Here is a 72089-nt window from a genome sequence, read left to right on the forward strand (position 1 = left end):
ATCTGGATACAACATTTATTGAGAGAAACATTTCATCACTCAACTAAGTGACATCTTCAGTCTAAACTGACTGCAGGTATCCCCACCTCTTATAAACAATACAGTGACATAATGATCGAAACCAACTACCAATTTCATATGCAAATATGGGCGTGACCATTAATTAGAGTTACAATGGCCATGTGTACTACTCGCAGAGGATGTTTGCAGTCACAGCATTGTAAGATGGCGACAGATGTACTAATGGCACAACACAGAAGAGCTAACATGACAGGCCAGGACTCTGCAGTCTAGACCCATCTACAGGCCAGTGGCCACTATTTCAAGGATGGGGATGTGCACATCCTTGATAGGGAGGAATGCTGGTTTGAACGGGGAGTCAGAGCCCATCTACATGAAGAGGGAACAACCATCCCTGAATGGGGGGGGGGGGTTAAGAGTACATCTGTTGCCATCTTACAATGCTGTGACTGCAAACATTCCCAACTCCTCTGTGAATAGTACACGTGTTAATGGCCACGCCCATATTTGCATATGAAACTGGGTGTTGGTTTCAGTCGTTATGCATCTGTATTGTTTATAAGGGTGGGGACACCTGTAGTCAGTTTAGACTGAAGATGTCACTTAGCTGAGTGATGAAACATATCTGTCAATAAACATATCCAGATGAACTGTTTCAAACTTCTTTGACCTTTTTTTTATATTGTTTTCTTCATTTAGACAGTAGGGATGCCGCGGAGAAGGGTCCATTTTGATCATAGAGCATGCAGAGGACATTTCATTTTAAAGTCTGCATCATATTGTTTTCGAGCAGAGGTGTGCTTTTTGCAAATTCAGAAAAACTCCACTGACCACCAAACTATCCAAACTGCCTTGTGGGCATCCTCCTTAATCCGAGTTCATCCGTGTTCAGGATCTCTCTGCAATAGGGTCAAACATCCAACACTTACCAATAAACTGAAACAGTAAATTATAACTGGTACAAAACTTTTAACAGCTTTGTTAAGCAAGTACTTCACTTTCAAATTCAGTGCATAAAAATATATTAAGATGACTAAATGCTGCAAACTGATGACGAATGTCAGGATCCATCAGTCACTGTGCCTGGTAGGAAAATAAATAACTCTCCTGCCCAGATCGACAAACAATAAGCTTTTGTGTTGCATAAACTATTAGGTGAGTCTTGGGAGCCTCTTGCAGGTGTCGCATCACATCAAGGCTGAGCAGAGCTCGGAGGCTGTTTACACCTGGCACTAACATGCGTCTTGGGTGATCCGATCACAAGCGGACAGCACTAAGTACAGGTGTGAATGCACCCACTGTGTCCTATATGCGTCTGGAGATCCCATCGCTCAGGCCACATTCGGAGGTGGCCTGGGACGCATTTGTCCACATCGCATTTGAAGTGTAAACGCACATGTGCCCCAGGTCGCATTGACAGACCGCCTAGTCAACTGACATCCTCTACCAAAGCCTCGTCTGGGTTTAATTTTGGGGGTTTTTTTCCTGTAATTTCTGACACACATCAGACCCACAAACTGTGGAAGAGCCGTCGCCCGCTTGCACATTCGAGTTCAACTTCAGGTTCAAGTTCATTTATCCACCGTAGCACAGAGCCCGACCCTCTCAAACCTGCGGGAATAATTAAATAATCTGAGCCTGAACCGACGTGATCGGGTCGAGCCTGACAGGGTTTGGGTTGAGAATCACAAACTCTGGTGTTCAGACATTTGCATTTTCCCGCATAACGAGTTTTAAGAACGAGTTTCAACTTGCTGTGCGTTTTGAGCATAAAATGAACATGAAAGAAGGGAAACAATCGGGGTCTGATGCTTCTAATTCACTTAGTTAATTTTCCTCATCAGATTATTTCTCTCTATCTGGCGCGACACGCATTTGCTACATCCTGTGGGTAAATAGCTTCACATTGTAATAATGTGAAACCATTTACCCACAATAGGCTTTCTTAAAGGCAATATATCAGGTCAGGCGTCTGACGGCTTTCAGACAGATCTACATCATCATCATCATCAGAATAATGTTTATTTACATAGCAGTTTTTACAAACCTGTTGTGCGTCACAAGAAAGTGGAATGGAAATAAAAGAAAAGAAGTGCAGTTGGGATGAGGGATAATTTATTGTACTTCTTAGAGAGCACTTCAAATTTTGTACGACAACATAATTTGATAGTAATAACTTACAGATGTGAAATACGTCATACTAATTGATGGCACATTAAAATGAGGCTCGAGTGAGCAAGGATGTGTCAGTTTGTTAAATGCCTGCTGCTTCTCTCCTCGAGTTTCCGTACTTGTTTATGTGATTGTGACACGTGCCACGGGGAGGGTTCGAGATGAAGGCGGACACAGTTTTAGGCGATTAACACAGGCTTTATTTAATAATGTCTTTCATTCGTTCACTCGCACAGACCATTGCGTCGGCTCTCCCGCGAGCCACGCCCCCATCTCCGCCTGCAGCCCAGGCTAAACCACACCCCCTACCACTGATGTATACGTGTTCATTTGCATATAGAGCGGGAAATTAGATCCAATCCCAAGTGGTCACTCGAGACGCATGTGGAAACGCATTCTAATTAGGGTTGGGTATTGATTGGATTTTAACAATTCTGATTTCAATTCTGCTTATCGATTCTGGTTCTTAACGATTCTCAATTCCAACGCTTTGAGGGGCGGGGTGAAAAGAGGTCACATGCTTATCTCACAGGGAAAAAAAACTTCATACAGTTTATGGAACCTGTAAATTCATTTCATACATGTTAATGTGGTTGCTGTTATTAAATGATATGGCTCAATAACAATCCGTTCATTCTTTTTTCATTCACAGTACTGTAACTGTAGCACTGAAACCCACTGAAGTGACAACAGTCTAAAAACCAATTAATTCACAGTTTAGGGAGCTGCAGCCCATGTGGGTTTTGACGAGAGAGAAGTAGGAACGTCTGTGCGAACGTTCGTCTAGGAAAAAATAAATTACGGTCTTTGCACAAATTTGAGTTTTTAGCAATTTGATCAAGTATAGCTAATTTGCTGTATCGCTGTTAAGAATATGACAACCTTTATTTAATTTTCATTGGCTGTTGGCTGAGGAGGACGAGGCATTGTGAGGGAGAGGGAGGTCGGCACAACAAGTGAAACACAGTACACTCATTGAGTTGCACACCATGCTGGCGAAGGTGTTTTGTCAGTGCATCCTCCCTTGCACGAAACAAGTTTGGCACAGGTGCTGCACCACGCAGACCCATCATTTTTTTCGAACAAATTGAAGCCACACTTTTGAGGGCTTGCTGCGGTCCATGATGGCAAACGGCTCTGCCCAGACTCATCTGCTCCTTACTTTTACTGATCTCCCCACACAAACAAAAAAGTATCTCTTTGTGCGCATTGTCCAGTCCAGAAAGAGCACCAGTGCATAGTTTAGGAGACGGGAAGACATGCATGAAGACTTGCATGACTATAGGCGCAGTCAGATAGCCAGGTCTTTGTACTGAAACTAGCGTGAGTGAAATTTGTGTAGGAACCGATAAACTGAATCGAATATATATATTTTTTTATGATTCCACCGCAATTGGAATTTTGGAACCGGCTCTAACTTGGAACCGGTTCTCAATCCCCGGCACTGATTCTAATGTCAGGTGTGAACTGACGTACTTATAGCTGTCCACTTGTTATCGGATCACCCAAGATGCATGTTAATGCCAGGTATAAACAGCCACTTTGTGTCACTAAATATAGTCCATGTAGTTAAAGAACCATTTAAGAGAGAAAAAAACAAAAACAAACTGATGAGCCGCAGTCTGACAGTGCTGAACCTGGCTTAAAACACCTCAAAACTGAGACATCAGCTCACAGCAAACCTGCAGTGGTTTAAATGCACATACACACCAATTCATTAAGTCCTGTATCAGCAGGGTACAAACAAACAAGCACAAAAAATGAAACCCACAAAAATATACACACACACATGCGCGCGGGACTCAAGTGTGTCTATGGCAACAGACAGAGTCAAGTCATGATGTGGTGAGTACTCACTCAGCATCTTCACACTCGGGACTAAGGAGTGTGAAGATGCCCTGGACTCATGCTGAAGACTTGAACCACACTGGCTCTCCAACTGTCCAGCGCACCAATCTAAGCCTCTCTGACGCCTTACCATTGCCGACTTGTAATGACAGCCATCGAGGCCTTTTCCACTGTTGCACTCAGCAAAGGTGAATCTGGATTAATTTAACGTGCACAATACAACGAGGTTTAGTCCTGACCCTGAGTGGAAAGATAATCTCTGTTACCCCTATGCCAATCTGCCGACCCTGCCCTTCCTCCTTCTAATTCTTTAAATAATGCAACACTGGGTCCTTTGACACCAAGTGTCTGCCCTACTGAAGCATCTTTCAGTGGGACACTGGATCCCTACCTGATCTTAGGATGTGTTGGGCAAGCTGAAGAAATATTTTTTGACAGATCAACAGATCATCGATTAAAAAGTTGACACAAAGCAAGTTTCGATTTTAAGTGAATGGGGGGGGGGGGGGGACGTGTGCATGCAAAGACATCCATCCATCCATTATCCAAGCTGCTTATTCCAATCAGGCTCATGGGATGCTGGAGCCTATCCCAGCAGCCACTGGGCAGCAAGGCGGGGAGACACCCCGGACAGGCTGCCAGTCCATCACAGGGCCGACACTTTCACACCTAGGGACAATTTAGTATGGCCAATTCACCTGACCTACATGTCTTTGGACTGTGGGAGGAAACCGGAGCACCCGGAGGAAACCCACGCAGACATGGGGAGAACATGCAAACTCCACACAGGGGATGACCCCCAAGGTTGGACATCCCCGGGGTTCGAACCCGGGACCTTCCTGCTTTGAGGCGACCGCGCTAACCGCTGCGCCACTGTGCCGCCGCATGCAAAGACATGGAGTTAAAAGAATAAAAAACACAGCATCCTTGTAAATGATCTGAAACACACCTGCCAATCAAGCAAACTTCATGACAAATCACAGCAAAGCAGCACGCTCCCGGCAAACTGGTGCCAGTCTCCTAAATTACCATCACTGGACCATCATCAGCTTCCCGTTTCACTTTCCACACGCTATCCATTTGCTACGCTGCTATGTCCCTTGTACACCAGTGTTTCAGGAATACACCTGGTTCTGTAATCTCCATCGTCACTTTTTACTCCAATGCAAAAGTCTACAACTTTTTCTCCTAAATTATAATCCAATTCATGAATTTTACTTTCACGCCAGCAAGTGATTATTTTACACAGAGAAGCCTTTACACACACACACACACACACACACACACACACACACACACACACACACACACACACACACACACACCTTGGTCAATTTGCTGATGGCTCCACTTTGACAAGAAATTGTTTGTAATGCTTATCGCGTGTGAATGAGTGCGTGTGTTTGTGAATGAGTGCGTGTGCGGGTGTGTGCAGGTGGGCGACTGTGGCTCCGGCGTCAGGGGAATCGAGACGCGTGGCAGTCACCACTATGCTTCCTTCCAATACAGTCATTTCCTGTGGCTGGTTGGAGGTGGCCTGACAGGCTCCCTGCTAATAGAAGGCCTCCACTCATCCTTTGATACGATGCCGACTGTTGGTAAACACACCAGCGATACGACCTGATTACATTGTTGGATGGACTTAAAAGGAGGACATAAACACATCTCATATTATCTGCCTCTTACAATGACTACAGAAAAACGCCTTGCACACTGGCTCTAGGGTCAATATGCTTCACAATTACTCACAATCGCTAATATGAAGTCAGAAATACTGCTTGGATGAGTGCGCTGATTACCACTCACTCCCATTATTGATACCATGCACACAAATAAGAGTCCCAGTTGTTGTCTACTTTACCGGCCCGTTATCACTTTGTGAAAATAAAGCCCTCTGAGTATGAAACAGTGATTTAGGGCTATAATGACTTGACTCGACACTCCTAAAATTACCTTTAAGTACTTTGCCCGTCGTCTGAATTCTCTGGCACGCAAGAAAATGCCCTCGGCGATGAAACAGTAAATGAGCAGGTGTCCACAAACACATTCACAGGTGTGTCTACAAATGCGTACAAACTCACACACCAGTTGGTCATAAGCACAGAAATACTGGGGCGCAGGATTTTCCAAGCAAGGTGGCAAGGTGGCATCGTTCTGTTTGCAGAATTCATTTAGAAACGTAGGAATAGCCAGCAGGTATGCAGAGACACGTGTGCTCTCACAAGCTCTCTCCCTCACTCGCTCGCACACGCCAGTTTCACCTAGGTGTAGAAATACCATGCCTTGTCCCCATACTGCAGCATTTCAACGCTCAACAAAAGTTAAGAGGACTGAGCCGCACTCTGCAGTCTGTGACCGTGACAGTTTCTTTTACATAGATGCGAGCTAGGTAGGTACAAAGATTTACAAGCCTGGGAAGCGCCTGTGTTTGCTGTGTGCGCTACGCTGTCAGTGTGACTTATCGTCAAATCAGAGCTGGACACACTAAGTGGCAGGTCTGGATGCACAGCTAGCGGATGGTGAGCACAGTAGCACCTCGAACTTCAAATATATGGACCTGGTCACACTTACAATCTTTGTCGGTTATCTCTGACTAGTCTGGTTGTAATCCAGCAACAACAGTGATGTGAAGAGATGGAGGGGGGGGGTGAAAAATTAATGTAAACAGATTTTAAATAACCACCGCCTCGGGAGATAGGCAACCACCTCTTGCTTTCTGATCTTGATCAGCGGGTCTCAAAAGCTGTGCAAAGACATTTAGTTTGAAGGCAATGGTACACTTTCTGAGGATACGGAGTGATAAAAAATTTAACCACAGTCAAAATCACTGCAGCATACAAATATGTTTCCAATTGCTGCAGCCTGCAGCCTTCGTGTTGTTCATTGACCATCGTTAGCACAGAGATGTAAACAGGGGCAACGAATGTTAGGGAAACAGAGACCCGGGCCGACACTGCAACACAACCCATCACGTGACACGTTACACCTAAATGCAGACAATCGCGCACCGGGGACCGGTTTGCAAAAGTTTAACCGAGTCGATTGGCAAGCCTGCACACATTGTGGGGTCTGAGGCCAACGGGCTGCTTCTTATGCTGTACAAACATGACCTCGTGCCCCGTAAACACCGGACAAATTGGGCACCTGCCGTAACGACACTGACACTCTATAACTGTATCAATACACAAGGAGATGATCAGGCAAACCGCAACAAACTGAAAAGAATACGAGGGAAAATGGGACCAAGTTTGAGAAAATGATTACCAACAGAAAAAGATGAAGTCCATGTGATGCGGGAAGGTTGCAGACTACATAAAAAGTAGTGGGGTGGATAAAGTCTCACCTAAGTGGATTAAGTCTCACCTAAGTGGTCTTAACCACCTCTTTCAATGAGGGGAAAGAAAGAAGGCCCTTTTTGGCGCGGGCAACACTTCACTAGAGCAACATCACCTCCATCATTAACACTACATTTTACTGGCCTGTTGTTTCCGTGTGTTGTTCAGTTTAAATTACAGGTTTACTGACTCACCTATGTGGCTGACTGGGTGACCATAACAGATTCTGTAGACTTGCTTGCAGAACATTAACTGACTACCTGTTACTGGCTAGCTGGCTGCCTGGCTCTCTTGCTAACCAGCTGTAAGAGTGACAGGCTGGTTTGTTTGTTTCCAGCCTAGGTGACAAACGAGCAAACACTCTGGCTGAGTACATCGATGGCTATGATTTGAACTGTCGTGGTCCGCGCCCATTCTGTCTTCCAAGGCCTCAACAGGGAGGAGATGAACAGCAGCTCTCCCGAGACAATGGAAAGAAAGATGAAGCAGTCAAAGAACTTGCAAATTGGATGGAGCAAGGTGAAAGATGTGCTATTCAGACCAATACTGGTGGTCTCTGTAATATTTTGAGGAATACAGACGGACTTAGCCTGTCAATAATGCTGCCCAACCAGTTAGCACACTTTGTGTAGTGATATTTTTTCATATTCCTTGTGAAAACTTTTAACGAGTGCAACATGATTCAACATGGCAACTGCATGACACTCAAACTTTTAAAACTCTATTCACATTTGAATGTCAACTTTTATCAGTTTTTCACCACTTAAGCTGAATAGCTGAATGTTAAATCTGGCAAATGGACTGCTGAATGATCAGTTACGACTAGCTGTTCACAGCGATCTAGAGGCTATCTCGTAACCCCCTTGCCAACACGTGTTAGATAAGCACACATCTTCTCCAGGAAATGTATCTCCTCTTCATTAACAATAATTTTGCTCCATATAACCTGCTTTATTATCAGCACTCACATTGTCCTAGATGCCAGTTCATATTCTGCTAACAATCCACCACCAACCCAATGAGCTCTTGATGTCCTTTAGTGTCTGGAAATTGCTAATGTGTGTTAAAAGCAAAGATTACAAGACACACTGATTAATTTGATGAAAAATTCAAAACCATATCGTGTACCATATCAAAAAAAAAGTTTAAAAATCAAATGTCAAATTTCTTTTTCATCATCTTAACTACACGTGGCTATCAAAGCAACGAGCAGGTTCAGCGTTTACACCTAGCTGTGCAGTAGCAGACGAAGACGAGAGAGGCTCAAATCTTCAATGACAAAATCTCCTTCAACGATCAAATCTCTCCGCCTTGGGAGGCATGTTTCAAATTGTAGGGATCCTTATCCTCTTGCCTTTCTTTTTGCAAACTCCCCTTGGTACCTACGTATGTACACCTATATTTTTATGCAGGTAGTGGTGTAGTGGAGGGTATATGCACCTAAATGTTTCCCACCTTTATATGTTTGCAGACTACAGTTTACCCACCTGTTTTAGGGCTATCATAAGTCTTCATTGCATGAATGCATAGTGGTCATCCAAGTAAACAGTGTGAGACTGGTGTAAAACACAATGACTTTCTGAAGATATTGCTCGTATTGGTCGCTGGCTGATGATCACTTACTGAAGAGCAGTTTACCCACCTTTGTATTCACCACTACATCACTCCAAACCAGCATAGGACAAAAAGAAACCACTCGTCTCGACAAACTCCACCGAGAACCAAACACCGACCGACCCTAACCCTTATTCTCCACCCAGTAAGCGTACTGCATTGTGTAACACACGTTAAAACTCAGCGGACCGACTTCGGGGAATAGACAACTTTCTACTCTGTCGACAACTTCTCGGCGTAGCCTACATGTGTGGAAAGGAGCCGTGCGCGGTGCCCAAAAAAGCGCAGTAGCAACAAAAAGAGTGGTCGTGGACAAAACGCCCCGTCCTGCTTGGAAACCCGAAACGCGTGGCGCACCGGGCTAGCACAGCCACACACCGCCTGTCTCCGGTCTCCCCCTCATCACAACTACAAACTACAACGTTATCGCTTGCGCTATTAATAAAGGTTTTACGGTCATGTTACCGCGACCCGGCGAGTTTCCTTTCGCACACGGCGGAGAGATATCTTCCTCGAGGGGGGGGGGGGTACGACGAACACCAGCGAGTCCACGATTATAGCCACATGTAGTGAGCACCATGAAGGGGGGAGGGAGGGGGGGACCAGCGTTACCCTCGTTTGGGGCCGTGACGCTACTCGTACAAAAAAAAAGTGTGAACGCATCCCCTTTACACATTCCGGGCACGGCGAGGGAAAGCCGGCCACTCCGTCCGCGCACGATGGGTTTCCAGGTCGAAATGCGCGATCTTCCGCGTTGATGTGGCGATGGCCCCCAAAGTCGGCGTGCTACTTGGAAGAGGGAGGCGCACGGCGATTGTCGCCGCCTGGGTCCGCGTCTATCGGTTCCCTCTCAGCGGGTTAGCGTTAGCACACACACACCGACACACACACACACACAGACACGAACACACACACGGACACACACACGCACACACATTCTCCATTTGCAACTCCATCGCCCCCCATGGGCGTGCGAGGCCGCGGGCTGTGACGCAAATGGCACTGGTGATTTGCAAATGGCATATCTTACTAATTCGCCGCCGCGGCGTGACTGGTCTAATTCAGCAGGCATCTCACACAGAAATACCCAGTCGGTCGTAGGTGACGAGCGTACACGCGATCGGCTGGATGAGGCAGCTCGCCCCTGTGCGAGGATGCGGTTGCATAACTCGCCGGGAAACTTAATAAAAATTGTGCATTACAAGCGTGCCGGGCTGTACGTCTCCGCCGCCGACGTTGTGTTCGTTTCGGTTTGATTGCGATGCCTTGTCGGATTCAGTGGCCCGGGGCCTACCGCTCGGCACCAAAGCAGACCTCGACTTTTGGTTATAGGAGGAACTACGCAGGACATATGGGAAGCCGAGTGGCCTCGCTATGGTGGATCTGTTGTGGCCAGTGCTTGGCTACGTCCTGCTAGGACGCATGCACGTAGCTGACGGTGAAAGACAGGGCAGCCGGGAGTGCAACTTGGGACCGCATTCACAGGCTATCCGGGCGCCGGGATAAAGGGCCCCGCATGAATACTATTGTGCTCCTTTATCCAAGAGTCTCCAACTATTTACAAAAGGTTCGCCGACCGACGAAACGATCGCGGTGAAATGGTGGCGGCGGTTGAGGCAGCAGCTGCCATCCGAGTTCTGCGCAAAGCGGCAGCACGATCGTTGCGCAGCACTGGACTTCCCCAGTTTCGTGCTAACTGCGCGATTTGTCCAAAAACTGTTCACGCTGCCCCCCCCCCTGACCACCGGAGAGCAAGAGCGCAGGGCAGTTACCGTGCTCATGGCACAATTTGCATCGCTCTATTATCCACGAAAATCTCCCATGTACCGCTTTATATAGCCTGCCTAAAAAACGCCCGCGGTTTGAGCTACAGAAATGCCGTTTTAACTTAAGCGCAGCAAAGGCAAAGTCGAAAATGCACCTTTAAAGCTGTAAAAGAGGCCCCTCGTGACGATTGCAGCATGGCAGGGGAGTGCGGCGTAAAAACGAGTTAACCCGTATAAAATACACACAAAGACGACGTGCACTACTCCCATAAGCATGCCCACTGCCAGCTCGGTGGTGACCCCACACCGTCCTGGGTTACTCGGACCGAGTAAGTGCATCTTGGGACGAAGGTATCGCGAATGTAAAACGCTGCGCTTTGCGGTTCTGTGCCACCTTTTCCAAGAAGCAGCTTGGCGCACAGGACCGGTGACCCTTCCATCTTTGCGCGTTCTCCTACGGCCCAAAATCGCGTTCCTAGTGATATTTTGGTCATTAACGAATAACGGATACATTCCGTTGCAACCCATATCCCGTCCGAGGGCGTTTAAACCCCACGCTTTGGCCGCTACAAGTCGCTGAAATCATCCCTTCTCCCTCCATGGCCAGGCTAGAACAAGAGGGCGATGACGCCATTTTCTGCAAAAACAACCACGCTCGGAAAGCCAAGGCGAACACGGCTTCGACGCCCGCGTTCGCCGCGCCGCGCGCCGTAATCTCGCCTCGGAAACGGCTCGAAAATGGGTTTAAAACAGTTCTTACCTGTTTATTTGTTAGTTCGCTCGCCGGGTGGGGGGTGGGAAAGGCGTTGCTGAGGGAGGAAACTGCGGCCGTGGCTAGTACTTCGTGCCCCGCGTCCCCGTCTCCTCTCGCTGTGTGAGCCGGAGATTGTTTATTACGCCTCTCGGCGCCCGGCTCCGCCGCCTCACTGGCGAACAAGTTCCTCGGCGTGCAGCTGCCTTTGTGCACTCAGGAGAACCTCTCAGCACAAACCCGCCGCCGCCGCCGCCGCTGCGCAAAGGTACAGCGACCACTTTTCTGGGAACATGCCATTGTCTTTCGGCCGCTTTCGGGGGTCGCGACTGAATCAAAGGGGAGAATAGGTTAAATCCCCGGTGACCGAAGAAAAGTGCTCGCAGTTTCTTTTTTTTTCTTCGCCCAGCAAGGGCTCGCGGTGCGTGCCTCAATTCGGCCCCAAGCGCGCGCAGACACAATGTTTTTCTTCTTCTTCTTTTAACCCACGACACAAACACCAAGTTTAACTTAGATGTCGGTGTGGTGTAGGTGCCTAGAACACGGGTGAATAAAATTACTTCAAAATAAGGAGGCTATAGGGTTTGTTATCGCAGATGCAGCGTGTTGCACACATGGCCACTTATAATTGAAAATATCTCGCCATGTTAAAACACTCGGATGATGATGATTTTGTTAAAGTTCGCGCAGTTCATAAATGCATACAAGCACTTTGGACAAAGGTGGGGAGTTCTGGTGGATCAGTAAAGTGTTAGTTATGAATCACTTAACAAACTGATGACATCAACCCCCTGCGTTTAATTCATTTCCACCCTATTTATGCCTGAAGTCAAATGAAGGTAGGAACATGCTACGGAGGCATAATGGGGACTAGTTTGTCATGATCTTTCTGTATTTGCCTCGCATTTGGTACTAGGCACACATTACAGTCAGGACGGCCCATTTTATTTCTTCAATCAGACAAATCTAGCCGTTTAATTGAGATAAGCGTTGCCCCTAAAACGGTTTAAGATAAGCAACGACACTGGCGAAGACATGAGTCGTGATACAGGCGAACTTCTTCTTTTTGAGTTAGCCCTACCTTGTTGGATGTGTGAAGGCACGACATCCGGACCACTGTGGACTACTAGGACTTCCGCTCCAAAATCTTCCAACGGCTTTAGCCGCTAAGGCTACATCGCGGAGGCCTCTTTGCGAACCACGTGGCCAGACTGGACCGAACCACACAGTTCGGCACCGCAATACAAACCAGTTTATTTTCTGTTTCCAAGTTTCACGAAGAGTGTGTATTTGTTTTGGTTTTTTGGGGTTTTTTTTAGGCCTTCAACCTCACAGAGGATGCTGTGAAACGGAAATGGAGGACCGGCGGTGAGGCGATTCAGTTAGCCGCGTTAAGAACAACTCAGGAGCATTTTGTTTAAAATAATCACATGTTGATAATCGAGTAGGTCTAAATCTATTTTCACCCCCCCTTCCCCAACCTCAAAATAAAAATATATGGTAAATTCAAAATGAACTGCTTCAAGTGAACTTTTTTTAGTTTGTTTTTGTAGAACTATAGCAATATGGTTGTGAGGGAATTTGAAAACGTCTACTATATAATAGTTATAATCCCTGCCAGCCCTTTCCTTTGGGAAGGGAGAGCTCGCAACAAAAGGTGCCCACCGCTATCGCCTTTACACAATTAACTAAAGCACCAGCATTATACCATTATCATAAGAATGCTGTTTGCAAAGAGGGGGGGAAACTCCTCGGCATTCATTGACGTGGCCGCATAGAGACGAGAGCTTTTATCTTCTCAATTACATGCAAACTGCATTTATCACACTACCTAGTGACATGTTTGGAGACTGCGTGTGTGTGTGTGTGTGTGTGTGTGTGTGTGTGTGTGTGTGTGTGTGTGTGTGTGTGTGTGTGTGTGTGTGTGTGTGTGTGTGTGTGTGTGTGTGTGTGTGTGATAAGTAATTTTGTTTTGGGGAAGCTTCAATAAATAGCTCGTGTAAAGCATGAGCTACAAATGTGTCCTGCGTTCGGGAGCTCCAGGATGCTGCAGATCCATTCAAACTGGAGTCAGTTGCTTGAAGTGGAGATATCTAAGAAATCCTTACAACATCAGTCGACTTCCTTAGCTCTCATAATATGTTTCTTGTGCGTCAAAACTCATTATTTTTGACTCGGCTGTACATCAGTTTCATCTATCCATTTGATCACAATGTAGTTATATGAATGTAGTTATATAAGTGTTAGATCAACAATTTTAACAATTATGAATGCAGAAACGATGACTTAACCTTTGTTGCGTCCCACGTTTTGTTCTGAATGGTTTCGCCTTTGATATTGGATTCATGAGATTTGGAGCTGGCGTTATTAAAGCTCAGTGGCCACAAGGTGTCAATGTTGGTGAGCACCAGATCTTCATCTTTGGAATTGACCACCAAAGCGCAGCCACGGAGGCGTCAGGGTGAGAGGGTCTAGCTGTGGATGTGTATTCATCACACATCCTGAAGTATTGAAATTAATTAAGATGGGTCAATAGAATTGTGCCGGGAGCGTCCATGTTTGTCTCAGCCCTGCAAACTCTGCCTCTCTTTCTATTCGCCATCCAAAAGAACGTGCCCTAAATATTACACTGTTCCTATTTATTACTGTTAATGCTAACTATTACTATCATCAAAGCGGTTTTTGCACAGTCCCTCACTATGGTTTGCACAATGTATGTAAGATGTTGCAGATGACTACCCCTATCACAAACTATGCTGCAAAGGCCAATACATCCATTATGAGACAATAGGCCCCTGGGAATGGATGTGTAAAAGCCCCCCCACCCCCACTCCCGGACAGGGCAGGTACACTAATTTGCAGCCAACAGCACAATAACTAAATTCACCTGTACCGCAACAGAATGTACAGTGCACATACACAATTAACGCCAGCAGCATATTAACTAAGACATACGTTCACCTGCAGTTTCCTTCAGTTTTTCAGTAGGACTTTTGGAGCTCTGCTATTGACATGAATGACTAAGCCCTTTGACTATGTGACCAGAAATGCAAAGTTAATAACAGTGACTTCATGCCGAGGCTCTGGCTTAGGGGCCCCCCGAGCCCTTGGGCCCCTGGGCCTGGGCCCGGTAGGCCCTTTCGGTAATCCACCCATGCATACAACCGTCATGCTCTATTTACTGCGTATCTGCATTTGGTTTAATGCCGTCGTGTTAAGCTATACTGATGCACGGGTGGTCACTTAGTACTACTCTCTCCTCTGCAGGCGCATCCATTATTGCATGTAAGCACACTATTCAAGAATACACAATATGGGGATATATTTATGTAGCGTACGCTTCGATGTACATCTTCCACTGTCTCATTGTCACTGTTGTCCTTGAACCACATTTGTCAGTCTGTACCAGGCAACTTTACTGTACTTTGCAGAGAGTGTGATTTCTGCAGTTCTGATGAGGCGATTATATCGATAGTCGACATTCAAGCTAGGTACCACAACGTCTTTGCAAGCAGAAATTATATAGGCTATAAAACGCACTTGTAATTTAATGGGGAAAGTGAGTAAGTTAAAGTTTACAGGCTGACGACTACGACTAGTTGTATTTCGAGTGTAATCATCTCACAGTTTCTCACAAGCAGAAAGTGCTTCACGGACTGAATCAGCCTGCTGCTAATGCATGTTGTCCAACGAGATTCTCCCCCAAAGATGAACTTTGTTTATGTTGCACTTCTTGCACAATACTTATCAGATTAAGGAGAAAGAAAAACGTAACACGGCGAGTGACAACAACACAGAGTAAACAAAAGATGAGATAAAGTGAAATAAAAAAAACAGAACGATAAGTCCAAATATAAAACAAATATGGGTGTCCGGGTGGCGTAGTTGTCTATTCCGTTGCCTACCAACACGGGGATCGCCTGTTCGAATCCCTGTGTTACCTCCGGCTCGGTCGGGCGTCCCTAAAGACACAACTGGCTGTGTCAGTGGGTGGGAAGCTGGATGTGGATGTGTCCTGATCGCTGCACTAGCGCCTCCTCTGGTCCATTGGGGTGTCTGTTCGGGGGGGAGGGGGAACTGGGGCGGATAGCGTGATCCTCCCGTGTGCCACGTCCCCCTGGTGAAACTCCTCACTGTCAGGTGAAAAGAAGCGGCTGGTGACTCCACATGTATCGGAGGAGGCATGTGGTAGTCTGCAGCCCTCCCCAGATTGGCAGAGGGGGTGGAGCAGTGACTGGGACGGCTCGGAAGAGTGGGATAATTGGCCGGGTACAATTGGGGAGAAAAAGGGGGGGGAGGGTTATATATCCATCCTTCCATTATAAGCAATGCAGTGACTTAATAATAAAGAGATGGTGTAGTTAGAAAGACTTTTTTGTCTGTGTCCTACAATAATCCAATGTTATTCTCCATCAATAGAAAGTCTGACTGTCTTGTAAGCTCTCAACTGGTGTGAGATTTTAAACTGGTTTTCCATGATGTGACCAGAGATTTGTTTTTGTAGAAAAGCAGGTTCAAGTGAAATGTTTTACCGTTATTTCTTGATTTGAAAATCATGGGAATCACAACGAATAAACAACAAGGAAATGTTTGGGGTTTTTTGTAAACATGGATTTCTCCGCAAAACAAAAGCAACACCAAAGTCAACACCACCACAAACAACACCATCAACAAGAAAAACACCACCACCGACAACAAAACCAAACACAAGAACACAACAATAACAACTATAGCAACAATAACAACTATAGCAACAATAACAACACCACCAAAAACAAAAATAACAACACCGTCAACAATAACACCACCACCACAAACAACACCATCAACAACAAAAACACCACCCGGACAATAACACCAACACCAACAACAAAACCAAAAACAAGAACACAACAATAACAACAATAACAACACCACCAAAAAAAATAACAGCATCATCAACAATAACACCACCACCACAAACAAAACCATCAACAACAAAAACACCACCCCTGACAATAACAACACCAACAACAAAATCAAAAACAAGAACACAACAATAACAACAATGGCAACAATAACAACACCACAAACAACACCATCAACAACAAAAACACCACCACTGACAATAACAACACCAACAACACTACCAAATACAAGAACATAACAACAAAAACAACAACAACACCAAAAACAAAAATAACACCAACAACAACATCACCAACAACACCAACAACAAAAACAAGAACACAACAATAACAACACCAAAAACAAAAATAACAACACCATCAACAATAACAACACCACCACCAAACACCAACAATAACAACAACACCCTCAAAAACAAAATAACATAGCTATTATTTTTCTGTGGGATTTTCACAAATTATGTCCTGGCGTACAAACAAGGCCCCCCTGTAACACAGAGAGACACCAGTCGTACTCTGCAGCGTTGTGCATTCATGTCAGGTTAAGAAATATTTTAAATACTCTACTACATTTTCCTCCAAGACAAGTCATGTTCTGTTTTTCTGACCTTTGGCCCCTTATCTCATATCGCCGTCTGTCATTTCCCTTCACTCTGTGTTCTCATTAAGACAGAAGTGCAAAGACAAATGCTTTTCCATAAAATGAACTGCACTCTCAAATATATATTTAGCAGAAAACTGAAATATTGGCTTTAATTCAATGAAAGACTCAAGTCCTAAATGAAATAATATTTCTGTGCACATTTCCTGTGATGAATCCACCATCGTCGTACTGCTGCAGGTTGAATGCTGCCGCGGGCGGGTGGCCCGAATGTTTACATGACAAACTACGTTTGTGCATAAACCCGTCCTGGACACAACAGTGTGAGTGTTACCGACCCTGCTGATCAGAAACCAATAATCTGATCCCAACCGATCACTCCCCATTTCTTATCTACTACAACCACATACCCTACCCCCCAAAAAATCCTATTTCTGAGCATTTTTCAAAGACAAGAAAGGGGCTGGAGCACAGCCGACACCAGGGAATGACATAACTTGTCTGGACTCACTAAACCTTCCTGAACCTATTACTGCAAATGGGTTTTTACTCAACACCAGTGGTCATTGTGTAAACCTTGCCTCTATTTTTTTAAAACATTTTTTTCCACTCTTTGCTGAGATTAATGGCATCACATGCAAGATCACTCTTCCAGTTTGTCCTGGTGATATACCTTGCCCTGGGCATGACATGCAGCGCTGGTTTAGACCACCTAATAGCAACTGCAGGACTTAGTGCGTAATGTATCAGTCACATTGAAGCCTTCAACGGTGAAAAGGTAATAACATGAAGGAGTTTATACATTTATTCAGGGTAGCACAGCGGTTAGCACCGTTGCCTCACTGCAAGAAGGTCCTGGGTTTGAACCCCAGGCTGTGCCAGATCCTTTCTGTGTGGAGTTTTCATGTTCTCCCCGTGTCTGTGTGGGTTTGCTCCGGGTGCTGCGGTTTCCTCCCAACATCAAAAAGTCATGCAGGTTAGGGTTGTTACTCCTGTCTGTGCCCTTGAGCAAGGCAATGGAAAGAAGAACTGGAGTTGGTCCTCGAGCGCTGCAGCTGCCCGCTGCTCCTATACAATAGGGTGGCTTAAATGCAGATGACAAATTTCATTGTAGGAATACAATGACAAAGTAAAGCGTCCTCTCCTGTAGCAGCAGTTCAAAACTGACAAGAGCATATGTCAGTGACTGAGGCGTTTGCCACAACAGAGGGATTTCTATAACGCCTTTATGTTATTTATCACGGGATGGCTTACTGAATGGTCATACTCCCTTTGCTACTCTTTATGATGATTACACATGTGCACACACACACACACACACACACACACACACACACACACACACACACACACACACACACACACACGCCTGTGAGTTGAATGGTGACGCCTTAACGCAACCAGGCGGAGGTTTAAGAAAATAACACAATTAAGACACGCTATTCACAATGCTATTTCAGCTGAGTGGTGTGCAGGTTTTAACTCATTCTGTCTCTGACAGCTAGCAGAAAGGAAGCTGGCGGGATAGCCACAGGATACCATGCAGTGACCCTATTTGACCTGCATCAGATAACAAATGTGAAGTAGGTTACGTTGTCTCTTTGCAGACCAGGGAGTTTTGCTGCTCAAGGCTGAGGTACAGATGCAATTTTGATCTGACCGACTTCCGGCTACTTTGCTTCATTTTCGTCCAAAAAGAGACGAGCGTCGTTTACTTGTGGTGCTGAGGCTGACTCATCATGACCGTGACACCGTATGCTTGTATGGACTCTTTTTTTCTTCTTCTTTTTTTGGACGTTACAGCTGCTCATGTGTCACCTTGGCCGCCGCGGTCTCCGTTCTGCATTTACAGGACGTGAATTGTCAATCCTTGTAAAAAATGAGTCACGAGGGAGGTTTCTTCTTTCTTGGCGGACACTCCTTCGATACAATCCAGCATTCCTATTGTTCACTGCTCAAGGCCAGTATAGATAGGGCTGGGGGATTTGTAAACAGATGAGTGTAAAAGTTGATCTTTAAGTTAAATTGTGCTCCGAGCAGGTGAAAACAACACCCATCCATCCGTTATTCAAACCGCTTATCTTCAGAAGGGAAATGATATTTCACCCAGGTAATGTTGCTGATAAACGCAATGATGTACGCTTACTCACTTCAGATTGCTGCGACTGCATTATCCAACATGTTCGTTCTTCATGGTTAAGAAAGCTTCCAGGGGACCTCAGTCTACTTCAGGTATTTAAATGAAACAGAAGATATCGTCTATTATCACGCCTTCAATGGGTGTGTGTGTGTGTGTGTGTGTGTATACCAGGTTTCTCTATCCTAATGAGAACCAAATGTCCCCATTAGGATAGAAAAACCGGAAACCACCTACCATGTGGGGACATTTTATGGGTCCCCATGAGGAAAAGGGTCTATTTTAGTGTTGGACTTGGGTTTGGCGTTGAGGTTAGAATTAGGATCAGGTTAAGGTTAGGGTAAGGGTTAAGGTTAGGCATGTAGTTATGATGGTTAAGGTTAGGGTTAAGGGCTAGGGGAATAAATGTCGTCAATGAGGGGTCCCCACAAGTATAGGACAATATGGTGTGTGTGTGTGTGTGTGTGTGTGTGTGTGTGTGTGTGTGCACTGAAAATCATGTTTATCTGGAATGAAAACCTGCATGTTATTCTTCATGAAGCAAAATGGCGAAACGTCCTGAAGTGTGGGTTTAAATAAAGTAAAGCAAGAGCGATTCGAAGAGGAAAACAACACGCTGACACCGCGAGCACGAGCTTTTCTATAGTGAAATTATCTGAACATATGCGTCCTTGCAAAAGCTATGATCCCCTGTTGATTTCATCTGCCCTCATAAGGGGGGGGGGGAGATGGAGAGGAAGGTGAAGAGATGTATTGATATAAGATTTTGTTTTTATGCCTGCAGGTAAATGAAACATGAGAAGTGCGAGAGGATATACAACATGATTTTAGGAGAATAGTCATAATAATTCAACATTTGACAAACATGAGCACGCTCAACAGATCTTACTTTACCCCTTATTAACACAGCCTCTTACTTTGGGGTGCTTGATTTGCCTTACGCTGGATGTGAAATGACTCTGGGGGACCATTCAAACCTATGGAGCCCCAGAGCAGTCGTGCCCCTTGCAGTAAAGCCTATACACTGCTGTCATCATTCCTTTATAACCAAGGAGGCATCTGACTTTTGTAGAGTACTTTATGGGAGCACTGGCTCAAGCCCAAGCGCAAACACTTTGTTTGTGTAATTAATGTCCATGAACTATGCTGACAAAATGGACTTTGGAGAACCATTGTGATCCTTTCCAACTTCACTACATAAACAAGGGTTCGGATACGGGTTTCGCATCAAACGTTTGACAGTTTGTTTTGCCTTGTAGTAAATGCATAATAGATGACATCAACGGAAACAGCGTGTTGAGGTTAAAAACGATGGATTAGCGGCAGGCGGTGCAACTTCAGGATACGAGGCAGAGATGCATCGTTACCTACTTTCATTTACAGAACACTGCAAAAAAGAGGAAAAAAATGCTGTAGCGTGCACGGCTATCCATTGTGTTCTTATCATCAGAATGAAACATCCCTTTTCTTGACCCCTTAACATGTTCAAAAGCTTTTAGAAAACATCTGAGGTCAGTCGAGGAGAAGTGGAAAACAATGAGGGGTGACAGCTCAGCAAGTGTCTAGTAATCTGTGATGTCATCACTCGGCCCGAGTAGGGATTTCTATACACTATATGTAAGAAAGTATTGGGACATCTGGCCATTACACCTACAGGCGCTTTTATGACATTCTAAATCCACAGGCATTAATATGGAGTTAACCCTCCCCCTTTGTTGCTATAACAGCTTCCACTCTTCTGGGAAGGCTTTCCACAAGATTTGGGAGTGTGTCTGTGGGAATTTTTGCCCATTCATCCAGAAGAACATTTGTGAGGTCAGGCACTGATGTTGGACGAGAAGACCTGGCTCACAATCTCCGTTCTAGTTCATCCCAAAGGTGTTCGATGGGGTTGAGGTCAGGGCTCTGTGCGGGCCAGTCAAGTTCTTCCACACCAAACTCACCCAACCATGTCTTGATGGACCTTGCTTTGTGCACTGGGGCAGAGTCATGCTGGAACACAAAAGGGCCCTCCCCAAACTGTTCCCACAAAGTTGGAAGCATAGAATTGTCCAAAATGTCTTGGTATGCTGAAGCATTAAGATTTCCCTTCACTGGAACTGCGGGGCCTAGCCCAACCCAAGAAAAACAACCCCATACCATTATCCCTCCTCCACCAAACTTTACAGTTGGCACAATGCAGTCAGGCAGGTAACGTTCTCCTGGCAACCAACAAACCCAGACTCGTCCATCAGACTGCCAGACAAAGAAGCGTGATTCGTTACTCCACAGAACACCTTTCCACGGCTCCAGAGTCCAGTGGCAGCGTGTTTTACACCACTCCATCCCACGCTTGGCATTGTGCTTGGTGATGTAAGGCTTGCATGCAGCTGCTCGGCCATGGAAACCCATTCCATGAAGCTCCTGGTGCACAGTTTTTGTGCTGTTAATGCCAGAGCAAGTTTGAAACTCTGCAGTTATTGAGTCAACACAGCGTTGGTGACTTTTACGCACTACACGCCTCAGCACTCGCTGACCCCGCTGGGTGACTTTATGTGATCTGCCACTTCATGGCTGAGTTGCTGTTGCTCCTGAACGCTTCCACTTTTCAATAATATCACTTACAGTTGACTGTGGAATATCTAGCAGGGAAGAAATTTCACAAACTGACTTATTGCAAAGGTGGCATCCTATGACAGTACCACGCTTGAATCCACTGAGCTCTTCAGAATGACCCACTCTTTCACAAATGTTTGTAAATGCAGACTGCATGGCTAGCTGCTGGATTTTATACACCTGTGGCAATGGGTCTAAATGAAACACCTGAATTCAATGATTAAGAGGTGTGTCCCAATACTATTGTCCAGATATATATATATATATATATATATATATATATATATATAAAACTTTGTTAAAAGAAACACTCAATGGTAGGGAAAGTGCTCAACAAATAAGGAGCAAAATAATCCGGTGAGTTAAGTGAATTCTTTATGAGAGTACAGTGATGTTACATGACAGTACATGTTGACAGCTGATGATTGCTTATTACATGAAACAGGCTTGTACTGTCTCATAAAGAATTTACTTGACTCACTGGATTTACATACATACATTTTTTGTGGGGATTTATATTTCAATGACAGGCTAGACTAGAAATGATGTCATTTCTAAGCGTCACCATATACAATTTCAGGAATCATTGAGGACATGGCAGTTTTTTTTTATGCTTTAAACTCTTTCTCTGAACACATTAAGAACCTCTCTGTGTTGTCGGACGTGACGAGTCAAGATTAACAAAGTAAACACTGTGATACACAGCTGTTTCTTCAGGGTTATTGGTGAAGGCCTGGCCATAATTGAAAATGGAGAAGGCCTCACATAGAGGAACTTGGCTCAAAACTATCACTCTTTTTATCTTGCCCAGTTGGGATAAAACAGAGAAAGCTCTCGCTCTCTCTCTCTCTATATATATATATACATATATGTGTGTGTGTGTGTGTGTATATATACATGTGTGTGTGTGTGCATGTCACAGAAAGGGGTTATCATGGTTGACTGATAATGTACGATTTGGAGCTGGTAGGGATTAAGTGACTTGCAAGGACACTTCAGCAGGACAGACATTTGTCAACACGGGCTGGAATCCAGGCCATGACATTGAAGGACAGTGTCTCTTACTACCAGGTCAAATGAGATTAAGAAACAATAAAGGCCATTTTTGAATAATTCACTCGTCTCCTACGACAAAATGGAGGGACAAGCCAAAAATTACCCAATATGAAATCAGTTCCACATCTAGATTTTTGCCAAAAACAAAATGTATGTGATAATTTTGTTCAGTTTGTTGCCAAGAGATGTGATTTGTCTGCAGGACTGTAGTGTTGAGTAAACAAATGTCCCTCTGATTGTGTTTTCTTAACAGTTACAATTAGCTGCCTGGCCCATCAGCAGAAAAAATACTGACCCTCTTTCTTTCTTCTCTCTCTAGTGCTGTTCTCTTACAAAGGACTCCTCAAATTCAACACATAACCAATTCTTGGGATGCAACAAACATGTTTTTACTTCCTGCATCATATGTTAAATGACATGGTGTTTCAACATGTGATTATACGCATACATGTGGTGTCAAGTGTCATGCCCCACATGTTGAAAGTGAACTATTCTTTCCAAGGTTGTTGAAAATGGGCTATGATTTTGGACAGGACTCTTTTTAAAACACTAGTTATACACCTTTTCTGCAGGTTGACCAGTGCTGCAATACCACTGAAATTGCTTTTTTAAGAATTGACCATTGTCTAAATATGTGGTGTATATATAAATGCAAACACTGGAATGCTGTAGCATGCTGCAATACTAATAATACAGTTTGTCTGAGAGCACAGAATGGGAGGGCAAAAGGAAATCAATGACGATTACATGGGCAAGTGATATCAATATGTTAAACAATGAAATAGGTCACAGACAGCAAAATTTTGTGTAAGACACAAGTACACACGCATAGCAGGAGGCAGCTAGAGATTCAAATCTGTTTCACTTTAAAACAACATGGATATTAATGCTTGAGTCACTTGATTGTCCATATGGGACCATTGACTTACTTGTGTCCAGACCTTTGAATCCGCCCACTTTGATTCTTCTGGTCTGGCACTGGCATCATGCCATGAAACAGCGGGTTTCTCGGTTGAAAAAGCAATTATCCAATGAGTGCCGCGGGGGGATGGGGGGGGGACTAACGAGTAACCAATCAGCGCCATAGGCGGGACTAACGCAGTTGCCAAGCGCGACATGGCTTCTCAATATAAAAAAAAAGTCTTCTCAATATCGCCCGACATCGTATTTTTTATTTTTATTTTTTACTTCGCTCCGCTCCTGCAAAACCCGTATGCTGACGTGACTACGCATCAGTGTCGACTTAAGAAGACGTTTCAGAGGTGGGCAATCTTATCCAGAAAGGGCCGGTGTGGGTGCAGGTCTTTGTTCCAACCAAGCAGCTACACACCCGTGTCTCCTAATCAAGTTCCTCAGCAAAGACTCTACTGGTTGATTAGTGGGATCAGGTGTGTAACTGCTTGGTTGGAACAAAAACCTGTACCCACACTGGCCCTTTCTGGATAAGATTGCCCACCCCTGCTTGGATTCAGGCGGATACGTTGGTCTCTAGTGATTGGTTAGGGAAAATCGAACGCCCTCACGTAGTGTACTGTAAGCGAGTTTTTTTTTCCTAGGATGAATCCGGAAAGTTGACTGACAGGCAGATCTGGCCAATCCTAGCGCCGGAGGCGGGAATATTCCGGAGTCATCCTAGGAAAAAAAACATTGGCCTCCCGCACGGAAATCGGTTAGAGGAGGCAATGTCAGTCAAGGGTGGGCAAAATGATCCAGAAAGGGCAGGTGTGGACGCAGGTCTTTGTTCCAACCAAGCAGTTACACACCTGATTCTATTAGTCAACTAATGGTCTTTGCTAAGGACCTTGATTTGTAGACTCAGGTGTGTAACTGCTTGGTTGGAACAAAGACCTGCACCCACGCCGGCCCTTTCTGGATCATGTTGCCCACCCCTGCACGGAAAGGAAGTATGAGTTGACAATTCTGTCTGATATCAGGAAAACCCTTAACGGGTTGCCATCAGCAATATTAAGAACGTGTCCAGACTAACCACCCAGCGGCAGCGTTTTCCTTGCCATTTACCAGGTGCATCTCAGATTTACAAAAGGACTGAACATTCAATTTCAAACCTTTAATACAAGCTTGGATATAAGACCATTTTTACAGCAAGTGTTAGGTTGTTTTGACAGGAAGGAACATTTCTTTACCAACTGTGACCCCCGACTCTTGGAAGGCATTGTTCAAAAAAACATTCATTATTGATCAAGAGCTTGGATCAGATGCAGAGAGAGAGAGAGAGAGAGAGAGAGAGAGAGAGAGAGAGAGAGAGAGAGAGAGAGAGAGAGAGAGAGAGAGAGAGAGAGAGAGAGAGAGAGAGAGAGAGAGAGAGAGAGAGAGAGAGAGAGAGAGAGAGAGAGAGAGAGAGAGAGAGACACACGCTGGTTTAGGGGTCTTCTACCAAGTCACTATGAATATACACTTCATATTTTTATACTGCAGTTGACAAAAAAAATCATTACAAATATATAAAGATTTATATATCTCAATATCTCAAATATTTATATAAATAGAAGTAGATTAAAGATCTGGGCAATATGGCAAAGTGCAAACAGGAGAAGGGAGGGTTTAAAAAACAAAACAAAAAGAAGAGTAAAACCTCTGTAAATACTCCATCAACATTCAACAGCAAAGACAATGTTCAACTGCTCTGAAAATCACCAGTCAGAATGACATTTTAGCTGCAACAGGTTGTAACTTCCTATTTACCGTCACCAGAGTCGGGTGTGAAGGGAGTTAGCGCTGAAGATACACAGTGAAATGGGGGTTAAGCAGAAAACACGCACGCACGCATGCACACACACACGCACGCGTGCACACACACACACACACACACACACACACACTTTCCTCCTTATAATAACCTCCTGAACACACATCAGATGGCGCGTGAAGCTGAACAAATCCTATTTGTCTTTCAGCTGACCTGTGATAAGGGCAGTCTCACGTCAGTAAGTGGTAATTTTAGGTGAGATTATGTTAAAGGACTCGAAAACTCCTGGAAAAGTGCAACGATAAAGACACTCAATTCTGACCTATTCATCCTTCGTACTTGGGATACTTTTGAAGAAAGAAAAAAAAGAGAAAGAAAAAAAAGAAACGCTAATCCTGTCTCTGTTAAAGCAGTTGGCAAGTACCAGGTGGGAGCATCGCTCAGAGCCTCACTGTGTCAACCCTGTGTGTCAAGCAAATCAAAATGCTTTCAACAGTCATGGCTTCCTCCTCAGCAGTGTCCGGTGAACTGCAATTTTTCAGCTGGACAACATGACCGGGTCCTTTTCATACCCCCACCCCGGTTGAACAGAGGAATTTGCACATTAAATAAAACACATGGGTTTATTTGATATGAGTAACATTCCTTATACTCATTCCTTATACTCATATAAATTATGCAGCACTGCCTCAGCGCCATGGACTGAGCCCAGTTCACTCACATTTCAGAAAACGTAATCTAAATTTGTTTTTGTTTTTTTCATTTGGATTGGATTGCTATTGACTACACAATTACGCAGTCAGGTGTTAATGAATCTAAACTCTTTCCGGGAGAGACATAAAATTGCTTCTGCAAAACATTGGTAGGGAGCTGTCGCAAAGCTAAAGGAGGAGTAGTTGGTGTTGTATTTTTAGATTTGCGCAAAGCATTCGATAGTCAGTCATTAGGTTATAATCTCAAAACTCTCTAAATTTAACTTTTCATCTAAAACACTGGTATGGATGTCTTCATATTTATCTAATAGGACGAAATATGTTTAAGTCTATGATATACTGTCCAGTAACAAAGTGCACAATGGGTGTACCACAAGGATCAGTGTTAGCCTCCCCCCCATTATCCATCCGTCCATTATCCAAACCGCTTATCCTGCTCTCAGGGTTACGGGGATGCTGGAGCCTATCCCAGCAGTCATTGGGTGGCAGGTGGGGAGACACCCTGGACAGGCTGCCAGGCCATCACAGGGCAAAATATATATGAATTAAATTATATTAAATTAAATTATATTAAATTAAATATATATATGATCTTCCACAACAGTGTCATGGTATAGAATTGCAAATATATGCAGATGACACTGTTGTATACACACACTAACACACACACACACACACACAAACAGGTGAGCTAGCAGCTGCCAAGCAAACACATGCGTTGGAAAACATCACACAGTGGCTTAATCAATCATGTCTTAGTCTGAGTGTATACTTTTTTTGTTTTTCTAAATCCATGGTACAACTCCCCAGCACTGATATTCTCATCAAAAGTGAAAGGATTTACAGCCACTGATCTTGGCTTGATATTGAATCCACATTTTAAGAAACATGTTAAAATGGTTAAAACCTTAAAATTATAACTTGCCAAACTTAAGACACATTAGAAACTGTCCTCTGGACGTGGCCAAGATATTTATGCAAGCTATGATCCTTTCCCATGTCCTATTGCATTACATGTTGGGGGCAGGCTGGAGAAACAGCCATGAAACCACTAGGGGGTCTTTACATAAATAAACCTTAAAAACTCTGGATAAAAAGTCAATGCGGTATCATCACTGTAGGATACTGAAGAAATGTAGTTCACTGAGCTTTGAGAATTTTAGATTATGTTCAAATTTGTGCCTTGTTCATAAAATTCTAAATGGCTTGGCCCCTCCTCCATTGTGTGACTATATGTCTTTTCATTCAGTAAAATGCTCATGAATATCCTCTGTTGCACGGTGCTGTTTCGTGGCACTGCATTCAGGCAGTCAGCGTTCTCTGTGGGAGCTACGCCTCAGTGGAATGCCCTACCTGATGAAAAGCTGCAGTTCCATGGGTACTTTTAAAACCAATTAAAAAGTCTGTTAAAAGCTACTGAACTCTGTAACCACGGACTCTACATTTAATCCCATGCTCTTCTCATGTACGTAAATGAATCTTGCTTTTAATTTGACGAGCACACATCTTTCATTTCTAGTTGACATCGTGGGTGTGTGTGAGTTGCTGCCGTTTAAAACTGTACATGATGCTTAAAATAAAATAAATAAACTGAATGCAAAGGTTTGGATAAGTCGCTTGTTGTAGACGGCTGTGTACGATGCACGTTCTCTGTAATACTCTTAAAAGTGTAACTCATTTGGTAACGCATTTATCTACATCATAGATATTGAAGACGGTCACAGTCATGTTGTCCTTCTGGTAACGTGAGTTTGACAACTGAGCCACCAGAGCAGATTTGGGTGCCAGGCCAAAGTCCACAACCACTGCTGAGAACAGAGCCTTCCATCTCTACACGTTAAAACTCGGGTTCAGGATCCATTTGAACGTCGCTGGTGCATCACATGTTAGCCAAGGCTTGACACAACAGACAGCTCTGACCCGGGAACTAATTGAAAGCATTTCAGATCAACCCTGGACCACCACACATAATTGCACAGCTTCAACCAACTCTCTGTAGACCACTGGAAGATAAAGATTTATGCTTTTTTTGTTTGTATAAAATATAAAATTCTGAAAATTGGAAGTATGGAAAAAGGGGGAAAACAGGCAAACAGGAATGTGTGGGCCCTTTACATTACAATACTAATCAGCGCCTGGTTTCACAAAGCAACTTGCAAATATGATCCTTTTTTCCCCATCAGCTTACAACACATACAAATGTGGGATTGGGGCTTGGATGAAACTGAATCTGCCCAATCAGAAATATTACAAAGTAACGGCAACAGGAACAAAATAATCCATCTCTCCGAACCCTCCCAGTCAATATGGTGTGGGGTTTGCCTAAGTTCTTATAAGATGAGGTCTTGACAAAACTGTCAATCTCTTATTTTTTTTCCAGAGCAATGTGGAGGTAAAACTGCTGCTGGGCCAGCATCAAGACCAGATTTCTTCTTGGGTCAAGCAGGTAAACTTGTCCCATAGAACATCCTGGACAATGCATCATGTACCTCATGACTCAACATGGTAATCTGAAGACCTCAGGTTGTGGGAGGTAAATGAACTAGGGCTGGACAATAATTCAATATTATCACTTGTCGTCTCTCAATGGTATTGTATCAGGACGAAATTCAGATATTGTCATGTCATGATACACAATTTTGTCTAAAATTAATGATAATGAGAATAATGATAATAATAATAATAATTTTATTTATATAGCACTTTTCTAAAACAACACCACGAAGTGCTTCAGAAAAAAATAAAACCAGACAAAATTAAGTCTGAAATATTTGAGGGGGTATCATTTGAAAACCAGTTTTTGGTTTGATATTGCAATTTACATGACCAAAAAGCTTGATGTGATGAACTTCAGTTGGATTCTTAAACACTGCGTTTTTGCATATGTAAGCATCCATCCATCCATCCATTATCCAAGCCGCTTATCCCAATCAGGGTCACGGATGCTGGTGCCTATCCCAGCAGTCATTGGGCGGCAGGTGGGGAGACACCCTGGACATGCCTCCAGTCCATCACAGGGCCGACACACACGCACACACATTCATACCTAGGGACAATTTAGTACGGCCGATTCACCTGACCTACATGTCTTTGGACTGTGGGAGGAAACCGGAGCACCCGGAGGAAACCCAATTACAGTCAAATGTATATCATGTGTATCATATGTAAGCAGACATAATGAAATATGATTATCATGATAATATTTTCCACATCACCCAGCCCTAGGTTGAACCCATCCAAAATCTGATACACATTTTGCTCTGCTTGTACCCTTAGTGTAGAGTTTCAGTTAAGCCTCACATTTTAAAGTCATTGACCCATTGTGAAAACACTCTTTTCATGTTTATGATACTGAGCGGTGATGTTAGCTATGTCAAGCTGTAACATTTCTGGCTATCACCGCAGTAAGTGGCATGAAAACTGGGATGCTTAGTTCATCCGCAATAAAGAGAGACTGGAAATATCATCAGTACCCAGATGTGCTGCATCCATCTGCTGTTTGGTACAGACACTGAGACTTAGTTTTTTCGTAAACTAGCCAGAGTAGTGGGTGATTTCACCGACAAAGTTAAAGTACTCACAATATCTATTAGGACTTAGGAGAATTTTTTTTTTTTTACCCTATAACTGAACACGGGTTGACTACCTGGAAACCTAGCTAGTGGAATTGACCGATATAGCAGCCACACCCCAGTGGCTGGCTGTGGGCTAGTGTTCATTTCAAAACCTGCTACTGAAAGAAAAAAAAAAAACTTTCAGAATGGAGAAACTTCTGACAAACCAAGCTTATCCCACCAAAATTACTAAACACCGACCAAGGCAGGAGAGCAAAATACTCCACAACCTTGTCGCTCACTTTTTTTTAGTAAAAGGGGACAATTATTAATAAATAGAAAAATATTGAAAGATATGTACACATTTTTAACATTACAAACTACCACCACAATACTTTCTGCCTTTTTTTCTCCAAAATGCCATACAAATAAAAAAAAATTCGCTCTGAAAGTCTCTTTAGCTCAACTCTAGCAGTCAGTTAGAAAATAACAATCATTTCAGAATTGATAATTAAAAAAAAAAAAAGAAAGATCCAACATCGTAATAATAACACCATTTTTTGTATGCAAGTCCTGATGTACGGACAGGAGATTGTGTGGCTTGCAACGTTAAAAACACAGAGTGGAACAAAAACCTGATGTCTTCCTACATTGACATACAAAACGATGATGGGCATTGTGGGCTGAGCGCGGTCATTTTCTTCCCTTGTTTTTGAAAGAGGTCCTGGTGTGGCACTGCTGGAGACCGCTCCAAGAGTTTAAGAGGAAAAAGAGGAGTGGGGGAGGGACGAGGGAGTAAGTGCACTTTGAATGCAGGCATGCCGGCCGAGGAAGGAGGGGGAGGGACGGAGAGGGAGGGAGAGAGAGAGAGAGAGAGAGAGAGAGAGAGAGAGAGAGAGAGAGAGAGAGAGAGAGAGAGAGAGAGAGAGAGAGAGAGAGAGAGATGTCAACAAGGCTAATTGAAAATGAGTGGGGCAGAAAGAGAAAGAAAAACAAAGATAGAGAAACAGAGACAACGAGAGAGAAAAGCTGGACACAATCTCCGATCAGGTGGTTGCGATCCTTTCCGTCTTTCTGAGAAAGAGAGAAGGAAAGAAAGGGAAAAGATCATAACTGGGGTTGGCTTTGGAGTCCTACAGCAGCGTGTCTGTCTGTCTGTAGGCCCTGTGATGTTACAACTCCCATTAATGAACTCGGGCCACAAAGTCGTTCCTTGTCGGCTTACCCACCACAGGGACCAGGAAGAAGGGTCCGGGCACAACCAGGAAGTACACACTGATTGGTTTTTAAAAAAAAACATCCCCCAAAAAATGTACAGTGGTGGTGTTATAAACAATTCCTTTGCAACTATGAAAACTGAAGCAAATTCCCTTATCGGAGGGTAAGTTTTTTGGATTTCAGTGTCTTGTTTGGAAAAGACCATAACCATAATGACCCACGGCAGCTTTCCATCAAATGTTCCGCGAGTATGGGTGAAGTTGAGCGCATGACAGCAGAAGGAACTACTAATCCATATGCTGTCATAACTGGGGGCGGGAAGGGGGGGGGGACCAGTGAAGAAAGACCCGACCAACACTTCATTACCCAGAAGTCAAAGTGGGTGTGAAGCACCATCATTGGATAAATGGTGTGACGTCGCCAAAATGGAGCAATGTGATTGGCTGCCCCTCTGTGGAAGCGTGGTGAGGTCAAAGGTCGCAAACAGTGGTCGCCTGCACAGCTGCCTAACATTCTTTATTATGAATCAGGTCTTTGTCATTGATGCAACCTGGCCTGCAGAGGAGAGGGGAGAGGAGAGGGAGAGTCAGATTTGTGAAACAGAATTATGCATTTTAGAATGCACACAAAATGTGAGTAGACTGGATTTACTTTATTTCTCATGTTCTTGTCCGAACAGAAAACACAGACACAAAGCCATATTTTATCAAAATTGAAAACTGTAATCTAAACAGACAGTGCAGGAACAAGAGGCATGAGCTGAAACAACCCTTCTGCTAGAAACTTCTTTGACGACCAAATAAGAAAAGCACATGCACCAGGCGAACATACACTGTATCTAAGTAGCTGATGTCTGTCAGTGTGTGTGTGTGTGTGTAATATTGTGTGCAAGTGTGTTATGTCTAGTTGTGTTTGTCTGTGCTGTTGTGGACGCAGTATGTGCAAAACAAAGAGAGAGAGAGACAGAGAGACAGACAGAGAGACAGACAGAGAGACAGACAGACAGACAGACAGACAGACAGACAGACAGACAGACAGACAGACAGACAGACAGACAGACAGACAAGGGATGTGTGGTGTGTGTGGACGTGTATATAGCACCTACCTGTCTTGGGACATCAGACCCAGACGCTGGTACCCCCCCAGTGCCGTTTTCCTTCCTGATAAAGCCCTCCATCCCACCTACCCTGCTCATCTTGCTGGCCTTCCCCCCATAACAGCTGGGGCTCCTCCTCTTCCTCCCGTCCACTCCGCCTCTGTAGGCTGAGGATGCGGAGGGGGGAGGCGGGGGCCGGTGGGGAGTGGAGGGCAGCTCCTTGCTGGGCGAGTAGAGGACGCTGCTGGTGCTGATGGCATTAGACTCCATGCTGGAAAGAGACAAGAAGAGAGGAACGAGGAAAAAAGCTAATGAACAATTTCATATTTTTCATATTTTACTTAATATTTTTTGGTTGAGGGTAACAAGTTCAGCTAGCTTTTTTGTTCCAGATTACAAACAAGGTGTTTTTTATTCATACAGGGAAGAGGCATCACTCACTGATTTGACAGATTAAAATTCTCTATGGCCTTCTCAGTCATGGCACTGCTCCTTTTTCTGTGATTTTACAAATTCTACCGGCGTTTTGTTGTCCGCTTGCCCTTGGATATGTTTTCAGGTGCATAACATGGTTTTTAAACCTACCTGCAACCAAAATCAGCTTCACAACAGTTTCGCTACTCGACCGACCTTATTTTTCCTGAACAGCTGGAAAGTTTATTCTGTTCAGCAAAAGTCGGAATATGTGACCTGCCATGAATCTCATGGCTACATGCGTATTGGTGTGTATTGGGAATTAATATTTTCCTGGGCTCATTGAGATTTTTGGTGTTATTCTCAGACTTTTGTCAAGACGGAGGATATAATCAATTCATCTATTTCCTAATCTTTCCTTAGTTTCTGAGGTCTTTGTGGGAAGATAGGAGAAAGTAAGAATCCCTGAGCACCATCTCTCTTGTCTACCTTTTGTGAACGCTGTAGCTTTGTAGTCCATCCGCCCTGGAGCGCCAGTCCTCCGCCCCGCTCTCCTGCCTGCTTCCCTCCCGCACAAGTCCCTTTTTGCGGCCTGGGGTGACGGCCCTCTCCCCGCAAGCTGTGAACACTGGATGATAGCTGCTGCCATTTTTCTTGTGGTTGTCCCCGCTCGGAGAGGAGGAGGAAGAGGAGGAGGAGGAGAAAGAAGCGAACGAAGCAGTTTTCCCCCTCTTGGCTCCCGCTAACGAATCCTCCCTCTCTTTAAAGGGGCGGCTGGGTTTGTGGGTGCCGTTGCGGGGTCTCCCAGGCGTTGTAAACAGGGCCAGGGGCTTCGGGGGGTCCCGGGCACTGAACGCCCCAGCTGTGGTTGTGGACTGGGGGAAACTGGCGGAGCAGGAGAAGGGGTCGGAGATAGGTGGGAAGGAGGAGGGGGAGGGAAGGGGAGGCGGAGGAGGAGTTAGCCGGGTATGGGAGGGAGAGGCAGGCGGTTGGGGGGTGACAGCGGAGGAGAGGGGGCTCTCGGCGGCCAGGGGCACCTTCCTGGAACACACAGAGGGAAAAACCATTTCAATGAGCAACGCACCAATTAGACTCGCTCATGAGTCGCTGAGATCTTTCATGCACCTGCCACCGAACTCGAAATGTTTCTCGTCCATCCGAAAACCATCGTTTCACCCAGGACACATTTTACTGTCAAGCATAAGGAGGGTCTTGCTCATTCTCTCTTACAAACACACACACACACACACACACACACACACACACACACACACACACACACACACACACACACACACACACACACACACACACACACACACACACACACACACACACACACACACACTCCTGGTCCAGCAGACCAGGCGGGCAGTAATTAATCTCTCTTTCTCAAGCAAATGAAAATTAAACATCTCAGTTTGACTATTTATCACGGCAGCTCTTGCAGGAAAAGGTGATAAAGGGTTTCAATCAAGCAGTTATACCTCCCCACATGCAAACTGCCAGTGGCTCTCAACCTTCTCGAGTCGCGACCCCCCCCAGAATAATCAGGTTGGTGTTCGGGACCCTCCAGGGCACTGGAAGTTTAACTCACAACACCCCAATGCCAATACATTGATGGCTCATAAACCGTCTGCCCGAGACTGATCAGGGATGACTGTAATGTAACACATGAAAGCTACTGCACTCACACAGCAAGACCGTTGCTTTACCCACAGACAGAACCACAACAACTTATTCCATTCTGGCTTTCATTAGTGTTTTTAGATTTACTGAAATAACGGCGCCTCATGTGCAGACGCACTTTGACACTCAAAAACACCCTCAATAAAATCTATTCTAATGCAAATTATATCACTGGTACAGGCGATGTACTGTAAAAACCATTCCCCAGTGTAAATTTTTTTTCCCCTCCACAACCATCTGGCGACCCGCGGAAATTATCTCGCGACCTCAAGGTTGAGAACCAATGCCACACACACACACACACACTCTCTCTCTCTCTCTCTCTCTCTCTCTCTCTCTAAGACATACAAGCACACATGCCCTGACCTCCACATCTGTGCGTTGAGGTGTTTCTCCACCATGGTCTGGAGCGCCAGCCTCATCTTGTCCCATCGTCGGTCAAATACATAGTGACCCCGCCCCATCAGCCTGCTACTGTACACACAACACTGGAGGAGGAGGAGGAGAGAGAGAGAGAGAGATAGATTAGTTGGGGTATGGAGGGAGAAGAAATGGAAAAGAGTGGGAGGTGGGAGGGAGAGAAGTCCGAGAGGAGAGAGTAAAAGGAGGAAAGAAAGGAGCGAGAGCGCAAGGTGAAATCATGTGAGACAGGATGTGAGAGAAGACAGGAAGGAGAGAATGGAGGAAGATGAGTGAGAGGAGTGATATAGATAGAGCAAGACAGGAAGATGTAAAGAGAGTGTCAGGAACGGACAGAAACAGAGGGATGTGAGAGTTGGAGACATCAAGTTAGAGAAAGTGATAGGGATGGACAGACAGAACAGACATAGAGAAGAACAGAACACCAAGAGACAGAGAGATGAGACAGTCCAGATTAATGTTGACCGACAGGAAGGATAACGAAATACACAACTAGCTCTGCAAACACAGCTTCGTGACCTCAACCCTTCAGACATGTGAGTCACGTCTAAAGGGCCAGAGCAGATGTGAAATTAATCACCTTCCACAAAAGCAAGGCAATTTACCAAATGATTCACACACAGTCCTTTTTTAAATATGCACTTTTCTTGACTTGACTCTTTGATTCCCCGTTCAGGGAGGCCATCTACGTGAAGAGGGAACGACCATCCCTGAACCGGGGGGAGGAGGGGGGCTAAGAGTAAATCTGGAGGCTAAGAGTACATCTGTCAACATCTCACAATGCTGCGATTGCAACCATCCCCAAATCCTCTGTGAACAGTACACATGGCCATTGTAATTCTAGTTAATGGTCACGGCAATTTGCATATGAAATCGATTGTTGTTTTCGGTCGTTATGCCACTGTATTGTTTATAAGGGTGGGGATACCTGCAGTCAGTTGAGACTGAAGAGGTCACTTCGATGAGTGATGAAACGTTTCTCTCAATAAATGTTGTGTCCAGATGAACTGATTCAACTTCCTGTGATTTTCTTACCTGGATTATTGAGCATGCATCAAGACATTTTTCTTAACCCTTCTTGTGTAAAGTACAATGCGTTGCATTTCTCTTTTTTGGGGGGGGGGGGTTTGGGGGGGGTGGGTGTGGGTCCCACCCAATTGTACTTGGCCAATTACCCCACTCTTTCGAGCCGTCCCGGTCGTTGCTCCACCCCCTCTGCCGATCCAGGGAGGGCTGCAGACTACCACGTCTCCTTCGAGACGTGGAGTCACTTCACCAGGAGTACGTAGCGCATGGGAGGATCACGCCATTCCCCCGTTCCCCCTTCCCCCCGAGCAGGCACCCCGACTGACCCGAGGAGGTGCTAGTGCAGTGACCAGGGCACATACCCTCATCCGGATTCCCATCCCCAAACACGGCCAATTGTGTCTGTAGGGATGCCTGACCAAGCCGGAGGTAACACAGGGATTGGAACCGGTGATCCCCCTGTTGGTAGGCAACGGAATAAACCGCTACGCTACCTGGACGCCCCTAATGCGTTGCATTTCTATGTATAAAATGTGCAAAAAAAAAAAAGGGGGGGGGGAGTGAGATTGACTCACATGCTCAAACGTGACACATGAACTTCACAACATGTCGACCTCCAAATAAACTCCTGACAGTCTCCTTGGTCAACCCTCTTAATTGACAAGACATGTTTTCAAAATAATCTCCATTTGGATGAGAAAAGGAAAACAGAGTGAAGAGTATTGAACATGACCATGGTGAAACACCATTAGGTTTTCTTTTTTTTTTTGACCCCCCCCCCCCCAGTTGAACTTGGCCAATTACCCCACTCTTCCGAGCCATCCTGGTCGCTGCTCCACCCCCTCTGCCAATCCAGGGAGGGCTGCAGACTACCACATGTCTCCTCCGATACAGGTGGAGTTGCCAGCCGCTTCTTTTCACCTGACAGAGAGGAGTAGCAGATGTAGCACATCGGAGGATCATGCTATTCCCCCTAGTTCCCCTTCTCCCATGAACAGGCGTCCCGACCGACCAGAGGAGGCGCTAGTGCAGCAACCAGGACACGTACTCGCATCTGGCTTCCCACCCGCAGACACAGCCAATTGTGTCTATAGGGACGCCCGACCAAGCCGAAGGTAACACAGGGATTCGAACCAGCGATCCCCCGTGTTGGTAAGCAACGGAACAGACCGCTACGCTACCCGGACGCCCCCACCATTAGGTTTTAACCAATTAGGTACCAAAGCCTAATTAGTTAGGCTGCTGCGAACATATCTCAGTAACTTTGATAAGAAGACTTCAGAGAGTCCAGCTTAGCATGGACCCTTCTCTTTCTCTCATCAATAATTTTTAATTATTTAATACTATTGTTTATCATCTTTCAGTGGTATCATATTGGGATGAAATTTGGATGTTCTTATCTTGTGATGCACAATTTTGTTGCCTAAATTAACATCAACGATTAATGATAACAACACCTAAAATTTCTCAGAAATGAGACCTGAAATATTTGAGAGGAAAACTAGTGTTGTTAGATACACCTTACAAATGGTATATAAATATGGCTCTCTTTTTTTTTGCATATGTGAGCAGATATCATGATACTATATACTGATATTGTGGGAAGTGCCTGATAATATTTTTCATTTGTTCAGCTCGACAGACCACACATGCTCTTTTCCACGGTGACAAAAAAGTTTCAGTTCAAAAAGTCCCTGCCAAAGCCCAACAACAATGATGTCATCAACAATGACGATGATGGGGGTTCCCCTATGCAGAGCAATACTGCTCTTAGCACTTTCATAGTTGGTTGCACTCACCCCCAGTGGTTGTGGGTGGCGTGTGGAGTAAGGACAGGTAGGTCGGTCTGTATCGTCAGGGGTGTCGGTGTCTCCATCGTCACTGGAGATTCGACCGCTGTCTCCAGACGTCCTCACCCAGCCGTGGGGAGAGGAGTCTGGGTTTGTGCCTGGTACTGGGGCCGGTGCCGGAGGGAGAGGACTGGAGGCGGAGGTTGACCCTGGGACCCTTTCACATTGAGGTAAAGATAGACAGAGAAATGGAAGGAAAACGTGAGAAAAGGACGAAAGAAAGAAGAATTTCAGTGTTCAGAACTGGCACTTTTTGATATATCTTAAGGAATCATGAAGTTTCCCTTATTTAGCTAGAAGTTATAAATATAGGGATGGACAAATCTTTAACTATCAGCCTATACAGAGCACTGATTCAGTCCATTACCTTTGCTGAACGGTGCAGACATCGACCATTAGTGTGGGGGTCAATGAGCAATTAACAGAGAAAGAATTAGTTTTTCCCTCCCATCATTAAAGAAATACAGCTTCCATAAATACCAAAAATTAGGTAATTTTTTTTGTCTCTGTGGAATTATTCCTGGTCTGAATCCTGGCTCTGAGGATCTAGGTTATCATACAGAGGGTCATGTGTTTATGAAGCCCCCTGGGACTAAATTGTGACTTAAGGCTAGATTAATAGTTTGACTTGTCCAAAACGTCAAAGTGAAATGATTTTTTGAAAAAATACTTAGTTCAGTGTCAGCCTTGTCACGCTTTTCCCTCCCTCTTGTTTCCACATTAGTAAAGTGATAACATTGACTTTTTCAAACATTTTACTTTACAGCATCCCCTGCTGGTGAAAATATGAAGTGACGAGGATTCCCCTTCCACCAGCTCGCAGTTTGGTGAAATTACTTTTTAAACGCAGACCTTGAAAAGGATGCTTTTTAGGCAAGGGGCTTATCACAGAATAAAAGAAATAAAAAAGGGTAATGGGTGTGGTCCAGGTGCATCAGGAATGAATCCAAGAAAGTGGAAGGCATACATCTTTTTGCATTATCTAACCTGGCAAATGTGTACTTAATAAAATGAATCTTGACCCCAGAAGTAAATTCTGTTCTGCTCACTTGCAAAGTCAGGTGAGAGAATGGAGTCTGTGGCAGAATGTTGCAGGCAGCCATACCAACATGTACCCTGGCCCTTCTGAGTGACGGACGCTAAGCGGGTATGGGTTTGGCTAGTACTTGGATGGAAGACCTCCTGGGAAAACTGAGTTGCAGTTGGAAGTGGTGTTGTTGGGCCAGTAGGGGGAAGTCTTCCCTCTAGTCCTAATAAATAAAAAAAAAACAATGCCCCAGTGCAGCGATGGGGGACACTGTGCTGTAGGAGATGCCATAATTTGGATGAGACATTAAACCGAGGTCCTGACTCACTGTGGTCATTAAAGTTCCCATGGCACTTATCACAAAGAGTAGGGGGTTCCCCAATGTCGTGGCAAATTTCCCAAGCTGCTTTTCTCCATCTGGCCACCTAATCACCCCCCTGTGTAATTCGCTCAATGATTCCTCCCTCTCCACCTCAAGCTGATGTGTGGTGAGCGTTCTGGCGCAAAATGGCTGCCGTGCATCACCCAGGTGGGTGCTGCACATTGGTGGTGGTTGAGGTGAGGTTCCCCTCTTCACTGTGAAGCACTTTGGGTGTCTAGATAAAGTGCATTATAAATGCAATCCATGATTATTATTAGCATCTCTACACTAGAAGGACTTCAGTGTCTTGTCTTCCATATAGACACTTGCAAGTCTTGAACCTGAGCCCGCCAATTAGAGACCACACCACCTCACATCACCTCATGTGGTCTGGCCTTGGTGTGGGTGTGTGTGTGTGTGTGTGTGTGTATAAACAGGAGAGGGTATTGAGGGTCTGTTTCACCTAGCTAACTTTTGATGTTACCAAGGGGGGGGGGTCTCATGACTGATCAATTATAAGCCATGGTAACAAAGGCTGCACATCTTACCTGCTCCATTATGCTCGAGTTATGTAAACTCTAACGAACCCAAATAAATCACATAACCAATCAAAGGAGAAATGACACGACCATTCTGAGAGGATTCTGTGGAGGTCGGGTGAAGATGTTATCAGAGACAAAAGTCAGTTTTACCTTCCGGCCAACAATTTCATTATGCATTATATTTTACTCATATAGACACTGTGTCAATTCCTGATAATGTTTCGTTATAGCCCATTTCTCAATATGTGTCAATAATGTATAGTAAAGTCGGGTCGTCCGGGTGGCGTGGCGGTCTATTCTGTTGCCTACCAACACGGGGATCGCCGGTCTGAATCTCCGATTTACCTCCAGCTTGGTCAGGCGTCCCTACAGACACAATTGACCGTGTCTGCGTGTGGGAAGCCGGATTTGGGTATGTGTCCTGGACGCTGCACTAGCGCCTCCCCTGGTCGGTCAGGGGTGCCTGTTCAGGGAGGAGGGGGGGAACTGGGGGGAATAGTGTGATCCTCCCACGCGCTACGTCCCCCCGGTGAAGCTCCTTACTGTCAGGTGAAAAGAAGCGGCTGCCGACTCCACATGTATCGGAGGAGGCATGTGGTAGTCTGCAGCCTTCCTCAGATCAACAGAGGGGGTGGAGCAGTGACCGGGACGGCTCGGAAGAGTGGGGCAATTGGACGGATACAATTGGGGAGAAAAGGGGGGGGGGTCAAAAAAAAAAGTACAGTAAAGTCCCCTATCTGATGTTCCCCGTTTGTGGAACAGTTCATTTTTCCACTTTTCTTGCTCAGTGCAGAAGGTATGCAGTCATTTCCAAAAAACAAGAGCGCACAATCATGACCCCATTTTGAACATGTAAAAACACAGGTGGCTTGATATTTATTTATTTTTTACTTGTTTTAATTCGAAGATTAAGCGTGTGTTTTGCCCTGTATACTGGCAGTTATTTTTGTGTGTTTGGCTCAGATCATACACGCTTAAGATGAAACTGCATGACATGTTTGAACTGGACACATCTGTCTGTTACCTCAACCAATCTGTAATGAAAAGGCTTGTTTTACTCCAATGTTCACCAACACTGCCAATGTACACAAACCGTTTACAGCATCACAAAACATTATAGAGACTCAGATTTAGTCATTGTTTAGTGTTAGTCCTTGTATAATGAGGCCTGTCAATCACTCTGGGAGTCATCGCAGGTTCCAATCCTGTGTTTTGTATTTTTGGTAGCAGGGGGATCCTTTTGTTTCCCCACAAATTAAGGACTGTATCTCTGAAGTAAATGCACTCGTAACTTGGTTAGAAAGCTCTTGGTGCTTTACCAAGACACACGGTCCGTAGTGTGATTGTTCATGTGTATGTCCGTTGCACTCTTTATCCTACCTTGGTATGTGTGCGTTTGCCAGCCGTAGTTTCAGTGTGGACAGGGGTCGGCCGTTGGGGCAGTGGGGCTTACTGGGAGATGTGGTCTCATGTGAAGTCACACTATGGCTGCCACTGTCCTTCCTTCCCTGCACTCCTTCCCTCTCTTTCTCCTTCTCCTTCGCTCCCTCCTTCTCCTTCGCACGCCCCTTGTGTTCGGCCAGGAGGACGTCAAAATGATTCCTCCTGCCAGGGACGGCTCGGCGGTGAGTCAAGGAGTGGGTCTGGAGCAGATAAAACAGATTGATTGGTTTGGAGTTGTTTTGTGAATCTGCTTGGGCAACTTTCGGGTGTTTTAAAGCAATAAATCTTATATCCTGGCCAGGGTGGGAAACTGCAATACTCTATTGATCAAAGGAGAAAGTCATCACCCGCTGCACAGCAGGGCCAAAGGTCACAGGGACAGCAGCATCTTGCTCAAGGACACTTAAGCAGGGTGGATGCCTGCTGTGACTTTAACCCAGGGATTAAAGCTCAAGGGACCATCTCCTTAATCGCTACACTAACTTACTACTTACATTCACACCAACCAAATTTGGGAAGCCCGCTTACCAAACAAGCCACTCTGTCTGGTAACCAACCAATTTCCATCCATCCATCCATCCATCCATCCATCCATCCATCCATCCATTATCTCAACTGCTTATCCTGCTCTCAGGGTCGCGGGGATGCTGGAGCCTATCCCACCAGTCATTGGGCGGCAGGCGGGGAGACACCCTGGACAGGCCGCCAGACTATCATACAGGGCCGACGTACATACACACACAAACACACACACCTAGGGACAATCTAGTATGGCCGATTCACCTGATTCACATGTTTTTGGACTGTGGGAGGAAACCGGAGCCCCCGGAGGAAACCCACGCAGACACAGGGAGAACATGCAAACTCCACACAGAGGATGACCCGGGACGACCCCCAAGGTTGGACTACCCCGGGGCTCAAACCCAGGACCTTCTTGCTGTGAGGTGACCGTGCTAACCACTGCGCCACCATGCCGCCCCCAACCAATTTCGGTGGTCCAATTTATCAGGAATCAGGAACGCTTTGTCATTTCATTTCATGTACTTGCACACATGAAACGAAAGGAAATATTGTTTCCCCCAGCCCACAGCAGTGCAACACAAAGACAAAAACACACATCCAAAAGCTATACGAATACATATATCCAAACTAAGAACACATATATCCAAACTAAGAACATACATCCCAACTAAACATACATCCAAACTAAACACAGATATATATTATGGGGAAAAAACAGTTTTCTGGCAATAGTGGGTCGTGACTCTTAAAAACGCGATGGCTTCTGTGGCTCTTGGATTTATGAAGTTACGGCTGCGTTTATCTCCATTTCCTGCCCTTACCCCCATTAAGGTCACATGCAGGTCCTCTGCTAAGGCCATGTTGGGTGTGTCGTACAAAACAGAGACTACCGTGAGTCATTGCCAAAACTGAAGTGACAAAAACTACAGCAATGGCAGTGCATTTAGTGATGAAACGGAATTTAACATATTTCTTTTTTTTTTTTCAATCCACTGCAAACTCTGAAAGCGACGGCAGTGGGAGCCTCTCTAGAAACCTGAATAGGCAAATTTGATCTTGTTTTAGTGGGATTTGAATTGCCGTTCTGTTCTTGTACATTTGCACTTGATCTGTGGTTGTCTTCCAGACACGTTTTGATGTTGGTGCTTCCTCCGCAGTGTTTTACTTTGTAATATGACTCTCACAGGGATTACCAGTTCAAAAGGAGGGTAGAGAAGAGAAGGCTTTGACTTCTTAAAGAAGGAGAGAAACACTGTGTGTAGACATTAATAGACGACAGAGGGGGGAAATAAAAATCAAAAGTGTGTATCCTTTTAAGGACACGGTTGTTAATTTAATTAAAAAGTCATAGGAAACAGGCACAATAATTCATGCTTTATTACTTAATGACTATTTTGAAATAATCAGTGTAGACTTTGAAGGCTAATCAAACGATAGTATAATGAAATATCAGTGCTCCAAGATGTTCTGGCCTTGCCCAGCAGCAATAATTACCTTGCCAAGGGCACTGCATTCCCTTTCATGCTTTATAGTACCACTACTCATTATTAAGAACTCTCAAGTACAGACACTACAGACAAAGACACACAGAGAGACAGAGACTGAGAGAAAGAGAGAGAGACAGAATCCAAAAGCATTGATGTGTGTGTGCGTATGTATGCATGCATATAAGAAAGTAATACCTTGCAGGTGAGAGACCGCGTGCATGGCCGTTTACTCTCTGGGTCCTGGACTCCACAGTGTTTGTTAGGGTCAAACACTCTCCCTATAAAACAAACAAAAACGTGTGCGTGCACACACACACACACACACACACACACACACACACACACACACACACACACACACACACACACACACAAACACCTGTCATTGGTTTACTTCTCATGGACCATCATAAATCCACCAAGCAGCAAATTCCATTTCTTCAGAGTTACAATACCACTGCATGCCTCCATTTGTTTGTGTTCGATTGGATCTTTTTTTATATTCATCAATTCAATCTTTTTTTCTTCTTTTTTGGGGGGGGATTTTTCTTCCTTTTTCTCCGATTGTATCCGGCCAATTACCCCACTCTTCCGAGCTGTCCCAGTCGCTGCTCCACCCCCTCTGCCGACCTGGGGAGGGCTGCAGAATACCACATGCCTCCTCCGATATATATGTGGAGCCGCCAGCCGCTTCTTTTCACCTGACAGTCAGGAGTTTCGCCAGAGGGACGTAGCACGTGGGAGGATCACGCTATTCCCCCCCAGTTCCCCCGTACAGGCGCCCCGACCGACCAGAGGAGGCGCTAGTACAGCGACCAAGACACATACCCACATCTGGCTTCCCACCTGCAGACACAGCCAATTGTGTCTGTAGGGACGCCTAACCAAGCCGGAAGTAACACAGGGATTCGAACCGATGATCCCCATGTTGGTAGGCAACGGAATAGACCGCTATGCCACCTGGACGCCCCATCAATTAATCTTTAACTGTTTTTTCATTCATTTCCTTACTCCATTCATTCATTCGTTCATTGGCTGAGTGGTGGTCTATGGCGTGTCCATGCACACTGCTGTTGGTACAGCGTAGAATTATGCTTTCAGTCTGCAAACAGAACAACACACTGCAATAAAACTGTCTCTGTTTGAAACACAATGCCGAGCCAAATCACTCTTGACAGGACATACTGACAGCCTGGCAGGAGTCACTTGTGACTGTCAGCCAAACCAGCAATAACTCTCTTGTTTCTGTTGGCTTGAAGCTAGAGTGAGAATTTCCTTTCCTTTTCTTTTTTTTGTTTGCTTTGAAAGTGTTTGGATGGTTTTTTTTTCGACAAATAAATTCTCACAATTCCCCAGAAGGCATGGATTTATTTGGTGCCAAATAATTCAATCCTCAGTACTTCACTGTTAGGAGTAACATAATCACATCTTTTGTGATATATACACTTTGCATGCACAAAACATCAGGGACAACTTCCTAATATTGTACTGCACCCTTTTCTTTTTTTTGCTCTCAGAAAAGCTTCAAATTATTGACTCAAACAAGAATCCAAAATTGTTTGTACTGGGATGATGAACCCCGCTGACTCCAACCTTTGCACAGTTGTGTTAAGCTGGCCGGTGGTGTTATCTCAGTTCCAGATAGCTGGTTGCCATTTTCAAGTGGATCCACTGCTCCAATGAAGGTATGCAACCAATTTGCAGTGATGTTTCCACATCCAGTTCTATTCAAATATTGCTCTGCCTTCTATAATCCCACTGGGTGCCGGAGAAATAAACCCTAAGCCATCATCCCATCACCACTGCCCTGCAATGTCGACACGCATCATAATGGATGCACACACCTGGCCCAGGCTATAAAAAGATAGGGATATGTACCGGCGATTGACACTTGATTTTGATTTTTTTTGTTTTTTTTGTTTTTGATATACTCTGTTGATCCCTGTAGTGAAATTACACTCTGCATTTAACCCATCCTAGCTGTGTAGCTCGGCGCAGTGGGCAGCACCCGGGGACCAACTCCAGTTCGTCTTGAAATGCCTTGGTCAAGAGCACAGACAGGAGTATTAACCCTAACATGCATGTCTTCTTTTCATGGTGGGGGAAACTGCAGCACCTGGAGAAAACCCACCGCAGACACGGGGATAACATGCAAACTCCACACAGAGGACGACCTGGGATGACCCCCCAAGGTTGGACAACCCTGGGGTTCAAACCCAGGACTTTCTTGCTGTGAGGCGACAGCGCTAACCACTGCACCACCGTGCCGCCCCCAATAATATATGATAAATAATATATATGATAAATATATATTTAAATAATGATCAATAGCGATAAGAAAATTGTTCGATAGTTTCACTTAAATGCAAGCTGCCATGAAAGCCCATAACGTATACACGTGCTACCTCCCTGACTCATAAACAGCCAATCATATCTCTTGATAATGGAGCGTGCTACGAGTGACACGCAAACAGCCAATCATGGTACAGGTGTGTTGTTCAGTTGCACCATCGACATGTGACACACCAACAGAGACAGCGTGGTTAAAGGTGGTTAAATTCAAGATAAAGTGGTTAAATTCAACCTTTTTTTTCCTGCTGGTCTTCATTAAAAATAGGTCATTAAAAATTATCAATAATTATCGACAGACTGAGATGAAATACTTTATCGTGATTAAAAATTTCAGCTACATTGTTAAGCCCTAGCATAGATCCACTGAGGTTTCTGTATACCCTCGTCCTTCTGCTAGAAATGGCAGTAACAGGGATTCATCAGACAAGGTAAAGTTTTTTTTAATCCTCTAGTGTCCAATGTTTTCACTCCTCAGCCCATTGCAATTAAAATGTCTTATTTTTTTACGCAAACACACGGAACTCTGAACAGTCCCTGGCTACCATACCTCATTCATGTCATGGCTCAAAAAACTGTGTATACTTTTGTGGGTCTTCTTGCACCAATGTTGTGCAGACTATCGGTTGACCAAATGTAGGCAATTAGCTGCCCTACATAATCCATGTCAGCATCATTCACCTCCAATCAGCTGCTTTCAACCAGAGGTCTGCCTTTAGGTTGGCTGGTTATTGTTTGGATTAGTCCACCTCCCCCAGAAACACATGGGTCATTGGTAACTGTGTAAAACCAAGCAGCGTCGCAGCCTGTCCGGCACCTTCTATCACTTTCCATAAGAAAGTCACTTCTTTTAGCGGCAATCTCCTTGTTGCATACAAAACACCAAATATGCATGCGATTTTGTTAAAGGTGCAATCCACAGTTGATGCATGCAGTGGTTGTATGCCCCACTCCTGTTGTTGTTTTGGTCAGACTTCGTAAACAGTGTTTGCTTTGTTACTTGTGAATGAGAAAACCAGCCAACGCCACATCGCTTTCATGCTCTTTTGAGGCTTTCCGTTGCCTCCATTTCTCACACAAATACACAATGTTGATTCGGTGGGGAAATGTGTCATGTTTGTTGTTGTCAGCAGAGCGCTCAATTTGACGCATTCGTACACGGTCGTGGTGGTGCATGCCATTACAGATTACACCTTTAAAGTCAGACCGAAACCAGTAAACAGATTTAACTTTTCAAGTCTAAAAGCCTTGAACACGACAAAATAAATCATTCACTAAGATTTTTTCTTATTTGAAAATGACATACTGTGTTTTTGATTCCTTTCTGTATAACTGCTCTCAATTGTTTCAACAACTGTGAGGGAGTGGTCAGTCTCATTAATATTCATGAGCTGACCTTTGAGTGACAAAAACAAGCAAGGGTTGTGATAAAGGGGGCGGGGTTTCATATTATGATTTGATCATCATAATGTGTGTGTATGTAAATGAGCATGTCTGATAACATCAATCAATCAATCAATCAAGTTGCATACATGAGAATCAGAATGAGGGGGGGCTCTTTTAAAAAGAAAAATAGAAAAACTGATTCACACCTTTTACACTTTTCCCCCCAATGGAAATAGTCCATACAAAATACATAATGATTAAAGTAAGTGATGCTGGAAAATATCAGTGTTTCAATTTTGTTTTGACTTTAAATTTCTACTGGTAGACTTTTAAGACTATTTACTTGATGGACCCACAAGAAAACCCCTCTAAAAACGTGCTGTCGGTGTCAATAACACTTCCTTGAGATAGAGAGCAGAAGTGCTTTACTCCATAGCAACAATAAACAACCTTTAACACCAGGTTAACATAAACACTGTTATTGCTACAAGGCTGTAATCTAGTGCTGGCCCTGGCTATAATCCCAGTAATCATTGTGTGCAGTGGGACAGAAGATACCTCTGGCAGATACAGGTAGCTGGGTGGAAAGACACACACACACAAAACAGAAATTGCTCAGACACAAATACCCTTACACCCTAACACACAATGAAATGGAATAGGCAAGAAAGCAAAAGAAAACCGAGAGAGGTTAGGTGAGAGAGAGGCAGAGAGAGAGAGAGAGAGTGAGAGGGAGAGAGAGAGCGAGAGACAGAGAGAGAGAGAGAGAGAGAGAGAGAGAGAGAGAGAGAGAGAGAGAGAGAGAGAGAGAGAGAGAGAGAGAGAGAGAGAGTGCAAGAGAGTGAGAGAAATCTTTAGAGCTGGGCAATATATTGATGTACTGCAAATGCCGTGATATGTGACTAGATACCATCTGGGATTTTGGTTAGCATAAAATAATTTAAATGTTGTCATTCCCTGCTCTTAAAGGCTGCATTACAGTAACTTGAGAAAGTATTCTTAAGTTTTTCAAATGTTTTCGCTGAGTGAAATTAACAATGAATGCCTCTGTACCTGCCCGGTCATCACATCCCAGCATTTCCCATACATAGGCTCTACCTGACCCACCCAGGTAGAAAAAATCCGAATAACTTTTTTTTTTCCAATCAAGACATGCAATTGCCATTTTCTAATACACACAGACCAGCGGAACTTCAGCCTCAAGACAACGCACATATCAGCCGTGCATGACAGCGATTCATTTGGTCTGTCAATTTCAAAGGGAGACTGGCAGTGTCTTTCTGAGGTAAGTTATCCTTTTTCCTTGCCCGATAATAAAAACACCACACTTAGAAGTTTGTGTATTGGATGCGTAAAAAGAATACCTTGTCACATTCAAAGTGTTAACGTCACACATCTTATTTTAATGTAATTTACGAGGGTAGTTGGACTGGCTAGCTAGTAATGTTAGCCTCGACACCGAACTGTCCCCAACCCCGTCTCCAGCATGAAGTGTGAGCGAGACCTCTAATGAGCAGGATAAGTGATTTTCAAACTTGTAAGAGAGCAAATGTGTAAACTTTCTGTAAATGTTCTCTTGTGCCGTCTTTCAGAATGCTTGCATTCAAAATGGTTATGCGAGTTTGGTTCCATTTCAGGTCAAAACTGACCTAAGAAACAAGTTGAAAAGAGAGCACCTGGCTGCATGCCTCAGAATCTCAATAAATGGACCTGCCCCTGAAGCATAACCACACAGACAGGCGTTAGAAATGTTTTTTTTTTTCCAAAGCACGGAATATTAAATTTTCCAACAGAGAATGCCAACTGTGCAAACAGGAACATGATAAAAGGCTAAGGAGAAAAACTCTGGACCAAATGCAGCGGTAAAGAGTTTTAATTTCTTGAATCTTCTCCTTTCGGCTGCTCTCTTTAGGGGTCGCCATAGCGGACCATCCGTTTCCATCTCTTCCTGTCCTCTGCATCTTCCTCTGTCACACCAGCCACCTGCATGTCCTCCCTCACCACATCCACAAACCTCCTCTTTTCCTCTTCCCTGGCAGCTCCATATTCAGCATCCATCTGCCAATATACCCAGCATCTCTCCCCCGGACATGTCCAAACCATCACAATCTCGCCTCTTGCATTGTCTTCAAACTGTCCAAATTGAGCTGTCCCCCAAATATACTCATTCCTAATTCTGTCCATCTTCGTCACTCCCAATGAAAATCTTAGCATCTTCAACTCTGCCACCTCCAGCGCTGCCTCCTGTCTTTTCCTCAGTGCCACTGTTTCCAAACCATATGTAACCCCTTCTTCACTGGCGGGCAACGCCAAGCACATTTAAACAAGACAACATCCTAATGCTACCAGTTACTAAAGTGTTACAATAAAATCCAATGGTGCAACAGGATCCTGAGTTCTCGGCGGTGGAATGGTGAGCTGGCCGAACCTCCTGTGTACTAGTAGGCTAGTGCCACTAACGACAATATTAGTGATAAATGACAATAGAAATAATTAGCCAAGATAATTATCAATTTAGTAGCGCGGTGCCTCCACTGAGAAAATACTACACTTACCTAAGGCTAGTGAATGGTGTACCTTCCCAGAATTTAACAAACCAGTGGTTAAGGCAGATCGTATAACCCTGCTGTGTACTGAAGTACTGTACAAGCTCATTACCAGAACTCTAAAAGTAAATGAGTTGCCAATACACCAGAAATGTAATTAATAATAAGAGGATTTATTGAATAATACTGAGAGAGAGAGAGAGGGGGGGGGGGGGAAGAGTACCACACAAGTGTAGTACTGTTGATCAAATAAACATTAATTAAAATTACACAGGGTGTGACAACCGTTCACAATAAACAGAAAGAAAGTATCAACAGAATACAAAAATACCCAGCGCTTTCTGTTGGGGCCCGTTGGTGCACATTAAAGCAGTTCTCTGAGCGCAGAGCAAGGCAGACACCCTACGATGCCCAGGCGACAAGACAAAAGTGTGTGTGTGTGTGTCAGTATAAGTGATCTTTTCGGGTTACTCACAACCCACCGCTCCCACGACCGGGAGGCTGTGTGCAGTCCAGAGGACGGAAAGGCGCAGTGCTAGCTGTCGGCTCCCCAGCAGCGGCCTCCACCCGCAAAATGGCCACAGGTCGCAACGTTCCGAAAACCCTGGCGAAGACGATGGTCCTCCGGTGGGAAACAAAGCAATCAGACCAAAACAAACCCCACCAGCAAGCACACGACCGTGGGCCAATCGCAACACTCCTGTCCTCAAATGCGGGCCCAGTACACGGCTGTGTACAAAGTCTCCGCGAAACGGGCACTCAGACGGGGCCGCAGAGAGAGAAAAAAAATTGACCTCTCTCCTTGGAGTCCTGCTGCGAATCACCAAACTCCTCCCTTTCCACGAGGAGATCGACCGTTGCGAACCCCACGATTTCGCGGGCAAAACAACTCCACACCACATCATTGGCCAACCACAAAATTCAAACACAAATACACAGAACAAATACACTCCATTGGTCCACATGTTTGGAAACCACACCAACACAGGAAATGTTTAAGACAAAAAGCATGCTGGTAAATGAAGTACCACAAAGTATGTACAGTAGATTTTAGAGGTCCTTACACATATAACATACCTGGTCTCACAACCATCTTGTAAACCTTCCCTTTAACTCTTGCTGGTACCCTTTTGTCGCAAATCACTCCTGATACTCTTCTCCACCTCTCTTCTGCACTCCCCATTACTTTGAAGAGTTGACCCCAAGTATTTGAACTCATCCACCTTCGCCACCTCTGCTGCTTGCATCCTCACCATTTCGCTGTCCTCTCTCTCATTCACGCATATGTATTCCATCTTGCTCCTACTTTCATTCTTCTTCTCTCCAGAGCATACCTCCACCTCTCCAGGTTCTCCTCAACCTGCTCCCTACTCTCACTACAGATCACAATGTCATTCGCGAACATCATAGTCCACGGAGACTCCTGCTTGATCTCGTCCATCAATTTGTCCATCATCATTACAAACAAGAAAGGGCTCAGAGCCAATCCTTGATATAATCCCACCTCCATCTTAAACCCATCTGTCATTCCCACCGCACACCTCACCACTACCACACTGCCCTCATACTACATATCCTGCACCACTCCTACATACTTCTCTGCAACTCCTGATTTCCTCATACAATACCACACCTCCTCTCTCGGCACCCTGTCAAATGCTTTCTCTAAATCCACAAAGACACAAAGTAACTCCTTCTGACCGTCTTTATACTTTTCCATCAACATTTTCAAAGCAAACACCGCATCTGTGGTGCTCTTTCGTGGCATGAAATCATACTGCTGCTCGCTAATCGTCACCTTTCCTCTTAACCTAGCTTCTATTACTTTTTCCCATATCTTCATGCTGTGTCTGATCAACTTTATACCTCTGTAGTTGCAACAGTTCTGCACATCACCCTTGTTCTTGAAAATCGGTACCAGTATGCTTCTTCTCCACTCCTCAGGCATCCTCTCACCTTCCAAGATTGTGTTAAACAATCTAGTTAAAAACTCCATTGCCATCTCTCCTAAACATCTCCATGCCTCCACAGGTATGTCATCTGGACCAACTGCCTTTCCACTCTTCATCCTCTTCATAGCTGCCCCCACTTCCTCCTTGCTAATCCACCACACTTCCTGATTCACTATCCCCACACCATCCAACCTTCTCTCTCTCTCATTTTCTTCATTCATCAGCCCCTCAAAGTACTCCTTCCATCTTCTCAACACACTCTCCAGCATATTTCCATCTCTATCCTTCATCACCCTAACCTGCTGCACATCCTTCCCAGCTCAGTCTCTCTGTCTAGCCAATCAGTATAAGTCCTTTTCTCCTTCCTTAGTGTCCAACCTCTCTTACAATTCAAGATACGCCTTTTCTTTTTCCTTCACCACCTCTCTCTTCGCCTTACGCTGCATCTCCTTGTACTCCTGTCTACTTTCCTCATCTCTCTGACTATCCCACTTCTTCTTTGCCAGCCTCTTCCTCCATATATATACTTTCCGCTTTCCGGATGACACACAAAATACCTTCCTAGCTGTCTCCCTCACTACTTCTGCAGGAGTTGCCAAGCCATCTGGCAGCTCTTTACTATTACCCAGTACCCGTCTTAACTCCTCTGTGAACTCCACACAACAGTCTTCCTTCTTCAACTTCCACCATTTGATCTTTGGCTCTGCCTTCACTCTCTTCTACTTCTTGATCTCCAAAGTCATCTTACAGACCACCATCCGATGCTGCCTACTACGTTCTCCCCTGTCAGTACCTTGCAGTCTCCAATCTCTTTCAGACTGCATTTCCTGCATACGATAGAGTCCACCTGTGTGCAGCTTCCTCCACTCTTACACATCACCTTGTGTTCCGCCCTCTTCTTGAAACACATATTCACCACAGCCATTTCCATCCTTTTTGCAAAATCCCCCACCATCTGTCCTTCCACATTCCTCTCCTTGACACCATACCTACCCATCAGCTGTTCATCACTTCTGTTCCCTTCACCAACATGCACACTGAAGTCCACTCCAATCACCACTCTCTCCTCCTTGGGTACACTCTCCACCACTTCATCCAACTCACTCCAGAATTATTTTTTCTCTTCCATCTCAGTCAACTTCCAGGGCATATGCGCTGATAACATTCATTATCACACCTTCGATTTCCAGCTTCACATTCATCACTGTCCAACACTCTCTTCATCTCCAACACACTCTTGACATACTCTCCCTTCAGAATTACCCCTACCCCATTTCTCCTCCCATCCACACCAAGGTAGAAGAGTTTGAACCCGCCTCTGATGCTCTTGGACTTTCTTCCCTTCCAACTGGTCTCTTGCAAATACAGTATATCTACCTTCTTTCTCTCCATCATATCAGCCAGCTCTCTCCCTTTACCAGTCATAGTACTAACATTCTAAGTTCCGACTCTCACCTCCACACTCCTACCCTTCCTCCATCCTTCTACCCTTCTTCTCCATACTTCTACCCTTCCTCCTCTCCTGCTGCCTCTGGACATGCCTTCCCTCTCTCCTTCTCCTTCACCCAACAATAGCATAGTTTTTGATTTCTTGAATATATTTTGAAAACATGAAATGTGTTTTATTACATAAATAGTTATTCATTTTAAAATATTTACTTTGACATGTTCCTTCCGACAAAAACAATGATCAGTTTCATATGCAAATTGCTATGACTGATGAAAGTGATTGTTGGTTTCGGTCACTATGGCACTGTATTGTTTATAAGGGTGGGGATACCTGCAGTCAGTTGAGACTGAAGAGGTCACTTAGATGAATGATGAAACGTTTCTCCCAATAAACAGTGTCCAGGTGAACTGATTCAACGTTCTTTGACTTGTTTATTACTGAACCCGCCTGTCACAAGCCGCGCCATCCACCACCACAAGTAAATTCTCAACCTGTGGAAAACACTGTATCCACATTACCAATGATCATATATCAACATATTCTTTTGCGTAAATATCTTATGAAAACACAAAAGTCATCCCCAAAATATAATCAGAGGTTTTCATCAAAAATATCATATGATATTTGATCTTGTCAATATCAGCCAGACCTAAGAGAGAACAACGATGGACTACACAGGAGACAGGGCAAAGGAAAGCAGAGCAGGGGGGGGGGGCAGAGTGAGAGAAGAGAAAAAGGAGGGAAAGAGTGAGCGAGCGAGCAGGGGAAAGAGAGGCACGTGAGAGTCAGTAGGAGAAAGAAGAGAGAGAGACCGTAGAGTGTGAGCGAGAAAGCGGGGGGGTGAAAATATGGAGAGATGCGAGAGGTAAAGGGAATTTTTATCAAGACAGGCAGCCTTTGGCAGCAGGAGCTCATGAATTTGACTGCGGAAATCAAAGGCTTGGAGCGCAACACTGGTCAATGCAAACAACATGTGGAGTAGGACGAGAAGGATGAGCGAGAGAGAGGGAAAAGAGAGAGAGCGACAGAGAAGGATTGGTTGTGGAAGGAGAAAGGAAACAGGAGACAGAAGGTGGAGGGACTGAAAGCAGAGAGGGTAGGAGAGGGGGGACAAGCAAAGGGATGAAAGGAAAAAAAAGAGTAGGGAGAAAGATGCAGAAACAGGTGAAGAGAAAGATGAAACAAAAGATGGATGGAAAGTGGAAGATATGAGAGAAGGGGGTAGAGATTGAGTGGAAAAAGAGAGCGCGGGAGAGACAGAGCGAGACAGCAAGTAAGGGTAACAAATAGAGACAGGGTGGAAATATGAAGGAAGGAAAGATGGCACAGAGATAGAAAGCATCATCCAACCAAAAATAAATCTAATCTGTCTATCTATCTATCGAGCGAGCGAGCGAGAGAGCGTGTATCTTTAAGAAATGTAAATGGATGATCCACTGTGGCGACCCCTAACGGGAGCAGCCGAAAGTAGTAGTAGTAGATAGAGTGTACCTTTACCTAAAGCACATATAGTCACAGAATAGACTGATACTGTACTCAAGCAAAATACATATGCCTGTTGTTCTGACAGGGCCTTCCTGCCAGGTCAAATCCCTGTGCTTGGCAATGGAGCCAACTCTGGTGCCAGGAAGGAGGGGGAAAAAAGCAAGAAAGCAAAAGAAAACCAAGAGAGCGGTTAGGAGCGAGGGAGAGAGAGAGAGAGAGAGAGAGAGAGAGAGAGAGAGAGAGAGAGAGAGAGAGAGAGAGAGAGAGAGAGAGAGAGAGAGAGAGAGAGAGAGAGAGAGAGAGAGAGAGAGAGAGAGAGAGAGAGAGAGAGAACGAACGCAGGAGAAAGGGTGATTATGAAATGTAGAGAAGCGTATCTCCCTTTTTCAAAACACAGCCGTCTCCACGCCCTGGCAGCGACCTGTCTGCAGCCAAACACTCAGCACTGGAGACTTCCCAAAGGCTACCGAGATAAGAAGTAGCTAGAGAGAGTGTGTGCACGCACATGCATATGTCTGTGTGTGTGCCTATGTGCCAAACCAAGAAAGTAACATCAGCATAATGGTTTCAAAACACGATGCTAATGATGATTTATTTGTGCACACCATTTCTATTGTAGAGAGTGAATTGTAGCTTTCTAATCAGAAGAGTGTTGGCTTACGGAGGACAGAGAACTAGAACGATACCAGTTGACACAGATAGACTGGGTGGGGTAAGAGAACGGATAACACCCTCACTTCCCTCAACAGCTACCTGAGAGAGGCCCCTGAGCAAGGCACTCGACTTCAAAGTCCTCCAGTGGAGCAGCACAGCGCCCCCTCAAGTGGATGACTGTGATGGGAAGTTCCCAGATTTAACTGTGTGCAAATGCATGAACGTGAGGCAGGGTTTTACTGGAAAAGGAAATACCTACTCAGCTACTTTCCCTGGGTAAACAAAGACCATAAAAAATAGGGATGCACTGATACCACTTTTTTTTTTCAGACCAAGCACTTACATTTGGGTACTTGCCGACACCGAGTACTTATACGAGTATTTAGTAATACCATTATAGTTCTAACAATGACTTTGAGAACATGTTTTACTTTTCTCAGATGTTCCTCACTTTCTGACAGTAACAAATTAAATATACAACATGATGCTGTTGCTGACATTTTAACATTCAACTATGTGTTTTCCTGAACAAACATGGTGCTGCCACACATTGAAATGATATGTCGTATGTTATATGTTAGTGCTGTCTGAGGACTAACATTTAAAATCAGTGCTGCATGATTTGGTGAAAAAGTCATATCGCAATTATTGTGGGCAATATCGCGATTGCGATATAATAAACAAATTTATACAAATACAATTAATACAAATCTGTTGTGTTGCCGCGACATGTAACTACTCATTTTGCATGATAAGCCGTTTGGATAATGGATGGATGTTTTACACAGTACCTCTTTCCGCTCAATATCGCTGGGCTTGAATCCAAAATATCGCCATATGACAGGTCTTTTTTTTTTGTTGCCACCAGTTCATCAGCATTAACCTGCTCATTGTCATCAGTGTCCATTTTTTCCTTCTTTCTGGTCTGCACGCAGCACACCGGATAGTCATGTGACCGTAGACTGCACACACTTCACTGCCTAAACAGGGACTGATTGGTCATCTCTTAATTATGGGAGTAGATACGCAGACTGCACACAAACAGATGTTCACACATGCACATTTTATTATTTAATTAAATAGCAGCCTTTTGCGGTTTTAGAATTGCACAGGCTGACGTTGCGATTGCCATTAGATTAATCGTGCAGCACTACTTAACAGGGTTTTTTTTTTAACCTGCTACACCAACTGCATCTGCGTTGCGTGTGGTTGCACGCCAGCCATGTTTTCTGAGATTTCTGCAAGCATATTGAGTTTTGCCAAGTGATAATTTTCCCCCCTTCCTCTCCCCAATTGTACTTGGCCAATTACCCCACTCTTCCGAGCCGTCCCAGTCGCTGCTCCACCCCCTCTGCCGATCCGGGGAGGGCTGCAGACTACCACACGCCTCCTCCGATACATGTGGACTCGCCAGATGCTTCTTTTCACCTGACAGCGAGGAGTTTCACCAGGGGGATGTAGCACGTGAGAGGATCACACTATTGCCCCCGGTCCCCGCCCCCCGAACAGGCACCCTGACCGGCCAGAGGAGGTGCTAGTGGAGCGACCAGGACACATACCCACATCCGGTTTCCCAACCGCAGACATGGCCAACTGTGTCTGTCGGGATGCCTGACCAAGCCGAAGGTAACACGGGGACTTGAACCGACGATCCCCGTGTTGGTAGGCAATGGAATAGACTGCCACGCCACCCAGATGCACTTGATTTATTTATTTTAATGTGCGATGAAAAAGAAAAAAAAACATAAGGTTTCATTGCCTTTGGTACAATGAGGTATTAATTTAATATCATTAATAATCATTTTTGAACAAATTGTACTCGTTTTTTTAAACAGTTCTATGAAGTTTTTACCTGTTGAAGCAGAAGTGAAGCAGAAAACACGGCTGGCACACAACACAGTCGCAGTTGGTGTAGCAGGTTAAAAAAAACACTCCACCCACATGACGCGACCTCTTCCTTGCCTGGTCTGCACATACAAGTTATACATGCGTGGAACTTTGTCATTTCTCGCTCTGTTTGGACAAATGACACATTGGCGTGTTCACCTGCTTTTTGGCTGTCGCTCTGCATTGTCTATCTGGCTCCATCTCCTCCTCTTCCCATACAAATGGCAAAAAAAAGGCACAATTTCCACTGGAACTGTCTAGTCAGGTATCAGCCGTGGTTGTATCGGAGTAGTTTTATGAGTACAAGTCCAGTACCGGACCGATACCCGATGCAGGTATCGGTATTGGTGCATCCCCAATAAAAATGTTATCCACCCTGGGGCACTCATGCTCACACACTCAATCCCGTAACATCCAGATGACATGATTTTGTGAATGGTGCCATCTGTAGCCAGCATATTTGGTCTGATGCCACCTGCGGTCACCATTTGTGGCTCAATACAACACATTTTAATCCTAAACTGGCTTTTTTTTTTTTTTGCGATAACCTGGAGAAAGGGTTGCATTTACCAGGAATTTTTCATCATTTGCGGAATTCTAAAAGCATCGACAGATAATTCCAAATGCCATCGGTCATTTTGACAAAATCAACATAAGGAATAGGTTTTGTCGACTTTTTGAGAAAACTCTGGTTTTATGTGCCTTCCACTCAAAAAGTGTATTCAATATTGCCCACATGTGCACATGAAATTCCAGTCTGAATAAACTGCAGTGCATTCTAACTATTCTACCTTTTAACATTTTTATTAAACACAAGCCCTAGTGAGGCCTATTGTAGTGCTGCCATTATAACACACATGTTCATAAATGCAGCATAAAATATGATATTGGTAAACATGAAAACAAATATGAAAAGTAGAAACAGACTACGATGGAATTCTTCCAACCCTGTTTGTCACTGCTATCATCATGCAAACTCACCTGAGAGTCTTTTGTGCGACCTGGAGGAAACCTTTGTTCCGTTCTGTTGTTTCCTCTCGAGTGTCATCCCCGTCGTCATCACCGAAGACTGAGGAGACGGCAGAACGGCGGACCTCTGAGCGGGCGAGGGCGACGAGGAGGGTCGGCGGTCCAGCTGGGAGGGAGAGGGTGCGGATGACGATGACGGTCGCTTGTCCAGGGGAGAGCGTGCCGGGCTGGGCCGCCGGTCCGGAGCAGATAGAGGGGTGGTGGAGCGCGGGGTGGAGGGACCGCTGGGGGCGCGACCGTTGACGTGTTTCTCGGCAGAACGCTGGGAGGCCGAGGGAACGAGAGAGGGAGGTTTGATGGAAGAGGAGAAAGGGGAGAGGGAGGAAGAGGAGGTGAGCCGGACGTGTGACGTTGCGTTGGCTCGGCTGAGGCAGGGCATCTTCTCCAGGCTCACGACCGGAAGGGAAACACTGAAGAGAGAGAGAGAGAGAGAGAGAGAGAGAGAGAGAGAGAGAGAAAGAGAGAGAGAGAAAGAGAGAGAGAAAGAGAGAGAGAGAGAGAGTCAGAGCGCTGAGTGAATGACATACTTATAGGAGGATGGGGAACAGGAACAGAGTGAAAGAAAGATCAGACAAGAATGGAGAGGCAAGGAGCATGGAGAAAGCGAGAGAGAGGAAGAGCAATAGTTAGAGCGAGAGATAAAGAGGTGTAAAGTGAGAGATGGGATATAGAGGACCTACACAGAGGCAAGAGTGAGGAAAGGGCCAAAAATTGTAATAAACAAAAATACAGTTACAGACACGCTTGGTGTATGTGCATACACTGATTAATGAGCGGCTTTCTTTTTACTGTAACAGCAGTGAGTCTGTGTGTGCATGCACCACATCATGTGTCAGCATTCATTGTGTAACATTTTCAAAATCGTTTGAGTATATAAACAAACGAATCAAAATGAGCGTATAACCCACCAGGTCTTGCTGCGAGCTCCTTTGGGAGGGTACACAGCGAGCGGGGCCTTGGTGAACCGGGAGTGGGGGTAGTCTTTGGGGACTCTGAAGGCCAGCATGTCACCGGGGCTGGAGGCCACCGTGGGGGCCTTGGGCTTCATGGAGACCAGAGGGGTCTGGAAGGAAACTGAGGAGCTGTGGCGCTCTTCTGAAACAGGTACAGACAGACGGCTATGTGAGCACAGGGGCACAAATGCATATTTGAATGAGCACACACACACACACACACACAACCAATAGAAAATATGCTCGGCCATTAACATTAAACATAATGCTAAACACAAAGTCTCACTATCTGCACATGTACATCATGATCAGACATGGGTTGAACAACAGTTTTTAACAACCTTTTAGTTGATCTGATACATGGAGCATGGTTACATGCAACCATAGTGCCAGATGGGCCAGAATGTACCAGAAAGTGTAGGCAATCAGAAAAACATCATGTGAAACCACTTCAGTGCTTTCTTCCCTAATAACAATGTTATTTACTACTGACACTGATTTGCCCTGACGTAAGGAACCCCACCCAACCCATGTGCCAAGCAGGTTAAAGGAAACGCTAAGGAACTCTATCTAGCACATGCTATTTGACCAGGCCTGTCAGTTCTGAAGAAGTGAAATGAGGATGAGAGACAGGAGGACATAAGGAGGAAAAGAAGGGAAGGAGACTAAAGGAGCAGGGGAGGATGAAGGAAAGTGTAGTGTAGTGGAGTGGAGTAGAGGGAATGGAGCATGGAGGGAAAATTATGAAAGGAGGAGTGGGTGGGAGGAGAGAGAGAGAGAGAAAATGGAAGGAGGACAAGAGCGGAGGACGCGGGAACCAAGGAAGTGATGCCTATCCGGGATGAGAGGAGGGGAAAGGAAGAAGACTGACTATGGACACAAGGGGCAAAGAAAGGGGTATTGACTTACGGTTTTTGCTATGCATGTCTCTGTTGGGATAGGGGTTGGGAGGGCACAGGGCGGGGATGAGGGGTGTGCTCCAAGACTGTCTCTCTGTGTGTCTGACTCACTGGGCAACTACAGCCCAGCTACCTGAATGGGACAGAGGGGTCAAGATGTCAGAAACACACATTCACACACACACACTCTCTCAGAAATGCACATTAACACACACACACGTCTTGACTCTTAGTGATGCCATGTGTAAGATATTAATATATTACTGGGAAATGGGATGTGATGATATAGTTATTTTTGCCATTACAAAGAACAGCACCCAGCGGTTTTGTTTATGCTGTCGCTCAATTGAAATTAAAAAAAAAATCATGCTTGATTACTGGGAAAATGTTCGATGCCTGCCATTTAGAGGAAGTCTCAACAGGTAAGCAGCTTGAGGATTTCTCACCTGCCGACTGCGGTGTGTTTATTTACTCTACCCGGCCTGCAGGCAGGTACACAACTACCCCTTTAACAAGTGCTACTCTGTCCTAAAGAGCTAGTTGTGTGTTCAAATAATGAAACAGGCTGGCGAATTCTCAGCCATTGTAGCCGGCGGACAAGTTTTCTGCCCTGCATAAAGAAGAAAAGTGGTGGAAGATAAAAAGAAAACACCTCCATAAAAAGCAGCTCACTACACAATGTAGTTTATACATTCTAACGCTGTGAGGTTTTACAATAAGTATAAAGAGAGGAGGCATGCGTCACTCAGCGGGTGACAGTGCCCGAGTTGTGACTGCTCACGCACACAAAAACACACACCGGTGCGTGAAACATGTACATACAAAAGCAGGGGTCCCCAACACATTTGGCTATTCACATGTGCAACTGCAAACACACAAACACACACGTGTGACACATAAGCACATGGCACATGTAAACACATGCATGCATGAGGAAGAAAATAAACACAGAAGCAAATGCACGTGCACACACTCTCAGATGTCCACACACATCTTCTCTCAGACCTGATGTAATAACCTTTGGCAGTGCAACAGCCATGTAGAGGTCAAGAGGGGCTGAGGCCAAATTCAGCCAGTCTCTCCCGACAAACCCCCCAACACCACCCACACACACAGCAACACACACTCAAACTACCACATACACAGAGCGTCTGGGTAGCGTAGCGGTCTATTCCGTTGCCTACCAACACAGGGATCGTCAGTTCGAATCCCCGTATTACCTCCGGCTTGGTCGGGCATCCCTACAGACACAATATGCCGTGTCTGCAGGTGGGACGCTGGATGTGGGTATGTGTCCTGGTCGCTGCACTAGCTCCTCCTCTGGTTGGTTGGGGCGCCTGTTCGGGGAACTGAGGGGAATAGTGTGATCCTCCCACGCGCTACGTCCCCCTGGTGAAACTCCTCACTGTCAGGTGAAAAGAAGTAGCTGGCGACTCCACATGTATCGGAGGAGGCATGTGGTAGTCTGCAGCCCTCCCCGGATCAGCAGAGGGGGTGGAGCAGCGACCGGGACGGCTCGGAAGAGTGGGGTATGGCCGGATGCAACTGGGGGGAAAAGGGGAGAAAAAATCCACACACACAAAAAAAAAACTACCACATACACTCAGACAGTATGTCTCGGTAAGTGAGGACTGTGTGTCCTGAATTCACAATTTTAAAAAACGCCCCTGGATTCAGAAGTAGCTCCACAGAAATTACCATTCAGTGGGTAAAGGTTTAGAAGCTATGGGCACCCCTTTACAGATTCAGCTTAAATAAAGAAATAGTGAGGGGGAAAATAAATTCGGATGTCTTCACAAACAGAGGTACACAAGGGTAACACTCTGTAAGTGTTTTGAAATACCTTGTATATAGATTTTTAACACCGCTATCCCTACCGGGAAACAAACCCAGCAGTACCTGTGTCGCGCTTCACCAAATAAGCAATAAAAGTGTGAGTGTATGTGCAAATATGCATGCATATTTCACGAGCATTTGTGCCCCTGTTCAAGGTGCAGCCCAAATGCGCATGCATGTACAGCAGGTGTGTGTGCTATCGCCTGTGCCATTTATTGTGTGTGGCGTGTGTGCACAGAGCATACTTTTGAGTGTTTATGTGTGTCTGTGTTGTGTTTATGTGCATGCATGTGTGGGTGTGTATAGCAGGTGTGTAAATAGGCCACTGGTAGCGTAGAGCCAGGGGTGCAGCTGTATTCACAATAGCTGGATCAAAGTCCACAGTCCCCATTCACAGGTATGCAACTACCCAAAGAACAACTCCATCTCCGCACACTTCATCGTCAACACAAGGACTCGGCTGCAGAATTCAGCAGAGCATCAGTGTCGAGGTGCAGTTCTACCATCTGTGTTTGAATGTGTGTGATTGTTTTCTACTACAAGGTGCTTTGCTAAGCACTATTTTTACCCTTTTTCAGTTTCTTATCTGGATGGCCTCTTAGTAATGATGGGCAAATAGAGAGGTGGCAGGAGCGTGAGCGGGGTTGTGCCGATTGATGGTCAGCGGGGCACACTACATACCATGTATTTGTAATGTCGTGAACGCCGACCTTCCTTTTTTACCTCTGTTGTGTGTCATGTCGGGCTTTGTTTCCCGTCACCCTCTACTATTACTGAGAAAAGCAGAAACATGAACAAACGTTAAATAAATAAAAATGTTTTCTCCAAATGCGATGTTGGATTTCCAGGGGCACTCCCTCTTACAAAACAACCATATTTAGCCAAACAAGTTCTGATACTTTTTAAAAGGATCAGAAAACTTTTAACTGGAATACATTTTACATTTCAAGTTGTTAAGACAGAATGAATTACGACGTGTGCGTCAACAGAACAAATGAAGAATGACAGCAGGCGATGCTTAAATCTTTGCCGGATTAAATAATTTAACTTTTTTCTTCCTAAGTTTATCCTGCATATTTCAGACATGATGGAAGGAGAACTGGATTTTGGCTACAGTTGATCTGTCATGTTTTCGAATAGCAAATGAGCCAGACTGGAAGTACCCATACAGATTTACAATATATGGACGGTTGCCCAGGCAAAGCCGTGAATGCACTCAACCACAAGGGCACCCTCACTACCGCACTCTCCTGTCCGTCGCCATGGCGACGCTGTGAGCCAAACCAGCCGGCCCATTGGCTGAGAGGCTGAGACCGCCCACCACAGGAAGAGGAAGCAGAGCCTCTCGGAGCTCAGCTGGGTTTGTTTACATCCAGAGAGGGAGGGACGGAGAAAGAGAGCGAGAGCGAGAGCGAGAGAGAGAGAGAGAGAGAGAGAGAGAGAGAGAGAGAAAGGACAGCAGAGAAATGGAGCAACAGAAAGAGGACAATTGCCTAGTCCTCATGTGGAATCGTGCCGTCTAATTGGCCGGACTAACTCACAGCATGCGGCCATAGCAGAGCAATAATAACACCCTCGGTGACATAAATAGTGAAATAACCTAACCAACCAATAAGTAAAAAAAACAAAACAAAAACAAAAACAACTAACTAAGCTTCGGCTGCCGAGGCTAGGTTTTCCAACAACAGCCATGCGTAGTGTGGGATAAATATTCCATGGCTCCCACAGACACAGGAAAACACACAAACACAGAAAAATGCACACACAACCGTGCACGCACACACCCCAGAAAGCACCGAACAGCCTGAATGGATGCAAGTCAGGAGTGAAACGAAAGTAAAAGCTAAGAAAGTATTCTTCCCACCTGCCTCCCAGCCAGAGCGCAATTAATCTACCGCTCGAGAGAAAGGAGGGGGAAGACAGAGGAAGGAGGAGAGGGGGAGATATGATGACAGCGAGAGAGAGACAGGAAGAAACAGAGGACGGAAGAAGAAAAAAAGTGAAAAAGAAACAGAAAAACAAGAGAAACTGCTCTCAAATGAGAGAGAGAGAGAGAGAGAGAGAGAGAGAGAGAGAGAGAGAGAGAGAGAGAGAGAGAGAGAGAGAGAGAGAGAGAGATGGGAGGAAAAGATTGGAGAAATAACAACACATTTTGGTGATCCCAATTTATTTTGCCGTACACTTACACGGGCTCAGAAACGGAGACATCACTTCACAACAAAAATCAAGGGCGCCTTTATATCCCTCCATTGCCTCTATTTTAAACTCTGAAGGGCTCTAACAGTGCTGCTATTTTAACGCTCCTTCAAATAAAACCCCTCAACATCAGGACATTGACCGAGGTGCAGTGTACAAATTTAAATTGGATGCGAGGGGTTTTTTTTAAAAGCAATTTTTTTAGGATGACACGTCTTTCCTCTGCCGTGATGTTTTGTGACACACAAGTACGTCCGCATTTGGGGAAATTTCACAACCATCGGCTGATCTCTCTACAAAGCCTCTTGGTTCACACGCTAAGATTGCACAACCATCTGCAGTGCTTGCTTGTTGTGGTTCCGCGTGGCTCAATAGGTGGTGCAGAGCACTAAATGCCAGCTACAGCTTCGACTCATAAACCACAGGGGAGCTTATGGTAAAACTTCATGTACTCAGCAGTGCTGCATCCAAGTGTTTCTCATACACACTGCGTCCTACCTGGACCACCATTTCACATGTTAACTGCTATTCAATGTAGGTCTGAATTAACAGAATAACACCCCCCCCCCACCCTCACTGTCACGTAAACACAACATTGTGTGTGTGTGCATGTGAGAATGTGTGCCTCTTTAAAGCCTTGCTGCTTGATGCAGGGGTCAACTGTGAAAGCATGCTGTAGGGTTGACCTTTTGTGGGTCAGGGCTTTAACACCCGCACCCACCCGACCCATTATGAGAGCCAATCCGCACCGCCCGACCTGCTAAAATATGCGTCAACTGACCACACGAACCCGACCTGCAAACCTCCAAATTTTGCTTAGGCTACAGAAAAGTGAGCAGAGTTGCACTATTTGGTTTTTGGGCTGTTTGCCCAGCATAAAACACTGCCTGCAAGGCATGGCCTATTGTATCTCAGCCCAACAGTGTCTGGATCTGGACTACTAAATAACAAGACAAATTGTTCCAAACCATGTTCTGTATTGTTGAATAGCAGTAAAACAAGTAACCCTTCATTAAAGACATGAGCTCTCTTTTTATCGCTCACACACACACATGCACACACACACACACACACCTCTTCTTTCTGACCAAAAAAAAAAAAAAAAAAGAGTTTTGACAGTGTAAATAAAAGCTAACGATACCACTTAGGGGAAAAAACTCGTAGGTGAAGCCTCAACACTCTAAAACATATGCATTGACCAAAACCACAAGCTCAAATTGATGATAAAGCTGCTTGCTTGCGTGTGTGTTTGAGAGAGAGAGGGAGAGAGAGAGAGAGAGAGAGAGAGAGAGAGAGAGAGAGAGAGAGAGAGAGAGGGAGGGTGGACTAGTGTTTCTATAAGTTATTTATAACTAACTCAGAGCGCCACTTTGTCCCATTTTTGACCCGCTCGCCCGAATCTGTGTTATTTTCTAATAAGCTTACCCAAACCGGTCCGACCCGCGGGTCAACCCGTGCATCACTAGCACACACACACACACACAAAATCACATCAGCCATACTTCAGTTGTGTGGACATTACACGTGGACATGCCAGTACTGTATTAACAGGACGCTGAGGTAGACTCACTGAATCATAAAGCAGTGGTGCAGAGGGGATCTTTCACTGACATGGAAATGTCCAGCTCTTGTAGGACATGTATGCAACATTACAAGAATACAATAAGGGCCCTAGTTCATACACTTAATCATGTTTGCATGCCAAGTTAGCAGTCATAAGATGCATATGACCGCATGTCTTGCAATGTCCATTAGGTGTCTGAAAGGAGTCACATCTGGAATACTATTTTGCACACACTGCTTTGTTCATTTCATTACAAAGCGACAGAAATAGTCAAATGAACTGGACAATGGACCAGAGCCTTCAAGAAGCCATTCCAAACCAAAATATCGGATGTATCATGTTTTATTTTCCTAACTGCATGTGAAGTTGTTGGCTGACGTTCATTGGGATCAGTAGCTGCTCAGTGTGAGTCAACTGGGTCACATCACCGTGCAGCACTAAATCACCCTCACCAACAATCCTAACAGCATGTGGATACACAACCAGGTCTGCAACAGAAAATGTGTTGTCAGAGCTTTGTCATTTTTCCACAACTCGCCAGACTTTAATTGTGAATTTTCCAAACTCCGAGATCTGGAAATTATCAAGTCTGTTAATAATCACTGTTAGTGAAGATTACTTCAGGGCAGAGGTTCAGATGGCTCGTCCTCTACACCCCCAACGGCGCTGCATGTAGTTAATTATATTCACCTGTTGTTCCAGGCCCACAACCTCCCCGATGGCTAGAATACCTGGCAGGGTCGAAACCCAGCAACAATAAGAAGTCTCGCGAACCCGAGCTAAGAGGCACAAGTAAAAGGTATCACTGCGAAATCAGAGACTGCAGTTAATGGAAGGCGAGACATACACGGCAGGTCACAAAGGGGATTCAGACACACGTTCCTGTATAACACGCTCCTTCGTCCCCGGAGCCACGGGTAAGCCTTTTAATTGTAATGGCGAAAGGACTGATAATATTTCACCGGGAGCGCTCTGGTGGTTCCCACTCCTGCTGTGTGTGCAAGACCTGTGGCTGCTGCCCTGTTGTTACCCCGTTGTTATTCTGTGTGTGAGTGCGTGTGCGTGTGTGTGCCAGAGAGCAGAAACATTGCCAACAAGAGGGGAGCAGGGCTGCAGGGGGCAGAAGCTGGCACAAAACAACACTGGCTGCCAGATGACCGTGCGTGTACGTGTGTGTGTGTGTGTGTGTGTGTGTGTGTGTGTGTGTGTGTGTGTGTGTGTGTGTGTGTGTGTGCGCACCACTGGCTTGTCTCCATTTGGAAACTGAAAGTGTGTATTCGTTATGCGTGACCCTGCATTTCCATTAGCTCAAACAGAGGGCTCAGGCTGGTGCACGTGCAGCCGACAGACGCAGCAGCATTTTTCAGACAGATGTGAGCGAGCTCAGCCGGGCCACAATCAAATACAAACAAACGGTAGGAGGGACGCGGCTGGCTGGGGGCCAATGAGAAATGGGCCAGGCGGGAGCAGGGCCCTGCAGTGCAAGCATTTTAATAGCAAGTGGGCAAGATGTTAAATGCACATTTTCTGCAGGTTTTCTCCACCTCTTTTTGTGTTTTGAAATTCAAAATATTTTCCGAACTTTTCTTAGTGAAAGTGGGTAAAATATTTCTCATTTTGTGTGCATCACGATGTACGCTGATTGCCGTAAATATATGCGGTCAGCTAGGCCAATCCAAAAAGAAAAAGAAAAAAAACTTGCTTTATGTGGCAACAAGTAGTTCATGTTATAAAAGTAAAAAAAATAAAAACATTTCATAATCATACTTTTAGTGTGGATCCATTTTGTCTAGTGCCATAAATCAATAAATAATAAAAGCTTGTAAATTTGTTCAAAAGCAATTTATTTATTTGGCAATTCTACTTTGACCTTCCTCAGGACCCTAAACGCAGAAAGTTAAAGGGGCTATGAGTAATCTCCACCCGAGTGCTGACCTCTCTTGTTCTGTAACTTGAATAACGATTAAAATCAATGAGACAAATTCAGATAGAAAGGTGGAAGATGGCAGGGGGTTGTATTATAATTAAACAGACGGGGGTTGTAAAAATTCAGTCAGTTGATTTTTACCCATCATATTTGTTTTTATGGTCACCTACAGTGACATGGTGTCAGTTGGGTTTATTAATTAAGTTTCCTTTATTAATCCCCTTGGGGAAATTCAGTCGCTGCAAATTAACACATCCTAGCTGTGGTCTGTGTAGCTAGGAGCAGTGGGCTGCAAACTTGCAGCACCCGGGGACCAACTCCAGTTCACCTTGCCATGCCTCGGTCAGGGGCACAGACAGGAGTATTAACCCTAACATGCATGTCTTTTTGATGGTGGGGGAAACCGGAGCACCCGGAGAAAACCCACTGCAGACACAGGGAGAACATGCAAACTCTACACAGAGGAGGACCTGGGATGACCCCCAAGGTTGGACAACCCCGGGGTTCGAACCCAGGACCTTCTTGCTGTGAGGCGACAATGCTAACCACTGGGCCACCATGCTGCTCAACAATTTATAGCACAATTGCACCAAGTAATGGGCTTGTTATGTCTTTAATCTGAGCAAAGTTGTAATAGTAAGACCACTTTTTTTTAGTACAGATGTTTCTACATCACATAAAAGGTCAGGACTGGCCACGGTGTGGTGATAGTTGCTTTTCAGTGTAACGACCACGGATGTGTAGACTCGCTAGCGCTTGGCTAACGGGTCGGACCCCTTTAGCGCAGTTGCCCGTGGTGCGGGGAACCCAGGTTATATTCCCGGCTGCACCCTGAATTCCTGCTACATTTGTGGCAGTGGTGGGATGCATATGTGCTCAGAGGCGGGAGGGAGCTGGTATACGGAAGCGCGCGCGGGGGGGGGTAGTGTAACAACCATGGATATATAGACTCGCTAGCCCTTGGCTAATGGGTCAGACCCTTCAGTTGACTGGTTAGCCAAGGGCTAGCGAGCCTACCCATCCGTGGTCATTACACTGGTACATCTGCATAATCACGCAATATTTGCTGCAAACCAGTGTATGCACACCGTAACTGACAGGAATATAAGTCCGAGTTTCCCCCCCAAAACCCAACAAAGCTGACATCGTACAGTGATTCAGTCAAAATGACGATCGGCATTTGGAATTATCTGTCACTGCTTCCGAAATTTGGCGGAGGATGGAAAACTCTTGGTTAACACGACCTCTGAGAAGACGCCCGGTATGTTTGCCAACACAACACCATAAATATGGGTTTACTGCGATCACTGCATAGTTCAGTGAGAACTGAAAATCTATGGCGTGTCTTTGGAGTGCGGGGCATCACCCGGCTTCAAATGCAAAAAAAAAACAAAAACAAAACAAAAATCATTGAAGCTGGCCCATGTTTTCAAGTGCAGGAATCTGGAAGGTGGTGGTGGTTGGGGGAGTCTTTTACTTTTAATTTCAATCAATACCGCTCAGCAACCCTAACTGATAGTTACTTTTCATATGATGTTTCAGACATTATTCATAGCCCCTTTAAAACGAAAGCACTTGTGGAGCCTGAGGTTACAGGTAGGACATGTATTTTCAATTATTTTCACCAGTCATGCTTCTGAGTTTCATGTGCTCCTATGTGCCCCTCAGGAGGAGGACAAAACAAAAAAAAACAAAAAAAAAACGACAAAACAAATCACCTTCATGCCCAGCAGCAGACGTGCCAAATCCCACATTCATCTGTTCAGTAATTCTTGATATTATGATGCAAAGTATTATTCAGCTGTTACCGGTCTGCTCGGTGTTATTATTTAAGTGTTCATAGTTGTTGCTTTAAACTGAACTGAAAAAAGTTTTGTCTGCAGGATCATCTAGAAGCCATGTTGGAAGATAAAAACTCGCCTACAGGGAACAGATAGATAAATTCTGTTGTAATGTTCTCAATTTAATTTGGGCGTTCTTGTTCCCTAACTTAACGTGTGAGGACTGAGGATGCCCCGAGGGGTGCACACTGGAGTGCGTGTGCGTGTGTGTATGTCTTAATGCAACGTGTACATTATCGTAGCTTTTGAGACTTCCTTAAGGTGTCCTTCTGTGTATTTTTGTGTGTGGCTGTCTTACCAGAGTGTGCAAAGATACCCTGAGGTTTGTGGGTGTGTGTGTTTGTGCATGTGTGTGCATGTGTGTGTGTTTGTGCATGTATGTGTGTGTGTGTGTGTGTGTGTGCGTGTATCTCTCTTTCTGTCTTACCATAGTGTGCAAAAGATACCCTGAGGTTTGTGGGTGTGTGTGTTTGTGCATGTGTGTGCATATGTGTGTGTTTGTGCATGTATGTGTGTGTGTGTGCATGTGTGTGCGTGTATGTCTCACTCTCTTACCATAGTGTGCAAGGATACCCTGAGGTGTAACCACCTGGTTGCAGACGTGGCAGACAAGACAGAAATCCTCCAGCGCAGGATACTGGCTTCGAACAAGCATCTCTGAAACGCACACAAAACAGGATTCTGGGAATGAACACACCACCGCAGGATTCGGGGAATTAACGTGCACCCACAACAAGCGGCCAGACAGGCACAGATATACAGTGAAAGACAGGCAGGCATGCAAAGTAACAGGCAGCCAGACGGAGAACAAGACAGGCAGACCGCTCATTCACATGCTATTACACTAATGCAGAGATGACATAACAATAAAGGGGGAGAGGGGAAACCGTGACATTCCAGGAGATGTATGACAACTTGACAACACTGCCCGCCCAACAAATATCCCTCAATCGCACAAATATTGACAATGACAAAAGTGGAACGTAGAAATTAGGCTTTATCTCTTTCGGCTTAGCGTTCAGTACCTAATCCTCCTTCCAAACAAGCTCTGCTGACAGAAATCACCGCACTTATTAGCACGGGGCTGGAGCCAGACGCACTGAGGAGAAGCAGAATATCAGTGTGTGTGTGTGTGTCTACTCAGGCAGAGGCAGCAGTGTGTGTTTGCATATGTAGGTTCACTTGGGGAAAGCAGAATGCAAGTGGGTGTCTGTTGTGTATGCGTGCGTGTCGACAACCTTGCATTGTTGGCATGTTTTTGGTCATGAGGAATGCCATTTGGAAGTGCTTGGTTCCTGTCGGAGCGAGCGAGCGGACACGTGCGCGCGCGCGTGTGTGTGTGCATGTATCTTTATGCAAAGCTGAACTGGGGTGGAGGAGAGCGGTGAAAGAATCTGCTGGACCACTGAAGGTCAAAGAGTGGCTCATTACGCACAAATGTCATCTGCTTGTGTGTGAAGCTGCTACCCTGAGTGGAGATAAGATAAGATGAGATGAGATAAGATGAGAGAAGACAAGATGAGACAAAACGAGAAAAGCCTTTATTGTCTCCCTTCGAAGAAATTTGTCTTGGGCGCTCGAGAGAACACAGTTGACATAGCAGCACACACAGCCTTCTCCATATACACACGATATATCCATTTACATGTACAATCAAACTACAGTTAACATGCAGTATCACACACAGATTCATATACACCACAATATACACACCAAATACTGGATGTTCCCACATTAATATCGCACAATCCCCTATTATCCGTTGCACAGATGCTCTACACCAAGATATTGCACATTCCCCCAAAATAAGAGCCGTAACATTTACCCCTCCCCCCCAACACACACACACACACACACACACACACACACACACACACACACACACACACACACACACACACACACACACACACACAAACACACACACACACACACACACACACACACACACAAACACACACACACACTTAATCTCTTACTGTTCAGTAGTGTGATTGATAGTGGAACTATCAATAAGGCTAAGCAAGTGTTTGGCCTCACAAGGTCAAGGTTGGTGTCACTACTATGCCAACACTACACGGGTGCAGCTGCACACTCAGCGTGTCGTGACAACTGATACGGGCATCTCGTTAATCCCATAATATCAAATATGTTCTTTGTATTACTCACAGAGTAAAAAAAAGTAAGGGCATCTGGGTAACGTTGCAGTCTATTCTGTTGCCTGCCAACATGGGAATCGCCTGTTCAAATCCCCGTGTTACCTCCGGCCTGGTCAGGCGTCCCTGCAGACACAATATGCCGTGTCTGTGAGTGGGAAGCTGGATGTGGGTATGTGTCCTGGTCGCTGCACTAGCGCCTCCTCTGGTCGGTCGGGCGCCCGTCTGTGGGGGAGGGGGAACTGGGGGGAATAGCATGATCCTCCCGTGCGCTATGTCCCCCTGGTGAAACTCCTCACTGTCAGGTGAAAAGAAGCGGCTGGCGACTCCACATGTATTGGAGGAGGCATGTGGTATTCTGCAGCCCTCCCCCGGATCGACAGAGGGGGTGGAGCAGCGACAGGGACAGCTCGGAAGAGTGGAGTAATTGGCCGGATACAATTGGAGAGAAAAAGAGGGGGGGGTAAAAAAGCAGCAGGCCAAAAGTAACTTAAGGGAAAGCTTCCTGGTCATCCTGGTGATACATTGCTATTACTGCTTTTTTAGAGTAACAGAAATGAAGTTTGAAAAACATCTCAGACGTAGGTAGATGTCATCATATCAAAACTGCCAGGGGATTTTTTTTTTATAATCTTGTGAATTTAATGATCCATGCGCAGTTGAGTGAGCGTGTGCGTTCTTTATCTGAAACACACTGCCGAGCATTCATTGCTTCCCATAAATTACACTACACCGCTTGCCCAGGCAAAGGCTAATGCTGCTATTTTCTGTCAAAGAAACTGCTGTTTTGTCAAAATTATTGAACCCGGCGGGATTAAAGGTTCCCTAATCCCGGCCATAATACTGATGGAGAGATGACGGGCAGTCTAATCCCCAACTCTTACAGGCCGAATCCAAATTATCTTTAGACCTTATGTGAACCATATATCTACAATTCATTCTATTCTATATCTTTGTTAAGACTTTGTTGGACACATGTAATTGCATGGAATTATGGGATGTTTGGAGGATGAAGTAGGTCAATAATGCAAATGTGCATCAAGAAGGGGAAGAAAAAAAAGATCTGATATTAGCGACAGCAAGTGAACCATGTATCACAAGACTCCC

At 45.1% G+C, this 72089-nt stretch overlaps 1 protein-coding gene across 1 annotated transcript; it reads right to left on the reverse strand.

Moving 5' to 3' along the window:
* Window positions 1-31174: 31174 nt before the first annotated feature.
* Window positions 31175-59513, reverse strand: atxn7l1 (ataxin 7-like 1). The gene is made up of 10 exons (XM_056277865.1): window positions 59473-59513; window positions 58519-58702; window positions 57563-58020; window positions 43068-43150; window positions 40801-41063; window positions 37440-37647; window positions 34561-34682; window positions 32995-33546; window positions 32101-32362; window positions 31175-31550 (listed from the first exon to the last, which is right to left on the reverse strand). The coding sequence occupies exons 1-10, from the start codon at window positions 59486-59488 to the stop codon at window positions 31533-31535; spliced, it is 2166 nt and encodes a 721-aa protein (XP_056133840.1). The 5' UTR covers window positions 59489-59513; the 3' UTR covers window positions 31175-31532.
* Between the last annotated feature and the right edge of the window lie 12576 nt (window positions 59514-72089).

This window comes from Lampris incognitus, chromosome 3 (genome assembly GCF_029633865.1).
Source record: "Lampris incognitus isolate fLamInc1 chromosome 3, fLamInc1.hap2, whole genome shotgun sequence".
Classification (NCBI taxonomy): domain Eukaryota; kingdom Metazoa; phylum Chordata; class Actinopteri; order Lampriformes; family Lampridae; genus Lampris; species Lampris incognitus.

Coding starts and splice junctions, on each gene's coding strand:
- atxn7l1 (XM_056277865.1), bottom strand. Junction 58,021..58,518: donor GGAGCTCGCAGCAAGACCTG/GTGGGTTATACG, acceptor CTCTCTCTTCAG/TGTTTCCCTTCCGGTCGTGA. Junction 32,363..32,994: donor AGCTACAGCGTTCACAAAAG/GTAGACAAGAGA, acceptor GTCTCTTTCCAG/CATGGAGTCTAATGCCATCA.